At 39.3% G+C, this 72089-nt stretch overlaps 2 protein-coding genes across 5 annotated transcripts in view; one reads left to right on the forward strand and one right to left on the reverse strand.

Annotated features, from left to right (window-relative positions):
- Nucleotides 1–16396: 16396 nt before the first annotated feature.
- cygb2 (cytoglobin 2) lies at nt 16397–34446 on the reverse strand. Of its 2 annotated transcripts, XM_026303805.1 has the most exons (4): nt 34433–34446; nt 28733–28864; nt 19801–20032; nt 16397–16561 (listed from the first exon to the last, which is right to left on the reverse strand). In XM_026303805.1, exons 1-4 carry the CDS (start codon nt 34444–34446, stop codon nt 16397–16399), a joined length of 543 nt encoding a protein of 180 aa, XP_026159590.1. The 2 variants fall into 2 exon arrangements, with proteins under 2 accessions (XP_026159590.1, XP_026159589.1); XM_026303804.1 differs by lacking the exon at nt 34433–34446 and having other exon boundaries at nt 28733–28932.
- Nucleotides 34447–35619: 1173 nt separating this feature from the next.
- Nucleotides 35620–72089, forward strand: part of LOC113128635 (myosin-10-like) — a 51135-nt gene continuing 14665 nt past the window's right edge. Inside the window, exons 1-22 of one of the 3 annotated variants that reach the window (XM_026304100.1) lie at nt 35620–35797; nt 38573–38954; nt 44939–45095; nt 55558–55585; nt 56999–57101; nt 57550–57579; nt 57787–57801; nt 58379–58396; nt 61310–61402; nt 63462–63525; nt 63743–63841; nt 64079–64222; nt 64794–64889; nt 65672–65790; nt 65959–66111; nt 66217–66390; nt 66630–66803; nt 68013–68127; nt 69622–69815; nt 70026–70147; nt 70237–70306; nt 70853–71013. In XM_026304100.1, coding sequence (XP_026159885.1) covers nt 38610–38954; nt 44939–45095; nt 55558–55585; nt 56999–57101; nt 57550–57579; nt 57787–57801; nt 58379–58396; nt 61310–61402; nt 63462–63525; nt 63743–63841; nt 64079–64222; nt 64794–64889; nt 65672–65790; nt 65959–66111; nt 66217–66390; nt 66630–66803; nt 68013–68127; nt 69622–69815; nt 70026–70147; nt 70237–70306; nt 70853–71013 — 2474 coding nt within the window. In that variant the 5' untranslated portion in view covers nt 35620–35797; nt 38573–38609. Of the gene's footprint in view, nt 35798–38572; nt 38955–44938; nt 45096–55557; nt 55586–56998; nt 57102–57549; nt 57580–57786; nt 57802–58378; nt 58397–61309; nt 61403–63461; nt 63526–63742; nt 63842–64078; nt 64223–64793; nt 64890–65671; nt 65791–65958; nt 66112–66216; nt 66391–66629; nt 66804–68012; nt 68128–69621; nt 69816–70025; nt 70148–70236; nt 70307–70852; nt 71014–72089 lie in introns of those variants that run through there. The other 2 variants (XM_026304101.1, XM_026304102.1) reach the window with 2 other exon arrangements.

A 72089-nucleotide genomic window follows, 5' to 3' on the forward strand; every position in this document is an offset into this window, starting at 1 on the left:
GGATTTTCTCTGTATTGAATCTCAAAGTCTAGTGGAGAGATGATTAAGTCTGCAGTACAAGTGAGTGGGGAAGAATGAGGTCTGTGGAATACAGTCTCAGTCGGTCCCCACCTCCCCATTAGAAACCCTGGCTCTCTCTCCATCATTAAATTAACTCACATACTCTGCCACAGTGTGCAGGAAGACCATACTCATTACCCCAGCTGCTCTACTTTACTCAGTACACAAAAGCCCCGCTTTCACCTTGTAATTTGAGTCAGACAGGCTCATCAGGGCAGGAGGCAACAACGAGATATGGAAGTGCTACTGCCATTACTGACAGATATTCGTGTCCTATACCGCCTTGATTACACAGGCAGATTCAGAGTGCATGCTTGGCAGAGACACTGTTCCTGGGGACATATTAGGGACATTAGTTTTACTGACTTCTGCCAGTATTGTACTACGGGTGGAGGGATTTGCTGTCACAATGAGAAACGGAGACATTTACGATAATGGAGTTCTTAAAAGAGCAGATGCATAACACTCGGCCATATTCCTGTCACAGTGGTAGTTTTGGTCCCTTTTCAAAAATAACTCTGTGGCCCAGTGGTCCCAGTGGAACATAAATTGAATGCACACAGTGTCCCTGCAACAGCAAACAGGAAAACAACCTTAATATCAACAAGGATCCAATCATTTATGCAATCAGGGAGGAAATCTCATTTGTCGCCAAAGGAAATGATTCACCTCATAAAAAGATTTTTTTTAAAAAAACAACAGTTAATTGCAGATTTCCTGTACATATGGGCCAAGTTGTTACCGTATATGTTTGTATTGGTCCATGGTTGACATGCTTCAAAATGAAGGGGATTAATTAAAGCTGTATTATCCATGTGCACAGATAAAAATGTTAAAGGATACAAAGACTAACCCTGGTAGCTGGTTTTGTGTGCAGTTCTTTTGTGCTGCTGACAGTGTGGGTGTGGATTTCAACAGGCCGTGTACATCACAGTAAAACACTGTGTTTATTTGTGGTCATGACAAAAATCTGCAGCCATTCTAGAGAACCTCAAATTGCAAATTGCATTTCATTGCTGATGGGACAGTTGAGTAATGATATACAGTACTCAAGTGTGAAATTACTTTGCTCCCTTGAATGTCAAACAACAACTTCAGAGAAGAGATCACTGAATGAGGGATTGAAGCAATCGGGTTTGCTAAGAAAACAGCATTCAAACAAAGTTGCCTGTATTATTTGTTTTAGTTTTAGTGCCCTTGATGACTATGTGTTGTAGGCAAATAATATTTATTGACTTGTCTTTTTTAAGTTTCTGTTTGGGACAAAAGTATCTGACTTATCTTGAGTTCTGCTGTCAAATAATTGGTGAACGTCTTATTGGCCTCTATGTATCAGTTTGTGTGACTGCAGAGGGACATTCTGTGGTTTAGAGAAGATGGACGAGGAGACTCTGGACTGTTTCCACCTTTATAGCAAGAAGCATCCTGGGAACAAGAAAAGTTAAATTAGTGTGACAATTCACTACCCTCAATAATCTAAAAATGACCACATTCAAACACAATTTGTGATGTTAGAATTACAAGGTTTTCATATTTTTTGTCAAACATTATTTATTTACATTGCACTGACAAACATTTGTGAAATTGTGCAAAAGCAGGATGAAATTACACTGTTATGCAAACCACAGTAAACCAAGAGTCATTCAGGAAAGATTTCTTGCTGTTTGCCAATGTTTTGTTTTTTTGTTTGTTTGTTTTTTTGTTTTTTACAAATAATGTAGTAACTAATCTCTAATGACAGGGATTATGTTAATCCTAATCCCTACAGTGGAGACAAATTTGGTAGCAGAATGATACCAGACGTTCACTGAAAAGAAGAACAGCATGGTTGTCTGCTGACAGCAGCAAACAACAAATATAATTTTATCTAATTTTTTCAAAGGTAATTTTTTTAAACTATTCACATCTAAATTGTGAAAACTTTGGAGCTGAGTCTCCCCAAACCATTCATATAAAGCTTGTGATCCCAACGCCGTGGCTTGTATAAACTTAACAGACACTGGCATTATTGCGTAAATATTGTCTACATTTAGACAACTTAACTGGCTGTATATTTCAAATCATATTACTACAGTCAGTATTTGAACAAAGGAGACAAAATGTTTCAGAAGTGTACCCTGGACTCACCAGCTGCTTGGACAGGGACCTGAGGACAGCCTGTATATCTGAAACCCACATCTGAAGGGGGAGAGAGAGAGAGGAAGGGGCAAAAGGAAAGTGGCAAATTAAATATTTCATCATTTAGAGAGATGTTGGCTCATGCTCCTTTTGATCATGGCAGACCCAATTCTGAGCAAATGGCGGTTTCACATCACATTTTGGTTGATAAAACATTAAGCATAAACCTGTAGTAGTTTAGTGAACTTTGGATAGTCTTTGATGATCAAACCACACACCCAGTCCTGATAGAGCAGATTAGCCTCAGTTTTTTAGGGACTTTAAACAAGTATTTATTGTCATTTTAAGTTTTTTACTATTGGTTTTGGTTGGGAAAAGCTAATGCTGATGAAACCATTGTAATACGTTCACCCACAGAGATTTTTATTCATTCATTTAGAAACAATAATATCAGAGTGTCTCAGACTGCTGTTTGTGCCAGTGGGCAGATTTGTCCTTTGTTTGTAATATTTTCTGTGAGCACAGTCTGGTGTAATTTTTGTTTCATAATCACTCTGACATAATAAACACATTCATTTGTATTAATTAAGCTAACTGATACGTTAATTAGTACACATTTTATGACAGATTAGCCTTAACTTTTATCAGGAAGAATTGAAACAATGCAGGTTTTAGCTCAGTGCATTATATTTTGCTTTGGCAGCTTAAATGTCTTTGAACCCTTTGGAAAATTTTATTGTAGCTTTAAAAGCAGCTGGACTACAACAGGAAAGTCAGAAAGAAAATATATGCAGTAGTAAATTTTTACTGCTGTATTTTTTACTGAGTCACGATTTTTATTTTTTGTGAATACAAACAATAGATCATCTGCCCACTCACCTGTCCAACCCAGTGTCCACCATGCACCTTGACTCTAGAAACTGATACTCTCCCACACAGAGTTGAACAGTGTGTGTTAACCGTGTACAGGATAGTGGATGGCGCAGTCACACTACAGTCCCATTATTCTGTAAGTCTAATAAAAGCTGGCAAGACATATCTTCAAATCTAAATTACCTTTCAATGCAGTGTAACCAGTTCATGGAAACTGTGCCAACTTACAGATGCCAGTGTGCAGGTTTCTTCATATGAGGCTGTCAGAATAATATACATCTCACCTGCTGAACGCTGATCATTATAAGCAGTTCTCTGCTGGAGGATGTCTGCATATCTGGAGAAATAATATAAGAGTTACATGGTCTTCAAGCTGTTATTATAAGGGATAAAACATAAGTCCAAACACTAATACACTATATTAGTGTTTGGACTTATGTTTTATTAAAGTCATATTAAAATATTTTAGACATTTCATGTAAAACTTGGCAAAGATTGTAAAAATGTGAGTGTGACACTTCAATTTTTAACATCACTGCTTTTCTTTTTGACACTGCCACAGCTGCAAAAATGGCCAAAGCTATATAAACCAATAAAAAAGTGTCATTTCAGTGGTGAAATAAATATATGATGTCTTGGATTTTATTATGAAAGATTTCAGCTTTTTGCTGCCTCTTTTCAGAATTGACTGGATGTATTGCAGGAACTGCATTAGATTTTTCATATTTACCTAGAAACTGCTGTGTTAAGTCATTCAATTCTACTCATGGCATCAGTACAACTGTGCTAACCATTCAGACTGATTACTGTTTTATTATTTAGAGCTAATTTTACATTTCAAACAAAAATAACCTGGTCCAGTATTTGATTTTTGTCTGAAAGACATTGATGGAGCTGTACTGCTACATTTTTAGATTCTATTACTGCAGCCTCAAAGAGAGTTTCTTGAGTCAGTAACCTGTAGATGAGAGCCACACCAAACATCCCAACCTTGTCAGAAAAACCAACATCAGTGACCTATAGAAGGGACAGCTGACACAAGAAAATAACATATTTACCACTGTTTACCTGAGGCGGAGGCAGGCAACGCACTGAGCCTCACTTCTCATAGTCTCTGCTTTGCTGCACACAGGGCGGCTCCTTTTCCCCCAGGTCTTTTGGGAACCTGAGAAGAGGAAGCAATGGAGGCAAGGGAGAGGTCAGCAGAGGCTGCAACGATGCATTACTATGATTATAATGAATTTAGGGAGACAATGATGTGGAGTGAGCCACTGATGTTGGGATCAATATCACCACTGCAAGCCAAGACAGTAGTGTGCTGCCAAACAGAGAGAATAGTGTTACGGCGTCTTTTCATCATTTGAATACAAATGAAAAGTCAATTATCCCGTTTGGAACCAGTTTATTCTGCATTATCACTTTCTGGGCCAACGAAGATGTCGTTACTGCAGTTAGTAACAGGACGTATTTGGTTGATAAAATTACTCAGTGAGTGCACACAAAGTAAATTGGATTCCCTGATGTGGTCTTTTAATCCTATCAGGAAAGAAACGTTCTAAAAAATTCTTTGCGATGTGAAAACAATTTGCAGAACTTTTAAACTTGCTTGAGAGACTGAACAAAATTAACATTTTATTTTTAATCAACATTACATTATTCGATTATTGTAATTTCAGTGGTTATAAATCAGTCAATAGGTAACAAGAATTTCCAGTGCAGACATGGAGAATATGTTTAATGCAGTTTAGATGTATAGTGCATAAAGTGCATTTAGCTCTGCAATACATTATATAAATGTAATTCATTTAATTTGCTTCTAGTAGCAAATTAAGTGTTGAAAAAAATCCGTTAAACACAGCAGGGTTTTTCATCTGTGGCCTTTAACACTGGAAATCATTTTCCTCCATCTGCATGTCTGATTCAGCTATTCAGCAACTGAATACACTTAATTAACTGTTAGCAGTCTATTTAGCTGAAATGTTGAATCAAAAAGATGGATATTACTGAATAAACCGGTATAATTGAAAAAATGATTATTTTGCATCAGCAACATTTCATGAGAATAACACTATTGCTTAAAAACGCATCTAACTTTTTGTCATACAGTTTGTCCTGTTATAATCTCAAATGATGTGTATTTTGTACCTGTATATCATCATATCATCATGACACGACAGGTTTTAGATTCACTCTTGGCTGTTAAGGCTATCAATATAATGATGCACAGGTTGTGTGGTGTGTGAATCTAAAAACTGTCATATGATAATGAAGTGTTTGTTTTGACATTTATGTGAAACAACCTTCACAAAGGTTAACCCAGCTTTTTGAGTTTGTCAGGTGTTCGCTGCTCTCAACATAATAATATTGGCATTTGAAATCAGTATTTAGCAGTTTCTATTAGATTCAGAGCAGCATCCAGCTCTGAGAGTTCCTTCAGTGACAAGTGAGGCCAACTAACCAAGAAAGACAAAAACATTTCACAGTAATCAGCACTTGTTTCCCAGCACACAGCCACCCTGGAATCATTTCAAGGCCCAAACCGTGTTATTCACACCACATAATTGCTTTGTTTAATGTCATAATGAGCTAATGATCCAAAGACAGACCCAGCCCAAGGTTTGAGCCTCTAGAGGCAAAAGGGGATCTTGGAAAACGATTCACGTAGTGGAGTCTGCTTTTTCATGAACTGGAATTAGACATGGATCTGAGGTGCCTATAATTGTGTGGATGAATCAATATCTGACAACCTGAGGATGATGACATCTAAAGTAATTTGTTCTCAAAATATGAAGATCCCTGCAGCTGGAGATTGCAAAACCATTTCACCTTTTTGTTAAAAAAGAGAGATAAAAAAATAAACCTAAACCTACAGGTCCTAAGTGGTTAAATTGGACCAGACTGAAGGTGAATGGACATTTTCAGTTTTTAATCACTTAATCAGTCCAAATAAATCATGAAGCTCAATGTTTGGTTTTGTCTGTCTTCCATTAAACAGTTAAGCTTAGTCTGAAATATGGTCACAAAAAAAAACAATACTCGGGAACAATGAGAACATTTTCTGTGTAAAAAATATAAACACCTACTTTTTGTGTAGCACAGATCTGCAGCACAACCCTTCATTCATTCTCATTTCATGAAAATTCAAAGAAAATTCACTGCAACACACCCACATGCCATTATTACCAAATTTTGGCCCTTTGTGGTCTATTCCAGCTTTAATGAGCCCCTTCAGGCCCATGCTGTGTGCATATGCTCTAACTAATTGGGACCGACATACAACATGGTCGAAATGATTAATTCTGCAGTGATCCAGACTTCATCTGTGTCTCGGAAAATCTACTTCTGATTAACCATACACACTTTCTATGAATCCAATACAATTAACTGTAGTAATTTTTTGTAAACAAGCTTGTTATTCCTAGATAATAAAAAAGAAAAACTTGGTCAACATCACAGGCAAAGAAAAGGTATACACATACCATTTCTGTGCTTCTACAGTACTGCATGCAGTAGAAATTCAAGTTTGAATTTACAATAAATCATTTCTTCAGGCAGTCAAGTTTGAGTCAGATCTCCAGTCCACCAAACCTGCTGTGGGTAGATAAAGTTTTAAAAACTTACGTCTTGACTCCACTGATGAAATGGTAGCGCAGTAGGAGTGCCAGGGTGGAGAGAAATATGATGGTGGTGCACATGGTCCTCAGTGTCCAGTGAACCAGCAGGATCAACACAAATTGTCAATCTGCTCACCACAGCTGAGGAGACCTTGTGCAGTGACCAGGTGTTTGTGTCTCCCTCGCTCTCTGCCTGACTATCTGGATCAGGGACATAGGGAGATTAATCAGACCCAGATTAGAGAAGCTGCATTACTGAGCCACAGCACTGCTGCACACCTAAGCCACGTTATGATGTGTGAGCATTTATTGTGCATGATTCAGATATTGAGTGCCTATAACTGTCAATGAGCCCTGTGAGGATTTTTGACAGTTTCACCTGAATTACTTTTACAAATGGCATTTTTTTCCATTCACCAATTCCAGGTAAACCCTCCTGATGTTCCAGACTCTGCTGTCCCCTCACCACCCCCAGCTCTTCTTGCTCTTCTCCACTCACCACCTGCCTGCAATGCCCCTGGTCAGCAACCCAGTATTAAATAGCCTACCTGTATTATGTCATGTTTTTCTTTTCATTAATTATATATGTTTTTGACATTTTGTATGTGGACAGTAAGGTGGAGCAGTGGTTTGAATCTGTCGGCTGAATGGGGCCTTTCTGTGTGACATTTGCATGTTGATTGGAGACTTGTTGATTGTGAGTTGTTGTCTGTCTCTATGTGTCAGACTGGCAGTATGAGACTGGGCCCAGCTCCCCTGTGACCCTACTAGAGAAGTGGTATAGATGGGCAGGTTTTGTATGTCTTTGGTGACAAAGGTTTTAGGGAGGCAACATTATAAAAATGGCAGTAGAGAAGGAGAAGCAGGGAACAACATGTAGCTCAAATTCACGATCAGCATTTTTAAAACCCACCACCTCATGTCTGGATCATCAAATTTTTAACTTGTAAAGACAAAACTAGGCTTCGGTTGAGGCCCCGTTTCCTTTTATGAGCCAGTTAAATTGTTCTGTGTTTTGCTCTTGGCTCCACACAACAGCAGATGTGTTACATTCATAGCAAAACTGATGGCAGCAAACCAGACTTTTTGTATTTCAGCCAATAGCACAGTACAGTGTTTTCAGGAGATACCATTTTACTTTTTTACCAATACCAGTAGGAATTAAACAAAAGCCAGTAATCCATAGAGCCTGACATTGTCTTTATGTGCTGTTCTTATGACAAAGTATTTCCATAAACCTGTGAATAATTGAGGATCAGCTGCTGTAATATTTTAGGCCACATTAAATAGCTGTGTCCCATTCAGGTATTATTTCAGTATGACCATTGTTAAGTGGAACAAAACAACCTGGCAACATAATGAAGGTAGCTTTAAGACAGACTATAAATACACACATAAACACACACAAGGGATGAACACATGAACACAAATCAATTCCTAAGCCACCCCATTCTCTGTATCATTAGTCAGAAGTTATATTTCTTGCAGACAGCAGGCAGTGGATACTCTCAAGCCAGTGATGACATTTCTCGCAACGGCATGTCTAAGTCTGCTGTCATCGCTCTGTCATAAAGCCTCTGGTGTACGGATGGCAGATGGGTGGAAGTTCACACAAGTGGATATCAGGAATGTCAAGTTGCAGTGATGTGGGTGTGCATCTAATCTGCAGCTTTGAGACAAGCTCATGACACCTAATTGGAAAATTCTTCAGGTCTCCTCTCAAGCTTTGTGTTGATGGAGACCTGCTCAGACTCACCAGTGCCTAAAAATCAGAGCCCCTAAATGTCACAGAGCTGTTATTTGTGTTTGTTGGTCCAGCCGTGCTCCTGGCCTGTTTGACTTGAATAATTACTGGACTTTTGAGGGTTATATTCCAGTATTTTAAACAGTTTGTTTCTGCTTAAAATACATTTTAGGCTGGTCTATAGTGTTACTGCAGTGCATTATAAAATTAGCTCTTAGTTTAAAGCATATTCAGCAAATTAAAGGTACAATGCATAATATTTACAGTTGTCTGTTAGCAGAAATGGAATATAGTAATCATAAACACGTTGTCATTAGTGTGTAATCACCAGAAGAAGAATACCAATGTCGCATTTTCTAAATCTTAGAATGAGCCTTTCAAATCTACGTTGGCAGCAGGTCCACTTTTACAGAAGCAGCCATGTTATCCTATCAGAAGGTTGCATTCTTCAATCTCACCACTAGATGCTGCTAAACCTTTCACATTTTACACACGTCACCTTTAAGTTAATCTCGGTTTTACACATTTCAGACTTATTTATTTTTAGTGTAAAAATATTTGCCATCCTTCCCCCAAGCTAATTTGTATCTTGTAGCCTTCACATTATTTCAGAGGACAAAGGTTTTCAGATGGAGTGGCTTGATGCAGTTCTTCAGTCAATAGTACAGTTTGTTTAATTTTCAGTGAACAGCTGAACAGTTCATTAGTTTGAATATTAGTTAGAGCTAAGCCACAGTGAAAGTCTGTCTGTGAAAATTGTCCCTGGGTTTCTGAAACTCAAAGAAAGCTAAGATACACCTTGTTGTTGTGCTCATTAAACTGCAATTGCTGGCGTGTTGTTTAATTTGTATATCATATTAATTTAACAGAAATAGCACTGGGACATTTTCAGCCATTTTAATTTTATTCATGACCTTGTAAACAACTGTCTACTCCTGTTTCCAAGATTCATATACTGGCTTCTTCTCTACCTTTTAATCTCGTAGGTTTTTTGCAGAGAATGGAGACTATCTCCACGGCAACTGAGAAAACTCCATCTGCTAAGGACGATGATGAGAAAGATAGTAAGTGGAGCCTGAGTTAAACTGCATTAAGTGATTTTTGGCCACTTGGAGGGAGTGGAAGGAGAAACTGGTATGGCAGGCATGTTACCACACAGTTGCCTATTTATACATGTAGCAGACATCCAACATTATCATTAGTCGAAGTCAAATTTCTAACACCTGATAAGTCAGGTCCAGCTTTCACTCTCTTTTTAGCCATGTTTTTGGGCTCTATCAGCTCCTGAGGGAAACGAATCTGTCTTTCATGCTAACTTTGTCTGTCAGATATTTGGTCTTCAGAGTTTTTACTCTGAAAAAACCTGCCCCGATAAGATCTGTGAGTAAATCTGTAGCTTTGACGTGTGTATCTGCATGCAGTCCTGAATAAAGATAAATATTAACTTAAGGCTTAGGTAGTTATCCTCTGCTTACATATCCAACTATTTCTCTAAAGCTTTTTGGCTTTAGTTGTTGAGCAGAGGATACTGTTTCTTTGAAACTGAACTTATTATTAGACTGTTTTCATACGTTTTCCAGGTGTGCTTGTGTATCAGTTCCATGGGATGTAATGAGTCCCTGTTACCAGTGCGCACCAGAAATGACAATATCTGGCGGTGGGAAAATGTGTAACCATGGTGACAAGTCAGTGGCCTGTCGACCACGCTGTGCACAATGTAGGCACCCATGGGAGACTGGCTCTATCTTCTGATTCGGGGGGGGGGGGGTGTTAGTTGCTCCACCTGCTCCTCAAGCCAGGTAACAGGAGTGTTAATTCCTAATTTCCTGGACAGTTTATTGCTTCCCATAGGCATATGTGTATTTTCTACCCACACCTTAGACAGTAATGTGTGTGAAAATGCTAAAATTGTAAATACCTGAAAATGACTAATGTATGAAGCCCTGCACACTTTCTACATTCAGAAAGCAGATATGCCAAAATCGTCTGTTTGATGACAGGATGTGCAGTTTGAATAAATTAGTGCATGGATTTGAAAATGAGTGTCTTTCTCCCTGCATGAACATCCCACTGCAGCCTTAGAAAGAGTCTTGCCTGGAGCGTCATGCAGGGAACAGGCAACCATTAATTGTTGATTAAGAACATTTACATCTCATTCCATTTAATTATTTGTTCCTGAAACAGTGAGATTGCCAAGCAGAGTAAATCTGCCCTGACTACCTGCAGGCAGAAGATATGTGTGATGTTGGGTTATCTGGGTCAACTTCACTTTTAGCTAAGGAGATTTAAAACAAGAAAAGGGAATTTAGGGAGCAGGATTAGATTGGAAAGGCACAGAAAACATGCTGATATGTGCTCAAAAAGCAAAATCATCTTAACAAAAATAATACACAGAAAAAATCCATTATCCTTACTTTCTGCTGCTTCAGCCTTCAGTCAGACAGTGCAAAATGTCACATCAGATTTTTGCACCTGCTCCATGTATAAAATACTACACTGAATGGTTCAGAGCCAAAATTCAATTCTGCTCTGCTGCTACATTATGAACCATCCAGACCTCCTGTGGAGAAGCAGCAATCATTTTCTGAGTGCCACATATCTCCAATACTCCCCAACTCTCAGTTCTTTAAAAAACTTTTCTCTTTGCAGCTGCCTTCTGTTAATTTCATTTGGTGCTTATTTTTTGCAGTTTCAGCCCATTACACCATACTTATGTGTCTATTTAAATTGCTATGTGTTTGTTATATTATGGCTGAATGCTTTTTTACCTTTACCTGTTCATTAACTCACAAACTGTTCGACCTTTATGTTCTTTTTGCCCTTATGATTTAATACATTTTGTCCCTGTGCATTTTAGCTTGTTCTGGTTTATTGTTATGGACTCACTGCAAATCAAATAATATTTTTTTTTCCCAAAGATGATGATGTTGGACTGAACTGAGTCAAAAAAACTTGGACCATGTTAATAAGAAGAACAAATCAGTCATCAAATGTTCATTTCCAACCGTAAGTCAGTGTGAATTTTTTAAATCTGACAATCTTCAACGTATTTTACTATAACCATGGTCATGAAGGTTCCCTAACTATAACACAGATGCCATCTATGAGAAAACATTATTGTTTATTATTGTCATTACTGAGAGCATGTACGAGCTTGTTTAGCTTTGTTAGGCACTAAAACTGAGTCTCAGTATCACTTCAGTTACAACAGATGCACAGGCAGTTACCCAGCAACCTTGTTAATGCTGATTTGTACCATGTGACTGAGTACTCCATGCCTACGTACATATTACTTTATGATTCAAATCACGGCCTGGAGTTGCTGTGAGTTTTAACACTCAGGTCAGTTTCTGTCACAGTCATTAAAGAGACAGATAACACCAGGTAGCACACCGCCTTTACATAATTCAGGAGGATGGAGTTTGTAAGCTGCCAGTGTCTCAGCAGGTGTGAAAAAATAAGTAACGTGTAGTGAGAGTTAGTACTAATATTAGCTAACAAGTTTAGTCTAGCTAAACATCAGATTTTTCCATTTTCCAAAAAGAATAAATCAGAAGAATGTGCTTGTTCCTCCTAAAGAGGACAAGGTCTATTCTGGTAGCAGCTCACCTGCTATTGTAGGAAACAACCACCCAGCCTGAAGCTTACACACTGTTCCCACCAATGTTTTCAAAAATGTTCATGTCCTCATGCACATTGGCACAAGATTATCAAACATTCAGTTAGACTTTTACTTCTGTTTGTTCTCAGACAGAAAATGGGTGACGTGAGGCACTGGGGTTTCAGGTTTACACATTTTTAATGCTAAGTGACTTGTTTGTTATTTGAAATTTTTGTGATTGAAAAGTTGGCTTTAATCCTGCCTCGGCCCAAACTGTCAATCAAATCTATAAATGTTTTTATGTACAATGTGTATTTTTCAGGGGACATAACCTGAATGTAAAGTTTTGAGGTGAACATGGTGTAGCAGTTGCAACAGCTACATACCTGTACCTTGCTTAACTTCTATCTTCTTTTCTTGACTGCAAACTTTGAGATGAAATGATCTAATGCATTTGTTAAAAACTCCAGTCAGTGTTGGACAGAGACAAATTTACAAGTATAGTTTATTGATGCTCATGATTGATTTTCACCAGGTCTGTAATGGTACATGTCTGTGGTAGGCTGTGCAAACATGCTCAAAACACTACAAAGTCACTGCACTCGTTCCCACCAACAACACAGTATACAGTGACATATACACACTATTCAAATACACAGATTTCTTCTTGTACATGTATTTAAAAAAATATAAAGTCCTAACTTCTCAACTGATAGGGAGAAACAACATGTAGTTCCACATATTCCCTTATTTGCAGAAAAAGAATGTGTTAATGAATTAATAAGCTAAAGTTTGTCTAATTTTCACTTAAAAATATATATTGGATTAAGTGCTGCTGGAGTACACTTGGCATGCAAGGACATGCCTAAATCAAGACTGTGTGTGTGTGTGTCTATAGTGTTACAAGGATCATGCTGCATACAGACAAAAAAGGACACACAATCTGTAGCTTAGCAAGAGAAACAATTCACAAACAGGACAGAAACATCACCATTGTGTGTGTTTGGAAAAGGGTTTCACACCACACAGTGTTTAATAAACAACATTTCCCAGGAACGCTGCTTAACAAAAATATTCCTGAACCTCGAGCTGCTTGAGGTTTGACCTCTGTGGGGTGCTGACGTCAGGAGTCAGGCAAAGAGTAGGTCTGGTGTATATTCTGAAATGGATCCTTTACGACTGACAACAGCTTTACTGCATCCAGATCTATTTGAGCCAAAGTGGAAACAGTTTACCTTAAGGTGTGTTTGACTCCTGTGTATACAATTATTCACTGACTATTCTGATTTATCACAGTGTGACACTCTCCAGTGTGACTTCAAATGAACTTGTTTATAGGAGCTTTTTGTATTTTTTGTAAACTTCTGCAAGAGTTGGATGTACATGACCAATACAGAGACAGAGACCAGCTTCAGTTGTGGTTGCACGTATTGTTTTAATTCTGTTATTATAGGATAACAAGTTGACACATTATTTTGTTATATCATTCTAACCAAAATCTTCTCAAAGTAGCCTAATTAAAAACCATGAAAACATTTTTTTATATATATTTCCACCTTTTTCCCAAATTGCAAGCATCTTAAATTTTTTTAATGTGAAAATTGGAAAAGTGCATAAAATGTGCATCACACCAGATAGATGCAAACACGCTTTGTTCAGCTGAATTAAAGAGGGAGCATGTATGACCAGGGGAACAAAACTAGAGCTGACATTTTGACTTGGCAAACAACGGTGCAGCTAATAAGCATTTTAATTGCTGCATGGCAATGATTGCTGGTACAGAGCCATAAGTGTTACTAGCACCTGTGCCTCACAATTCAAAACGTCTGCTGTGAAAAGGTCTATAAATCAGATTTATTTGTGACATATAGAGAAGCAAGAGCGCTTTGATGCCAGCAAGGCTATTAAACGTTAGATTAGCAGGATGTTTTCAGAAAGCAAGACAACAAGAGACAAAATGTCAAAGAGACATTTGACAGCAAGGGAATGAAAAACAGGCGATCTCTCTCTCTCTCTCTCTCTCTCTCTCTCTCTCTCTCTCTCGGGTCAATAAATGCTTTTCATTTTTGATGTTTATAATTTAAAGTAACTGCACGAGTGAATGAAAGAGATTTTAAATATTGTTGTGAATGGATGCAATGGTGTGGTGGGTTTGAGACCATCTGCACAGTCATAATTGTTTTTACTCTCAGTGACGCGGTCCTAATGGATGCAGTGGGAAGTTACAGTAGATGAATGACCAAATGAGGAAGAGAGCAGACTCATTACTTCCTCATTAATGCCAGATGCCGATGCCAAGGGGGGTCAGATGGGCAATACGGGGCCTCACTGGAGCAGATGCAAACTGAAGATTGGATCAAATGTCCATCCTAAACAGATTTGCTGTGTGGGTTTGGGAATTGACTGGGCAGAGATTTGCAGATGGGGACTGCAAACAACAATGAATGCAGCATAAAGACTCTGATTACTGAAGCTCCAGTGACAAGAACGTGATGTTGAGAGGAGAAAGGTAGTTTAAACGTATGCAGCATGTTTGAAAAGGGGCAGATTATAAAATATGATGTCTGCTGTTTGGTCAGAACAGTAACCAGAATTTATATTATCCTTCCAACATTCCCCTGGTAAACTATGAAAGCTACAGTATGAAGCAGTACAATTCACATTGCATTTCATGTTTTTGTATGTATGTGGATATAATTTCTTCTGTGGGATTGGTCTACGTGAGCTACCTACGAGATCTAAACAGACTGATGGCATCTCTAAAATAGGTATTTTTCAGAGACCTCCAGAGTCAGGTCACAAAGCCCTTAATGGAGCCTTTAATGTACTGCTGTCTCTTCAGTAGGGTTTTGAACAGGCAAACTAACGGACAGTCCTGTAAATATTAGTATAGGGGAGATCGTTTAACATGCCTGTGTGTTGATATGTATATGTGTGGCTGCTGATTGACTCCACCTGCTTATATTTTCCATCTGACTTTGCAAATGTTTGTGTAATGGAAGTGACCAGGAGGAACAAAAACCCTCAAAGCAGTGTTGCTCGTCCAAAACCTTTAGCCAAGAAGAACAGTCCACTCTCACACATCAACAGGTCAACAAGCCAATGCGTTGTCAACAAAGGCAGAAGAGTATGCACATCTGCCCATTGTACACCTACACAAACAACACCTCAGTTTAACAAGACATTAGGAGCACACAATGCATCAACAGAGGGGGAAAGGGACACAGGTCCCTTACACATGAGGATTATACTGTAGTAAGACACAAAGAGAATCTATTAACAGTCAGCAGGTCCATGGTCCCATAGCCAGGGCTTCAACAACTAACTGCCCCCTTTCAAACCAGTCCTCGTCTAAGCATTTCTTAGTTTCACTTTCATAATATCTTGAGGTGTATTCATATGTGGCACTGAAAGTGGTTTTCTCACTGCAGGTTTCCACAGAAATGAGTTCTGGAAAGTAATAATCTGCAGCGTTTTTGTGCCATCCCTAACTGACCATTCACTAAAACCCAACCCTGAACCGCAGCTGTCCAGTCATAAGTAAGATAACTAGGCCCAGCAGACCTGTACAGCTTTGGCTGTACTTGATTGACTTATATGTATGTGTATATGTACAATGTGTAAGACCCTGTTATAATGTTTTCGATTTGTGGGAGACAGCTGTTCTAATTTTTCACTTGCATCTAATTTTAATTAGCTAGTTAGCAAGTCTGGTAAGATGAGTTGCCAGGTTGAAATATAAAGCCCACTTTTGTGTGTCTGATATCAAGTTGTAACTGCAGTGCTAGGCAGGAAAGCTTGACAAATCAGGCTATTTTAAATAAGCAGGGTGGGGTTTAGCGAAAGGTCAGTTATCAATGAATGTAACAGACCCGTAATGAAATCTAGCAGTTTAATAAAGCTTTTGGATTTTCTAGTCTAAGCATTTAGTAGATCTTTATTGGGGAAGATGGCATGCTACAGAGGAAATGATGTATTATATGGTTTTGGAAGCCGTTTGTTTGAATAAATGTTAGAAGAAGTGAATGATTAGAATTAGCAATGATAGCCTCTGCGGCTAAAACAAACACCAAAGCACCACGTACATGAGCTAAAACTTCATTCTGAAAGCAAGATGATGTGCAGCTACATTGTTTGGTGCCCAAGTGATCTCTGGACAGTGCAGTGTAGAGACACTACAGCAATAAAGGCTTAGCACCAAAATGTCACCAAAATAAAGAACGGTTGCACGGATTACCACGTTAATATTATCCATGTCTGTGAAACCGTCCTCACAGAACTGACAGAACTTAATGATCACACATGTTACTACAAACACATATATTTCCTTTTTTCATGTCATTAGGTCCACTGAAAACTCCTTTACCCCTTCTTCTTCCTAATTCTTCACACTGCTGAGCTGGAGACCTGGAGCCAGCCAACCTCTGTGTAGGCACCTGTCACATGCCAGTACACTGCCCCCATCAGCTTGGTCCACACCACCTGCACCTCAGCTGTGAAGAATTCTGGGAAATCTTCAGACAACACTTCCAGCATCACACCACTCAGGATCTATGAAGGAGAAGGTAAGGAATGAACTTGATCAACACAGAAAAATAGAAGTGCATGAAGAGACAGTAATGGAGAGAAACAGTGTTCAGTAGGTAGAGTGGTGGGGAAAAACAATCCAGTTCACTGTTACAGAAAAGTGGGCGAGACGTGAGAAGTGAAAATGATAATAGCATAACATGAAAGCAGTGGGTGGACAGGGAACACAAAGGGAGTGAAAATCACAGAGACATGATTATTCAGGTGTGGGATAAAAAAAAACTAGCTATAAAGGAAAAGCAAAAATAAAAAGATAGTAGACAGTGTTAAACCTCCGCAGTGACACACAGTCAGTTTTATTGCAGCAATAAAACTTGTGAACATATTTAAAGGAGTTCACCACATTTTTTGGCAAACGGTTCTCAACATGATAAACATTTGCCTTCTAAAACCTTCAGCCACATCTTGTGTTTGTGGGTCCTTAAAACATGGATGGTCTCCATGTGGTTTCTCTGGCCCTGCACTGGCCATCCAGTGAGCCTAAAGAGCTAGCCCAAATATTTGCCTTATTCTTCTTTTCCTTTCCGCTGCTCCCCTCAGGGGTCGCCACAGCGAATCATCTGCCTCCATCCTAGACTTATATTTGCCAGGTGGCCAGTAATACACCTCTGAATCAATAATAATGTGATGTAACTGCAGTATTATAAGGATGTATATCAATGTGTTGTGTTCACGAGTTTCATTGATGTGGTTTAAAGCACAGTAAACAATTATGACCAGGAATTAAACAATTTTTGTTATTTATTGATTAGCCAACTCTTTAGATTTATTAGATTTTTTAATTTGAGGAGCTTTAATAAGCAAAACATTTGTGTGATATATCATTTAATCACCACTGATCCTTTGCATTACACTATGTTGTGCATGAGTGTAAGTGAAAATATAAAATAATGATCTAAAGCGTGACCTGAAACAGTTGGGGAAATGCATACTGTGTCTAATCTATTTAATGATTTATTTCAGATGTGATCAATTTCTATTCTCCAGGCAATGAGAAACCAGTGGAGTGATGCTTAAATGGTGGAAATCTATTCTTTTCATAGCTGCATTTATGAACTGCAGAATACATTCAAAAGACTTGAGGAGGGGCAACATATGCTTCCCTCTTCAGTCAGATAATTTCCATATTGGAAATTATGTAACCTTGCGGCCTAAATTAAACACTGGATGTTCTGATTCTGTCTTTGTCTGCCTCCACAAGTAATCAGCATTGTTAGCTGTGGTAACAGTAGCCCCCTGAAATAATTTAGAGTTTTATTAACATTGATATGATAACTGTAAATCTGTTTTTGTAATTGGTGACAGTATGGTACTTTATGGTTTAATGGTTCTTTTTTTAGTGATTTACAAATTGTATTAAAAACATTTGAACTATTTTCTTAATGTTTCTGTACCACCACAGTTTGTTTCATTGTTCTTTATTGTTCTTTTATGTACTAATGTAATATATTCTATAATTGTGACTTGCTCTAACATTTGTGTACTTTGACAGGCACTGTGAAGAGTAACTGCAGCAGCACATCTCTTCCTTTGTTGCAGTGATTTTACATGGACACATCAGTGTTGCAGGGTGTATCACTGTAACCATAGATAAACACTTAGCTGGCCCATTGGGGCTTCTGAGATGGGTCTTGCGTGCCACCATATTATCTTGTGCATCGTCTTAATAATTAGTGGGAATTAAATAGTGAATGAGATACTGTCTCATGGGAGCCACATATTCAGTAGCATGTCCCGTGGCCATCAACTAGTGGGAGCAAAATACTATCTGGTGGCAGAATGATCACATACGTTAACCTACATGTCTGAAGTGAATCATCAGCAGCAGAAACAGAATTTTGTAATGTTCATTATTAGGGTACTAAGGAATCTAGGCTAAATTAGCACAGCTAACTACTTTTTTATTACTAAGAGTTTGGTTCAATCAGCAACAATTTATTTAATCTGTTAAAAAGGAGTGAGAGAAAGAAACAGCAGAAAGCTGAGGAGAGGCTGAAGGAAGAGGACAATTTCTCTGTCAAGTTGGTAGAAAAAAAGATAATCTAAGACTGACAGGAGGCAGAAAGGCTCATTTATCATATTGGGATCAATTAATGTATAATATAATATATAGGATGTGTGGGTTTTCTGATGGTAGTCCAGTTTCCTTTCACAGTCCAAAGACATGCCTAGACTGATGATCTGCCAAGGGTGTACTCTAACCCTCAGACCCAATGTCAGCTAGGATTGGCTCCAGCCCACCTGCAACACTGGATGTGCCAGGATAAGTGGTGAGTGATGGATGGATGGATGAATGAATATACTCTCTGTGATCCAGAAGCTGAGGGTGAGGTATGTTGTGCCCTTTTTTTGCCACGCCTGGGGAAAACATAATTTTCATGCATTTGAAAAATAAGAGAAAAAGATGCATAGGATTTTTTGGAGAGTGAATTTAAATTGGCAGAAGAATCCCCAGTGATATCAGATTGGTAATGAGAAAATTTCCTGGGTACTTTATAAATCAAAAGGCTGCTGAAGCAACAAAATACTTCCAGTGGTACTAATGCATGAAAAAGGGTGCTTGATAATATGCTGTCACTGCCTACTTTGGTTCAAGGACACACCAATAAAGTGGCTAAACTGTAAAGCAATACATCTTCTTGCAGTGAAACAAAACTCCTGTGGCAGTGTAATTTAACCCTTTCTTAACCTGGTGGCTCTGTTCCTGGGACCAGGCTGTGTCTGTTATTAAAGTGTCACCTGCTTCTGCTTTTGCGAAGGTCACAGAGCATGACACATTTGGCTCCAAAGCTACCAAATGACCAAAGCTGATTACTATTACATTGTTGTGCTTCATTTACAGTACACTGCATCACATTTAGTAGAGCTGCAATCCAGACTTTTCAATAGCATCAGTGCTGACTGACCATTTTTCCCTCTGTTTATTAGGAATTTTTACTGGAGTATTTTAAATTGCACTCTGAAGATGGAGTCTGGGAGACTTAACTTTCAAAATTCTCCCAAATGTTATTATTATTTATTATGTTGTTCAGTTTGGCCTTACAGTCATGAGGCTATGACTGATTGAATTTGGGTTTCATGTTTTGAGGTATAAAAAGGTTTAGAGAGAAAATTAATTCTAAAACAGTGAGCAAAGTAAATCAGAATATGGCAGGCTGAAAAAGTGTGCTCCTTCTGGACAGTGCATTGTTTCCTTGAGTTACCTTGAAGTACATGGGTTCCACCTTGTGCTTGATAGCATGGGCCTTTCCCACCAGAGCCAGCACTGATGCAACCTTCTCTGGGTCATGGAGGTTCTCCACCACGGTATTGATGGCGTTCATCACCCTGCAGGCATGCTGCCGAAGTTGACTGCTTCGCTCCATCTCCTCAGGATCCTCCATGTCCTGGAATTGGCTGAAGTACTGTTTGGCTGATGGGAAGTTCACAAAGAACCTAAGGAGGCAGAGAAAATCCCAATGATGCTAGGCGAGTTCTTGTTTGTTTGTTTTGGTGACAGTAGCAGCATGGCTCCTGGTTTTAGTGTTGGTTGGTTGACTACTGTGGTCCAGACACACTGCATATGTAAACAGCTATTGGATGGATGATCATGACCTTTTGCACCGATGCCAAGAGGACTAAGCCTAAGTATTTTTCATGAACCCCCTTCTGATCCAGAATCACCATCATGGCAGAGATTTTAAATATTCAGTGCAATTACTGAATACAACTGGGGGGGAAATGTCTATAGCCTCCTGCAGTAGATGAATGGACCCTAATAAGTTTGCTCATCCCCTGATTTTCCCTCTGTCTGAGCAACCATTAATAGCTTTACAATGAAATTTTGTCCTGATAGTTGTGTTTCCCTCTGGTTTCTGCCTGCAAACCTAATGGTATCTAACAAACGCTAACAGCGCTAAACTAAGCAGTAAGAATTCACAGAGCAGCTAACAGAACTCTTTAACTTGTTATGTGTTTTTTTCCATGTCCTAATGTACATACTGCACATACTGGTTCTGTCTAAATGTGTAAAAGAAATCTTCTTATTAGCCCATTTTAAGCCCACTAATTGGCACGTCTTGTTTGTTAAATCTGTCTAAATACAACATTTTAGTGCAGCACATAACACTTTTCATCTGGTTTTTATAACTCAGTTTTTCTATGGCTTAAACAAAGAAAATGCAAACTAAATACATAGGCTGCAGCTGTTAATAGATTATTTTTCTTCTTGTTTTCTGCTCTGATGATCAGGATAGCAAAGGTGTTGGACAAGCAGTATAGGAAGTCACCGTCCATGTCTGTTATATGTGTACTGTGTCACCCCACATTTTGTCTGTCCTAACAATTTGTTATAAAATGAAAAACGTCATTATGGAAACACGACACGTCTCCTGTCATGTCTGAAATGTCACCACCAAACCCATCCGTGCTGCAGCACATGAAAAGGAGAAAATGAGAAATGGCCAGACAGGAAACGGTTTGAACAGTAGTGATTTGTCTTGCCTTAACTTTGGGCCTCATTTATCAACCCTTCGTGCACACAAATCAATACAGCCTCTACTTTTAAAGCAAAAAGTAAAGTTAGTGATTTATCGCCAGAGCCTTCCATCTAATTCCTGTTTTAAAATTCATGAGCACATATGGTTGCAAGTCTTAACCTTCAACTTATGGTCTGAATCACTTGGAAAAGATGGTGGGAGATAATGGTACCTAATAGTGGCTGCCACACAGCACATATTGGTGATGCTGGACACACAGTCAACTCTTTCACCAGTAACTGTTTGATAATCCAGGTAAAGAATAACACACTTTTCTGAGGCAAACTATCTGGTAGGCAAAAATGCTGAGTTACTTTAATAATCACACACCCAAACTTTTGTGTCACCGCCAAAAAATAAAAGATAAGATAAAAGTTAAGGATGGAGGATGGAGGAATCTGTGAGCTTTATTACTGACCAAAAGGATTTGCAAAAAACGCTATCAAATCCTGTTCCTTTGCAGCGTAGAGATAAGAAAGTAATTAGAGCAGAAATCTGTGACAGACATCTGGTGACATGACAATATACTATAGTCCACATGAAATGAGCAGAGGGGAAATTCTCCTGCTGTGTCTTATTTCTTGGATGTGTACTGCACTGGAGGATTTGCACAAAGAATGTAGAAAGAAAGACTTTAAAATGCTGAAGACAGAGAGCAGAGGGAGATCAGAGTTAAGACCACAAGCACATTATACAAACAGGAAAGAATCTTTGGCTAACAACGTTTATTCAGGAATTGTTGTTAGCATTAAAGACGACAGCTCTGACATCTATTAGGCTTAACTGTGACAAATCCCATCACAGTCCCACAATGAAACCAGTGGAAATCTGTTGTAATAGGAACCATGCATGTGCTGTTTCTTCAAAAAATGTGCAGACTGACAACTAGAATTCACACAAGAAGTTAGAGATGCAACGTTAAAAACACCCTCGACCCAGAGTCAGTCTACACACAATATCCTGGGACCTTTGACATCAGGTCTCAGTAATCTCATGTGGCTTTAGTTTGTTCAGATGAAACAGTTATTTTATCGATTAGATTACTGGGTGGTTGATTCTGTTGAAGTTAGCTTTAGTCAGTTGTCACTGTCAGCAGATGTTCAGTATATGTGAATGTTCTATATTTAGAAGAAGTGCTGCTGTATCCTTCATCTGTTGACATTCGGCTCAGACCTGTGCCATTTTGTGCGATTGAGAGTGAAACTATTACTCTTTCAGGAAACCAACATGTGAAATATTTATGGAATAAAGAGAATATCAGAAAAGATTTGAAATGTTCAGAAGTTAACAAGACAGTACAGCCATGCTTACATCTTTCTGAGGCTGTACTTAGGCTCAGCAGTGCTTAGAGGACCGCCAAAGTTATTAGGGTTGATCCTCTGGGTACCACCATGAATGTGTGGACGATGCCAATAGCTGTTAAATCCTGCAGTCTGAACCAAAGTGGTGGAGTCCTGGGCCAAGAAACAAGCTAACCCTGAAATACTTTGATTATGATGAGAAATGAGTATTGTAACATGTTCTTACAAACCTGCTGTCTAATGAAGAAAATAACGGCTCCTTCACTTCAGAGACTTTGACAAATCTGCTCAGGGAAGTAAAGAAAATGACGCTTATCTCTGATTGTGTTTGAGGTCTGCCCAGTGTGCACAGCAGGACATATTTCAGGTGCAGATGTAGTAAATTCCATAATTGACCCTCCCTGGTAGATAAAGCCAAGAGATAAACAAAGGAAACGTAAACTGTCTGGTGGGATTCTAGTTTGTTTTGTTTTGGGGCCTTGATGGTTTTCGCAGCCAACTGTGAGCGCCCAGCATGTCAGAAACAGAGGAAAGTGTGTTTGCCAGAGAAATGAGATTTTCTTGTGCCTTGCTTAGCCAAATCTTATGTGAGAAAGATTAAGTATTGTCAGTTTTCACTGACCATTATGCTGAGTATAGTATAGCAGTTTTAGCAAGTTACAGACAAACTGAAACACAGATGGATTTGCACGCACACACACACACACACACACACACACTGAGTCTGACCCACTTTAAATCTTGTCAGTGCTCCAGCTCACTTGAATTGCTAGTAGAGTTTTTACCCAGTTGGAGTCTGGCCCTCAGCACCCCTGCTACACATCCACATCCCCCAAATCCTGTGTCATGCTAGGCCCACAAAAGCTCAGCGCGCCTGTAGCACTTCTAGCTTGGCTCTACCAGCTGTCACGATATGTACATGCTCTTTTTCTCTTTTTCTTGGTGACAGGAATAATATGGACAGTGTAGTGGCTCCTGTTCTTCATAGACAAACATAGAAGTTAAGTGCAGCGCTTAAAGAGAACTGGGTGCTGCTCTGATCTTTTCTTTGAAGGGAAAAACTTCCTTTTGTTTGTTTAATCTCCTGTTGCCCAGTCATGGATGAACAGTACATGAAGAAAAGGCACATCACTCAACAGGAAGCCTCTTTTTGAGTGGGTATGTCAGTATCCAAACATATCAATAGAAAACTATCATTCTTTAAATCTCCTTGAAGTTAAGATCTGAATTGTTTGTTGAACTACAGTGACGTATTTGGTCTGTGGTCACCTCACTTCACTTACTGTTTGACCAGAGGAATGATGCAAAAACCATTCATGTGATTACCTTTGATTCTGTGGTGTGATACCACTGTATGTTAACAGTTTAACACTCAAACCCAAAGCTGGTGTTAGTTTTTCTGCAGTAGCTGTTCTCACTTAAAAACAACAAAAGCACCAAAGTCGTTGGTAAAATTCATCTGGAAACTGTGGATATCTGAAGCAAACTTCATGCCAGTCTGTTCAGTACATGTTGAGAAACTGTATCTCACTGAATAAGTGTGCGACTGTTAGTTGCGATAGAGGAAAGGTCTGGGGATCTTTTAAACTGGTAGGACTCATTCTGTGGAAAACACCATTTCTGTACACAATTTCATGAAAAGCCACATATTTTAATACCAGAGGAAGTCTGGTCAGCTGATCATTAGACAGACAGACCACTTCACTTCTCAACGTTTGTCGAAGTTGTAATGCTGCATGTATAGCAAAGCAGGCTGAGAAACATTTTGTTCCTGTGTGATAGGAGACCTGGTGCTTAGTTTTTTGGAGAGCTCTTGCACCTGTCTCTGCATTTAAATGAATTCATCAAAAACCAAAGCAGCTCCATCAGTGGGGCTTGTTAATCACACGTTGATTAGACTGGAAAGTTTTCATAATTCTTCAGAGCACGGTGAACAACCTTGAGCTTCACTGGCAGAACTCCAAGGGTGATTTTTTCACACGACAAACTCTGTGACTCCATAACACAGTTAATTATTGACAGAAAAATTAAAATGAACTAATTTTAGTCGACCCACTATCAGATAAATATGAACTGTTTGATACTAGTCAGAAAACAATAAGACGGACTCAATTTATCATTTGTCATTTAAAAATAAATACTGCATTAGTGACACGTTTCACATTAAAACTAACTTCACTTACTGTCTGCAATGGGAAAGACTTTTATTCTTAAGCTTGGAAGTGTGCCATTTCAAATGGCAGAGCTCATTATATAAAGACATGAAGATGTTATACTTTCTTGGTATATAAAATATTGTACAGACGTTCATGTTTCCCAGAGGGTGACTCTTCTGAGTTTGGCAGTTCTCTTTAAGCACCACCAGCAGGTCCATAAATACACTGTTCAGTGAAACAGCTTGTCAACTAGTGGATTGATTAGTAAAGATACTTATAACGACATTCACAGTTCCCAGGGAACAAATCCTACTGATACTGATGATGCCCTGACTTTTTTGTTTTACTCCCACCAGGTCTGTGGAAAATGTCTCAACCAATCTACTGAATGTTCTGGATTGTCAGGACATTTGGTATAGCAGCACATAAGACCGTATTTATTATATTATGTTGGCACAGTTTTGTTGAGGTCACAATATAAGATTTACTGTGATGGACTGCTAACCTGTCCAGGGTGTACCCCTGCCTTTAAAGCAGGGGTACACCCTGGACAGTGACCTGTGGGGAGCAGCAGTATCTTTTTGCAAGATACTGCTGCTCCACACAGGAGGAATTGAAGTAAATTTGATGACCCCTTTTAGTCTAGTGCAACTTTCAGGTCAAATTTTTAAACTGGTAAAAATAAAAAAAGGGCATTCTGTAGATATATGTACAAAACAACTCTCCCATTAACCTTTTTACTTAACGATAATTAGCAAATATTAGCATGCTAACGTAGAGTAAATAACATATGCTAACATAGAGTAGTAAATATTACCTGCTAAAGATCCAGACATTAACATTGTCACTGTGCATTTGCAGGGAACCACAGTTGGGATCTTTGTCCTGCTCCGTGTTACAGATACAGCAATAAAATACCTCAAGTTAAGCAAACAAGCTTTTCCCAAACACATTTTTATTGTGACCCTTACATTTTTTTTTGCTTTATGACAATGTGCTTGAATCCCCTCATATATACACTGTGTAAACCAAAGTCTTCAGCCTTTGATTGTATTTACAAAGCTGCCATTCGCGCTCATCTGCTCATGCCTGGGGTGCTCTCACTCTTTGGTGCAATTGCATTTGTACACACTGGTGAGATCAACTGAGGCTATTGTCACTGTCTATTCCTTCCATACATCCAAGCAGATGGATCAACATGAAAATGCAGAACTGTGTTCTAATGGAGGACGTTGTGCCCTGATCTCAATAATAAGATCTCAGCCATGCAAGACCCTGTCACAGTGTGAGCCTCGGGTTATGTAACTGAGCCAACTGTTGATAATTTTGCTCTTTGCACATCACACAAAGACAGAATAATTCAAATCTAATGTAAAGTGCTGAAACAATCATTCAGATCCATTAGTAGTAGGAGAAGATTGCTCAGCAGCAGTGTCGATGTAGCATTTACGTTTTTTATTGAGTAAATATGCCAAACATTCAGGATTAGCTGATGTTTTGTTGGTAAGATTTCTAAGATACATTTTACAAACTAGATTAGTGTTTGTGTGTACTCTTGTTTGCCTTATGATGGACAGTTAGATGAGGAGATGGAAAATTAGGATGTGAATTCAAGATTGTACAATCTCTGTGAGAAATGATGTCTTTGAATATGCAGGCCAACAGCAAGGACTGTCACTCGTGTGGTATTTGTGAATGCTCTTCTTCTATCGTGTATGCTATTAACATTTTGTTCTGTTGCTCCTTAGCTACAAGAAGCTCTAAGTTGTATCAACACTCGAGTCAGCAAAATAAATTGCTGGGTTTGTAAAGTGACTGCAAGCATCAACATAACCAATTTTAATGGTCATCATTACAAAGTGGGATTTGCAAAGCAGAATATCATCTTTTCAACGAGAGGCCGAAATGTGGTGAATTAAGGAAAGAAAGACAAATGTCGAAGGAGAAACCAGAGGGAGGCATAGAGAGGAGACATTTAAGTGCCAAAGCTGGTTGCTGCCGTCCATAGATAAGAGCACAAAACACACATACACATGCACAATAGAGGCTCTCTGTGTTTTCCACTCTTTCCCCTCAGGAATTCTCAGCACCCCAAACAGAAAATCAGTTTGTCTCACTTGCATCAGTCTCCTACAGCCCTACACACACACACACACACACATACATATATATATATAACATGTATATGTTTTATGTTTATGAGTGCATTTTGTCAGCTGCAGAAGAAGACAGCTGTAATAGCTACGAGATGTGAATAATATAAAAACAAGGTGACTACAGTAGATCCAAAGATGAAAGTTTATGAGGCAGAAACTGTTTTCTATACATGAATAGCTAAGATAAATGTAAATGCATGAGGAACAAATTCAGCATATTTATCATCTCAGTGACACTGCGCAAAATGCAAGAGTATGTGGACTGTAGAATATTTTTCAGCATCTTAATGAGAAACGAATTTCTTCCTTCCCTAAACCTGTCACAGCTATGTTTTTGGTGAGAAGCTGAGAGAACTGGTGCAGAACATGGTGTGTGTGTGTGTGTGTGTGTGTGTGGACTATGAAAACTGTGGTTTTTATTATCATTGTCACTGGGTTTACCACATACGTGTGCGATTCTGTTGTTGTCTTGGTAGGACACATAAAGTATGTGTGTGTGTGTGTGTGTGTGTGTGTGCGTGCGTGTGCGTGCATGCGTGCGTGCATGCGTGTGTGTGTGTGTGTGTGTGTGTGTGTGTGTGTGTGTGTGTGTGTGTGTGTGTGTGTGTGTGTGTGTGTGTGTGTGTGTGCGTGTGAGTGAACATATGTGTCTGACCAGGGACGTCACCATGTGCCAACACGCCTGTTGTTCATTCTTACATCCCTGCAGTTAAGTTCTCCCTATGTTGTTAGTGGTCCATTGTAAACATATACACACAGCATGATTTGAGGTGATGCACAGCCATTGATCACATCACAGACCTGGCGAGAGTGGACGTGACTGTCCAGTCTAAGTGGAGTAAGCTTGTTAGCTATCACCTTTGAAGGAATATGTGTCGTGTGACATGTGACGTTTGAGGTCAGATGAGAGGTGTTAATGTGGGAATAAGGAGTAAGGACTAGGATGACGTATCAATGCATTTCTTGCATGGGTTGTGGATGGATACCAAGATGGCTCCCCACTTTTTTTAAGGATTCCTCAGAGAACTGGTTTCTTACTTTGGCAGAGCCGGCAGACTTCCTGCTGTCTCTCCATACGTGACCTGCATGATATAATTTACTTCTTAACTTGTTTGAAAAGTCGGAAGTCGTTTCGGCCTGTGAGCATAACTTTCAGCAGGGGCTTGGTAGGGATTCAAAGACAGTGCTCCAGTAGTCTTGACAAACTCACAGCCAAGAAGCAACTGACTGAAACTGCTCAGTAACTATAGCTATAAAAATTTCAGTTTCAGTCCAGCATTTTTTTTCCCTTGTATTTCTTAGATTTTGCCAAATGAGATATATTTAATATATTTTATATATATCATATATTAAACAACTGTTTGCCAAACCAACCATACTAATCACTACACTTTTGCTGCATGATTCAGATGTGCCTTTTTTTTATCTCAGACATTGCATGAAACTTTTTTTGTACACAGTATTTGTTCATTCATTGCTTTTAACTGCATTTTGGTATTTGCATCATTTTATTTCTTGGAAACAAAGCAGCAGCTGTTATGAAAGACCCTGTACAAGTTAATTCTACATTTACAACAGCAGAGCATTGTCAAGGCTTTTATATCTCAGTGAAGATTCAGTTTCTTCACGTAATTTTGTATTTTTAGTCTTTGTGTGTTTTGTTCTCAGTGTCACATTGTAGTGGTTAGAGTAACACCTCTGCTGATTTTATTGAAAATTTTATTGGTTGCTTTCATACATCCTTCACTGCATGTTGGATGCAGATAAAAATAAAGCAGCATTCTAAAACAAGAACAGAGCAGAAATGAGGTGCTGGGATTCACTGAGAATGAAGGATCTGCATCCAAGCACAGAAAAAGATCAGGCAGCAGGGAAACTGAACTGCTGGAAGTGCATCAACACACACAGCCTGAAACTTAAGCATCTCTGTCTGTAGAGATGGGTTCACTGAGCTCGTTTGTTGGGAGTTTTTCACAGGAACAATTAAATCCTTGACAAAACTCACCTTATGAGCACAGCCACCCCCACGTCCTCGCAGTTCTTGTAGACGCGCCCCCACGTGTCCTGGATGATTTCCCTCTCAGCGTCAGAAAGCGGCTCTGCACGCTCCGGACGATCTTCGCACTCCACCTCTCCCCTCTGCACTCCCAGAAGCTGCGGAGGTGGAGGTGGCGATGGTGGTGGTGGAGACTCCCTGCGAGACATCCTCCTGCGACGCAGCAGCCCGGAGGCTCCCAGCAGGGCTCGGGGGAGGTAGGGAGCAAGGGAGGGGGGGAGGGAGACGGAAAGCTGAGACCCCACGGCGGGAGCTGGGAGTGAAGAGTCGGGATGAGAAGAGGAGCAGAGACGAAGATGAGGAGGAGGAGGTGGGGGGAAGAGAGGAAGAAGAAGAATAGAAGCTGGCAGTGCTCACAGCCCAAAAAAAAAAAAAGATATGGCAAAAATGGAGCGCACAGTCCCCCACTGCCACCCACCAAACTCTCTCACTCCAAACTCTCCCTCACTTGTCTTCCATCCAGCTAAAAACTTAGTTCTTAGTCTTTTGTTCCCACTCTTTCCTCTGTTCTTTTTTCCTCACTCTTCCCCCTCTCTGTCCCTCTCTCCCCCAGTGAGGGAGATGCCTGTCAATGAGGCTGATGTTGTTTCTCTGTCACTTCTACTCTCCCTCTCACTGATCCTCTGGCTCTGTGCAGGAGATGAGGCGTCTGGAGGCTGGGGTTTATGTGTTATGTGAGGACCTGATGGAGAGTGGGGTGGGGAGAAAAAGCGAGCAAGAGGGGTGGAGAAATCTAGAGATAAACAGAGAAGGAGAGAGAGAGAAAGGCAGCGTTAAGGGTCTCTGACATCTACCAGCACAAAGACACACACTCACTCATCATCTGTTTATGCACACATTGACACATGGTGAGAGAGATTTTTCTATTTTAGACACACACTGACAGTGAAATAGATCTATAATTGATGCATTATTGTTGTTGTTATTATACATGCCCTCTGCATGTGTGCAAATTAGAAAAGAAATTTGCAGTAAAATCCAGCTTTATGCAGATGACGCTGTTTTTTTGTGTGGCTGATTGTAGCCAATTAGTCTGTGAGCAACAGCTTTAAATCTATCAGTATTTTTCATAGCAATGGATAATATGAAACAAGTTACTTGAAAATGCCACAGCAAATTGTCATCTGACCATTCCCTTCAGCTTTACAGAATGTATGTGCATATTGGTTTAACAGCCTGAACGGAGATTTCCTGGTTTGATTTAAGCTGCTCTTGCTGCTTTCATCAACCTCTTTTCCAGCTCTGACTGGCAGCTGCATTCTGCATAAAAGCTCTTATCAACCCACAGTGCTCTACCTGTTCAGGATTAGACAGCATGAAGATGATCCTGATGTTTCCCTCAGGAAACCAATGCAAGCTGCAGTGGTGGATCTAGACATTTTTGCATGGGGAGACAAAAGGTTTTGGTAGACCTCTGTGGGTCTTTAACACATTAAAAATACAAATCTACTTCTATAAGTAAATGGAACAAAGGATTCACTGTTATAGTTTTACAATATATTTGTTATTACATTATATTAATAAACACTTCCCAGATATTCTTAATCTTAGACAAAAGGAGCAAAACCAGTGTGCGGGATGATCCGGAGTTGGGGGTTAGCTGACCCCCACCCCTGCCCCTGTATAGTTGATCCTGGCAAGCTGTGAGCACAATATTGACATATCATCAATAATTTTCTTTTTTTATGGTCATATGTGCAAGCGGTTGTCTATTTAAAGATCAAGCGGATACGGAGCAACATTAACATTCATGTAGAGTCATGTTTCTGTAAACCCACGCAAGCACAGGGAGAACATGCAAACTCCACACAGAAAGACCCCTGATGGGTTTCAAACCAGGGACCTTCTTGCTGTGAAGCAACATTGCTAACCACTCAACCACCATGCTGCCCCTAATGATCAACCTTTACATTTTATTAGGATAGATAGATAGCTAGATAGATCAATCAATTTGCATTTAAATATAATATTTAAAAAAGCTTTTTGGTAAACTGTGACTGTGGAGCTTGGAATATGTACAGAAACAGAAGCTTCTGTCACCTGACTTGTAAAATGAAGGTTCTTGCAGCAGTTTTTCTCTGTTCTGACAGCAGATTTATTTTGAATTGAATTAAATATTGACTGCTGCCTTCACGCTGAGGCCTTTAGATTTCATTTACCACTCTGCCCTCAGGTTTATCAGTGGTGATAATTACACTCACCACTGCTTTCTACACGATAAAGTTGGCTTATCTGTCTGACAGTAGTAAGCACTGGTACTGATCCACAGTCATTGTAAAATTGCCATTTTATATCTCATCTTTGAAACCCTCGTCTCTATTTAACTTACTCCAGTGGTTGTTTTGACACTCCGGGTGCTATGAACCGCAACTGATCGTGACTGTCTTTGCTGTTCATGCAGCAAACTAATGAAATAATGCACCGTGTAACCTAACAATCTGAAGTCATATATCTCTACTGTAATTTCAACATAATCTGCACCTTCCTGTGATTATTTTTACTGAGTCACTTTAGTGTCAGTTCTGTTTTATAAATTACTTTGTGGTTTTGTATTATTTTGTTGCATCTGTTCTATTGACAGGGTGGTGTTGTGTATATATTCTCAGGCAGCCTATATTGTATAAAGAAAAGTTGAATAAATCGAAATAAAAAATATGATTAAGGTTCTCAAAAAGCTATTTGAGACTTTATGGCCCTGGCAGATGGTGAAAACCTTCATTCTTTCTTGTGGTAAGATGAAAATAATACAGGTCTGGCAGCTCAGTTTGATTCCTGTAGCCACAACGCAGAACAGATAGATCCCATATATCCTGTCAATGATGTCCTTAGTGACTTCTTTAGTCATGTGTGGTGTATAAAATTACCGTATATAAAGCTTTGAAAATGTCTGAAGTACAGCTTGGGAGCCTAGCACAAGATGTTAGGACACAGAAGATATAATATGATTTTCTTTCTTTATTGTGGGTGCAGTATATAAACAGTGATGATCATTATTGTTGACTATTGTAATCTGCCAATCTAACAGTAAGTGATTAATCACCTTGTCTATAAAATGTCAGCACATGATGAAAAATGTGCATTTTAATTTCCTACAGGCCAAGATGATGTATTCATATGTCTGTTTTAGCTGACTAACAGTCCAAAACCTACAGATATTATCATGTGACAAAGGGAAGCATTAAATATTTATTTTTCAGAAGCTGAAACCAGAGAATGTTTTGCATTTTTACATTTTAAGTATAGCAATAGTAAGACACAGTGAAAAGGTTCTGCTTCTCCACAAACTCTCTCTGGACATTGCAGCAGACAGTTTGCCAGGTAAAGAGGAAGCTGAGGGGAACCTGGGGTAGGAGGATGTAGGATCAGAATCTCATTACTGTCAGTGCATGGGCTGCTACAAAATTAATAGTTTTTTAATCCTTCAAATTTAATCTCCACTAACATACAGTACCATAATGTACCTGTCTTGAAAAGCAAACAGTGGCTGCAAACGCTCTCATTCTGGGCAAGTCAATTTGAATCAGTCATATTAAAATCTTGTACCCCAGATGTTATAAATACTAAGGTAATGAGGCACGTTATTGCTCACCAGACACTAAAAATAAAGTCTCTGCATTTGAAACTATTTGGATTTGTCATATTTTCTTTATTTGGTTAATTGTTATCACCTTACAAATAATGATGTAAATACTGTCTCAACACCTTCCCCATAAAAAAGCAACTTGAGCAGTTTTACTTGTTTCTATTAGAAGCTTTGCTGTTTTAAAATGACAATCTCTGGAGCCAAGAGAGCACATCAGCCTGTGTTTGTGCAGATAATTGAAGAAACACCCAGGGAGGTCAAACATTTATCTCCATCCAATCTGGCACGGTGGTATTGAAAATCCAACATTTGACATTCCTTATCTCTGCCTGCACAAAGATGGAGATGTTTGATAAAATGCTCTCTAGACAATAGCAGAAGGGAGATAGTGGAGGACGATGATGGTGACAGGTCTATTATAACACAGAGATGATGGGAGAAGCCAACAATTGAGAGCTGGAGCTGTCATAGCATTTTGTAAAATGCCAGATTTCTGCAGCACACCAAAGGGTGTCACTCTGCCACTCATCAAGACAAGATGAAATAACTCACTAGACATCTTGCATCTGTCATTCAAGCACCAGTGCTCAGTATGTGATATGAAATTTGGAGGAAAAAAAAACTACTATTTTGTGACTGGGGAAACTGTGCTGCAATGCATGACTGGTTCATACGGTACATGAAGTGATACTGAAAGTGAACTCGAAGGGAAGGGTTGATGTAATAAGGGCATGTAAGGTGAAATGTTTGAGTCTCATACTAAACCTGCAATTTGCCTTTTCCAGCCAATAACCGGTAATTAATTAGTCTCTGTGTAATAATGTAATATTTGATTTGATTTTTAAGGAGATTCACACAAACCTGTGTGTGTTTAACAGGTGAATATGTATGGGCTCCTTAGGGACATTTTATCAAATAAAGGTAACTGCCCGTGGGTCGTCACCATGACAACTGCTTCTCTGAGCCTCACCTGAGGATGATTGTACAGCAGCTCTCTGGCTCTATCCTGTGGCCATTTACAGTTAGTGCTGCCTTGAGAGAAGAGCCACATCAGTCCATCAAATGACTAATTGTCAGGAAAAAACTGTATACTGTTGAGAACTTCAGTCCCTGCCTGGCAAATGTGAACGAGTTGTGGTCCAGTCAGATTATTTCTAGTGGAGCTACAGTGGTATTTATCAGAGGAACTGTTTTTCTAACTGGAATATCAATTGTAGCTATAATTTATTAACCAGTCAAATACTGAAGAGGTGTTTGTAGAGCTGCTGTTCTATAGCATTTCTCTGTGTGAACTCATTGGATCTATTCTAAGCCTGTGTGGAGGCAACTATCACAGCAGCCCTCTAAAATGAAAACTTTGAAGTGGATGTCATGTTTCAGGCAATGAAAAAAAAACTGTATAGTTTAACTGAGGAAATAAAGGCCCTGCATTGGATGTATAGATTGTGTGTCTATGTCAGTGGTTTTGCAACTGATGTTGAGAATTGGTAATAAATGTTTATAAATAGAACATCGTTTCTTAAAAAAAACCAAAATATATATATATTCAAAAAAAAAAAAAAAAAAAAAAAAAAAAACACGGGGATCTGCTGGAGCCTATCCCAGCTCTCTCTTGGGTGAAAGGCAGGGGTACACCCTGGACAGGTCTATATATATATATATATATATAAATCTATAAAATACTGTTTTCCTAATCTCAGTTTATGCATTTATTTAGCAGGTGATCTGAAACAGCCACAAATTCTGAGATTTCAAGCTGATATGTATTTACCCTTTTAAGGTAGGCTAAACATGCCAAGCCTTTATTAATAGTTATCTAAGGATTTCAACAATAATGATTTTAATAATAACTAAGATCACAACACATTCAATTATTCATGGCAGACTACAATTTAACTAAATCTAGACTGAAGTTGAGTTGTGTAGCTTAAGTTTTACTGTATAAGAACGAATATGTAGTTGTAATGCTAATAATCCTTGATTAAGTTGGATTTCAGAAATAAGAATGAGAGATGTTGTTTGTGGGTTCTGTGTACATGATGTTGATTTTAGTGCCACAGTATCACTTTTTCCTTTGCATTCTTGTTTTTTTGAGGTTTTACTGACATTTACTGACTCAAATTTATTGCTCTTCATTATCAGTCTATTTTACATATGCTGCGTAATGGCAATGTCTGTTTGGGGCAACAGAGGGCGGTATTTAAACCGTAAAATCCCTTGCCAATCAGAATAGCAAAGCACAACTACGAAACAAAAACATATTTAACTATATTAGTAGGATATATATGTCCAAAAGGTGCCTGAGCTTTTGCAGCTCCCAACTTTCCACTTGAGATTAAACAGGCTACATGTCTGAAATGTCTTTGATGTCACTTTTTATGTGAATGCATATGTAAAATACTTCAACTGTTTCTTGGGGTTTGTCTTTCTATTCTATTAATTTTACATCTCCTGTCAGTTTTGTCTTCATGTGTCTTATTTGCATTTGCCTTTGTCTGCTTTTTGTGTATCCCTGTTTAAGCTTTTTAATTTACTGACAAGCGCCACAATAATATAAAGGTTTTTAGATACAGTATGAGTATGATATAAAATGCTATTATTATTTAAAATAAGTTAAGACATAATATCTTGTTATTGCTGCATAATGAATTTTTTTTTAATAAAATAAAATAGAATTGCACCATAAACAACATTACAACAACATTACATTTAAAGATACATACAGAGATTAATAAATAAGACCAGTGTTAGACAAAAAACTATGCAAGAAATCAAAATAAGAAATTTAATATAGGATAATTAAATAGTAGTGTAGCATTTAATTGTATAAAATATCCAGTATTAAATAAAACGAATACATTAGGAATGCAGCTTTATTGTGTCTACAGCACATTTCTTACACTGAGGTAATTCAAAGCACGTTACATATGCAAAGAAGAGCATTATTAGTATTAAATAAAAACAGCATTGAAAACTGGAATATAATCATTTCACTCACATTATCACATTTCACTTGTTTTAACAGGCTCCATGATTCGGTACAGTAAGATGAGGGGTGAATGACCTACAACCGTGATGAAGCCTCAGCAGCATCCACCGGGAGGCAGGTGTTGACATTATCTTGGCCGGAAGTCGATAACCATCAAAGTTTGGGATGGATATTAATCCGAACCAATCAGGACGAGGCGTCTGACTTTGACAGCCAATCACCTCAGCTTTGTGTTGTGGGCGTTACCCAGACGGGAGTGCGGCGGTGCGGCGCATCCTCCCAGACCGGCTCGAGTTCGGTTGAGCGGGTGCTGGATGGTGGTACCGCTGATGAGAGCGCGGGCGAGAGACGGGACAAATTTAGCGCGAACTGGAGGACCATCGCGTTAATCAGCTGGACTCTATCAAACACCTGGACCGGGTTTCTTCGTCTTCTGTGTGCGGTAGGTTCAGCACAAAAGCCCGGGCCGGTCGTTTTAGTGATGAACCGTTACCGTTACCGTTAGCTAGCGGATTATTGTGCGACGGAGGGGCTTCGGTTTGCTAATGTGAGCCGTGTGCCGGTCATGATGGGTGATTTAGCCCCACGGGGCGTTTGTTCTGCAGGTTTGAGAAGTTTATGTGTCGGGAGCGGTGCGGTCATTGTCTGCTCTTTCATCCCCACACAGGCGGCTCTGACCACCCACACCCATGATGGGATTTAGCCTGAGGAGGCGGCTCATCAGCCCTGAAACTCACATTAGCACAGAAAATATGTGATTTTTCAAACGTTTTTCCACCGTCTAACTACGCAGAGCTGGAGTGTAGACCCCGGGCGGTGTTAATGTGGTCATAATGTGCTGTGTCGGCATCTTTTCGAGCGACAACAACCAACTTTGAGCTAACTAACGTTAGCAGCTAACCTAGCCGATGCAGCTGTTTGGCCTCACTGGACTATTTTCACAACTAATTGCATTTTTTGACCCTTCCCTGCTGAAATGTCCTCCCGGGGGTGCGGTGGGCCGCTTCCCTGGTGCAGGGCCGATTGAGGGATGGAAGAAAAGAGTTTTCCATCTCAGACTGAGGGGATGCAGCGACACAGCAGCCGGACAGATCCACCATCCCGTGACCTGACCCAGATTCGGGTCTAACCAGAGCCTGATTTAAGCATGGGGCTTGTAGGTTAAATATCTCAGATGGATAAGAAACAGGCTGGGGTGGTACTGCGGGGTTATGGCTCACACTGGGCATCAGGTTTAAAAAAAGTTACTCTGATCTGTGTTCAGCTCAGTTTGTGCAAATGTATGCGAATAATATTAGTGATGCATTGGCTACATTGAGTTTTCTATTATAGTATAAGCATAAAGACACTCAATAGGCTCCAGCAGATCCCCGTGACCCTGGCTCAGGAAAAAGCGGGTATAGACAATGGATGGATGGATAAAGACACTCACATATAAATCTGCCACGATTTATTATTATCAATCTGCTAATTGATCACATGCTTAATGTTAATTGCTTAATGATGTTCTATAACGTCTGAAAATATTAAATAATCATTATTATTAATTTTTGAAGAGGCTCATATGATAAACTTACCGCATGTGGGTGGTTTTCCACAGCGATGGAGGTGTAAAGTGTTGACACTCACACCCCAGCCTGTCACTGTCAAAAGATTCCCTAAAACACAGGAAAGACAACAAATAACCACTGCTGAAGCCAACATAATAATACAGATGATTAACTTATTTGGTTTAAAGGTTCCTCATTTGGTCTGAAATGGTTCGTGTAAAGGTGCATTATCATGAACGTATTCTGTCACTGTTCATAAGAGATGAGGATTCAGATGCCTCTGATGCCAGTGTTGATTGAGATACAAGCTGAGACATACAGATGTATTCTGAATCCTTGGCTTTAATATCCTCTCAATAAAACAGTCACGTTCAACCGAAGGGAAGCATTAGGAAATATGGCATTAACAGATATGGAGGAAATATAGGTTTTTGTTATTATAAGTGTTCCAGTTTAATGGATTTAGCTGCCGACAGAGAAGCTGTGCCATCATAAAAGCACTTTGTCATCAGCTTCCATATATAGCTGCATTGTCCTTAGTTTAGTGGAATCAATACCTTACCTGAAATGCTCAAATTTTTAGGGATTATGCTGCTGCCCAATAGTTAGATTTAGTCCATGCAGGCTGGATTCAGGCCCAGGCCATATGATGATACATATCATGATATGATATAAATACCAACCACCAGAGAGGTTGCTGTACCTGTTATACAGTGGTATTTTTTTCCTTTAATATTTCCCTTGTAAGATATTTATTTAACTGTATTAGTCATTAGCACACCACACCACAATAACAATTTCACAATCAATTTTGCAAAAAATGTGTTGTACAAATAATGGGGAAAACATTTAAATAAATATTGTGATATATAATGACATATGCCTCAATAGAGAATTTATCTTAATGACTACTTTATCCGGCGAGTTATAATGCAATAAACAATATAGTACAGTGGCTGTAACTCTTTACTATTTGCATATAATTTAGTTTATTGGTGTCTTTGTACTCTGGTTTCCTCCCACAGTCCAAAAACATGTATGTCAGGTTGATTGGTGACTCTAAATTGCCCATAGGAGTGAGTGTGAGTGTGTGAGGTTGTTTGTCTCTATGTGGCCCTGTGATGGACTGGTGACCTGTCCAGGGTGGACCCCTGACTTTCACCCAAAGAGAGCTGGGATAGGCTCCAGCAGATCCCTGTGACCCTGGTTAGGAATAAGCAGGTATAGATGATGGATGGATTGATGGTGTCTTTGTATTTGTATGTTTTCCCAGTCTTAAACTTCTGAACACAGAATGAATTTGTTCCTGTGAAGACATTCTTCACTGAAGACATTCTGTAATTTCACAACAGTTAAAGTCCAGGTGTTAATAGTAAAATTAGTGATGGTTCCATTCAGGTGCTTCACTTTCAGGCTCCTGATTTTGTGTTACTGGGACATTGTTAAGATATTGTTAGAAACACGTGTGCTCTTCGTATGATAAGTCAAAATGTTTGGTGTGCAAAGGGACTGTAATACAGGATCTTTTACAGAGCAGCTGTGATTCACGGTGGTGATCTCATCTGTGCTTTATGCAGTGACATCAGTCATCTGTATGAATTTTAAATGTAGTGCTTTTTCTTTTTACATTGGTCAGATGAACATTACACTTTCTGTCTGCACTACAGGTGGCCTAGTGTGTCCTGCTTCTGGTTGCTAGCAGCAATGTCACAGAGGAGTGGACAAGATGACCCGGAGCGGTACCTCTTTGTGGACCGCGCTGTGGTCTACAATCCAGCCGCACAGGCTGATTGGACTGCCAAGAGGCTAGTATGGATCCCATCAGAGCGCCATGGCTTTGAGGTTGCTAGCATTCGTGAAGAGCGTGGTGATGAGGTGGTGGTGGAGCTGGCAGAGAATGGGAAGAAGGCGGTGGTCAACAAGGATGACATCCAGAAGATGAACCCACCAAAGTTCAGCAAAGTAGAGGACATGGCTGAACTCACCTGCCTGAACGAGGCATCTGTGCTTCACAACCTCAAAGACCGCTACTACTCTGGCCTCATCTATGTGAGTATAAGAAGTGCAAGACTAATTATCTTCTTTGAAGGCCTGACAAACGACCATTTGATCGTCAGATATATATCACTTTGTCAGCCTAACAGTGACAACAGTGGTGTTGTGTTGTCAGTGTCATATAGAAAGATCAAATGTTATTATTACATTAAGTTTTATAATAACACTGCCTTAGTAACAATTGACAGCTCTGCAGTAAAAGACAATAATTTACTCTTGAAAAAGAAAAAGGTAATTTTAGAAAAGGCTGTACGATTTCTCTTTTTATATTTTCATAACCTGGTCATCCCAGTGATGTGGGTGGGCAGGAAGGCTATCTTGATTTTAAAAAAGAAACTACTCAATCCTCAGCAGTGTGATGCCCAACTGCAGGAAGATGAGAGTATTTTAAAAAAATATTTTTTTATGAATACTATTCTTTGTTTAAGATGACTGTTGTCCATATATTTAGCATGCTTATTGAACAAATCTGGTTCCTTCTAACCCAATCCTCTTATTTCACACTAGAGTCTCTGAATTAAAGAAGCAAAGAAACAAATTTCCTTCAATGAAAAAGCCATCATGTCCTACATTAGCTCGTGATTTCCCCTGTGATTGTGACCCACTTTGACATACGTACTTGTAATAGCCCAGACATGGAGCTTATCATCCAGGGAGGAGGAATGGTCCGAGGGGTTCAGACTTAAGGGCCTGATCAGAAAGACAGAATTGAGCTTTGCTAAACTAGATTTTACTGGTAAGAAAGTTTGTTTGATGCCCCATAATGTACCTTCTATCAATAACTAATATATAAATGGGGCATCTAATTGTTCATCATCTATTGAGTCTGCTGTAGGTGGTATCTCTGCTTCTTGGTGGTGTTGCACAGAACATAGATGGAGACTTGTGACTAGTGATGAATTACAGGGATAAATATTATAGAGAGCTTCACAATGCGATTGGTGTTTTTATTTTTTATTTTTTTTACTATTCTTCTTGATTTTAGCAAAATGTGATATTTATCCAAACCATAATTGGTTAAATAATGATCAATAAGTAACCTTTATCTAACAGATATAAACGCACAATACACACAATAGACCCAGAAATCTAAATTCTTGAGGAGTAACTAAGAGAGAGCATGCCAACATGATGTCTAAAATATATATAGTCTAGTTTTTTTTTTTTTGTCTCACAAAGTTAAAAACGTATGGATGACATGGTAAGTTAATGTCTTATTAATGAAAGGCTTACCCTGCAGACGTCAGCACTGGGCAGGATGTTGAGACCAGGCAGGAGCAGGAGCGTGAGCTTTGCCATGTGATCACTGTCTACTGATGGCTCCCCGCCAAGAGACTGATTTGTCTGTTTCTATCTCCTGAGACCAGAAGTTGTTTGCCACCATACAGCAGTGGCCATGACCATTCAAAAATTTCCAAAGGAAAATTTGTAACATAAATCATAGGTCATTTCTTTTCTTTATAAATTTAGTTACCAGTTCCAGATTCACACTCTGCAAGTGCTCTAACAAATTTCAGGGTACAATGTGTCCTTGTCTTTTTCCTACAAGAGCTATAGCTATAGCATTGTTATCAAGATCACTTTTTATTTATTCAGTTCAAAATAGAGACTAGATAAAAAGAACATCTTTGTGTTTTTCAATATTTTCGAAGGGATTATAATGGAGAAAGAAGTGACTCCAGCCACATCTCTCACCGCAGAGTCCTGTGCTGAGTCACACTGTAACCAAACCGCCTTTAACAGAGTTCTTTGTGTTCGCTGATAAGCAACAGCTGACTGCTCAAATAACTGAAATGTTTTCCACTTTTGCTATCAGAAAAGTTGCCTTTAATTAACAGCCAGTCCATGCAGGGCCACAGGCACACTTTTCCATCAAAGTGACCATATTTTTGATTTATTTTCAAAGATCAAGATCAAGTATGAAGCTAGTGAGCAATAGTTTTAAGCTTTGAGTTGCATGTATGCAGAACTCTGTCAGTCAGCTGCTTTAACATTCCTGACTCTGCATGTTTTTCTGTCCTGCTGTTGAGGATTGTGTGACATTTTAAATCAGAGCAACATAACAAAGACATTTCCTATTTTATGACTTCCACCCTTCACAACAAGCACTGGATGGAAGTGATAATCAGATTTTTTGCATTACAATGTAAATGGGGAAAACAAAACACAAATGGATCTGAGCTCATTACATGTTTCTGTCAGTAACATTTTAATAGGTGCACAGCCTACGCCATATGTGCATTTGCTGGTCAGAATATGGTTCAGCTCAGTGGTTCATAAGAAAAGAGGACTGGTAATGATGTCACTGTGATGTTTTATTGAATGCAAGCTAGTGTGTGCTCATCCTTTTGTTGGTACAGAGGAGGAAGAGTGGAAGCTCCAGACTGAGAGCTTTCTGTAAATGCCTGTATGGGAAGCTTGTCATTATGCCTGCCTCTCACTGGAGCATGGGTCTGAAACCTGAAGGCCAAATCTCTTCTGCTGAATGTCTTTTATCAAGAAATGAAACATTAGCCTGTTTTTTTTACTCTGAGGAGTAGTTCTCTTCATGTAATTGCTTCACAGGGCCTCATTGTTTTAAAAAAAAAAAAACCAAAAAACAATAATGTAATTATAACTCCATTTCATATGGTGTTGCCTTGACTGGGACTCTTTTTGCCAGTTGGCTGCCTTTTCTCTGCTCATGTAGAAGTAGAGAGTGATGCACACATCCCAGTTTCTGTGCAACATCACCCTCCCCTGTCCTCACCTACACACTAGTAGAGCTCTTGACAAAGGCACCACAACCACTGCTATAATTCCTGACACTCTATTTGCATTCAGTTATTAATGTCATTTTTGTGCATGTGCATGTGTTTTTTAATCTCTTTTTATCCCCATTGTTACATTAACTAGTGTAGCATCCACTCTTCTCAGCTGTCAGAGCCGTCTGAATTTAGGTTAGCTCCCTCTCGTAAGCAGGAAAACACACAGGGATGACATGTTTGGCATTTTAATCAAGCGCTGTTGAGTGAGATTAAGAGCACCTCAAGATCTAGAGCACACACAGAGCTCTGAGAATAGTCAGTCTGGGCATGTTTGAATTATAATGTGTTACAAAATGGATATCTTCATGTGCTGGTGAAGTCAGCAAAGATGCTGACTGACATGTTTTTGTGGGTTTTAAAGACATGGTACAACCCAGTTATCCCAGTTATATCTGAATGGAGGCTGTTTTGTGCACTAGCAGAGACCCCATAAATCCTTCCCATTTTCCCACTGAGAGAGGCCCTGTTGCTAAGCACTGTTTGTTTCACAGACATTTCTTAGGATATTTCCGGAGAGCTGGGAAGTCTTTCAGCTTTGTCAGAGTTCTTCTTTTTCTCCCTAGGTGGTGGGCTTAGGCCTGTGTTTATTAGCTCAGACCTATTTGTCTGATCAAAATAACCTGCATGAAGCCCTCAAAGGTTCACTTGTATTACAGCTATTTATGTTATTTGTTTGTATAAGCAATAATTGTCATGGTACTACAATTGTGACTTTGATACCACTACCTGCCTAAATATCTGTATACTGATACTATACTGAATTATAAACAGAACATGGACTTAAACACTGTGGAGATTGTGAAAAGAGGCCATAAAACAAGAGGAGTGAATTGTGTTAGTCGCGTTGGTCAGTTAACAGCTAAAACTTGACGTCTTGCTATGCCTGGTTGTTGAGCTGTCCAACCCTTTGCCCTCATAGCCCCACTAATGCCCCAGATATACCCCCTGTGGTCCACCATCAAGGACAGCCAGCTGAGTCATCTCTACCCCTACTGACTGTGGCCCATGCTGCGTAAAGAGGGTTGATCTGTCTGCCTGGTGCTGTGCCCACCTTAGGGGGCCTGTGAAGGGCTTATTATACCGACAGCCCTGCAGTACATCTCTCAGACTCAAATTGATGTTTACAGTCAGTGTGGCAGTCGTGAAGAGTAACTACGTACATTTACTGTACTTAAGTAGAGTTTTTAGGTATCTGTACTTTACTTGAGTATGTTCTTCCCCACATTAAAGAGGAAAATATGGTACTTTTACTGCACTACATTAATTTTGTAACTTGAATTACTTTTTGGATTAGATTATTACAAAATACTATATAATCATAAAACTTTACTGATCTTCAGTGGAATGTCACAGGCTGCCCAATAGTATGTAAAGTAGCTCAAATTATAAGCACATGTCAATATTGGCTCCATCTTTATCAGCAAGTCATGAGAACAATAATGCAATAAATATGATTAAGTAATGTAAAGTACTTTAATTTGAGATGTACCATTGATTACTTTTGCTTTGACTTTTTCAAGTTTATTTAACTGCTAATACTTTTTTACTTTTGTTTAAATAAAAATCAGAATATAGACATTTAGTTGTAACAGAATATTATTACACTGCAGTATTTATGGTTTACCCAAGTAAAGGATCCTAGTACTACTTCCACCACAGCCCATCAGTAATAAAGAACAACTGACAAACACTGCTGGTGATTCCAGACTAAACCACTATGTGACTGGGTTGCAGCACAGAGCTGTGTCTAAAGAGTGTGTGAGCATGGAAGAGGTGGGGAGGGAGCATTGATGGCCATCTGGTGATCTGGCCCCTACCCTCATCATACGTGTGGGCTACAGCTCCACATGACCACCACCGCTGACGTCTCTGAAGTGTGTTACCCTTACCTATGCATTTCTGTTAAGCTTTTCTCTTAAGCTCATAAGTTTTAATAAGTTTGCACCGTTAGCAGTGTTCGAATTGAATTTGCACCTGTGCTGTGACTTTGATTTGGAGAAATATGGAATACACTAATATCAATTGTGCTATAGTATTCATAATTACTTTTCTCTTGTTTTTGTTTTGCCATAACACATACTTTGATCTTTGACTTAATTAATATGCTGAAACTTAATAATACAACTTCAGTTTTGTTACAGCTGCATTTAGACATATTATTGCATTACTGTCCAGTCCTGGTTGATTGTTGCAGTAATATCACAATGTGATTATAAGCTCCACAGTATGAAACCATTGTTCTAGTTCAGCAGCAAAGTTAATGGGCCCTGTGCCGCCTGCAGCCCACACTGTACAGCAGACAAAGTAAAAGATTGCAGACCAGCCAAGCACAGAGATAAGAAGGTTGAAAAAACAGGGAGGGAACGTTGGGACTGCTCTTTGCTCTAAAAAGAAGATATAAAGTGTGTAGTATGAGGCAGGACAGGTCAGTAAAGGGAAAAAGTAAGTGCAAGAAAGGTGTTAACACCTTTTCACCTTATTTATGAGTACAATCATGACTGGATAGATGGCTGTACCCAATAATATATTTTATCACTGAAGACTTTTAATCTCAATCAGTGATCCATGATTCAGAAAGCCCTAATCTGACAGTGTCTGTTGTATACTGTGTCTGCACAGTTAATGGAGTGCTGCTGCAGCAGACATGCCAGGGATTAACCCTGTCCTCGCCTGTCTGACTGCATGTCTGTCTGCATTGTATAGCTGGGGAACTGATACTTGGTTGTGGATTAACATCACCACCCACTGAATCTGCTTTTTGTTGTCAGTTAAAAGATTTCTGGGTAAATTTGCCACCAGGGTAATGTGGAGAAAAATGCAGATAGAGACTTTCTACGTACAATATGAGGGGGATAAGGGAGTGGAATAAGAATCCTAAAAGTGTAAGATACTTAGCAGTGTGGAATGATCTGTGAATGTGGATGTATTAAGCAAACAGGAAAATAAGTCAAAAAGGTAAACCAAGATATTTAGGACCATAATAATTTGTGTTTTAATCTCTACAGGTAGCAAAACCTGCATCCACTCTTATAACAGTGCACTAAAAGGGTCTCAGTCAGTTTGTGTTTATCATTTGTATGCAGTCACTGCATACAAATGATAGACAATTATAAAATATTGTCTGTGACAGGCTGTGTTGCATTGACAGTCAACCATGTTTTCTTTTTACAGACATACTCTGGTCTCTTCTGTGTGGTCATAAATCCTTACAAAAACCTGCCCATCTACTCAGAGAACATCATTGAGATGTACAGAGGCAAAAAAAGGCATGAAATGCCCCCTCACATCTATGCCATCTCAGAGTCTGCATACAGATGCATGCTACAAGGTAAGTCTGAGTAGGTTCTTATGCACCTCGGTCTCCCTCACATACAGGAGTTAAACGTTACCTGACATCTCAGGTGTATTGATTTCCAAGGTTTTGTGTAAGATTTTGGCTTGTTTTTGAGTGTTGTGAAATTGTCATTGTTGCACCCTGTTTACTGTGTCTCCTTTAGAGGATTTAGACATTTACTCACTATATTCCTCTGGCAAATTAGACATGACATGGTCTTTGCTCTTGCTGACTTTAGTTAGCTAGGAAGTCTCCTCCTTGAGAATTAGACTAAACACTATTAAGAGCATAAACCATAGAAAAAACAAATGGTTATTTTATATAGGAAATACATTTTTGCCAGTTTGTTCTTTGGTACTCTGCGTTTCTTGTCTGTTAACCTATATACCTATATCCTTGTATCGCATCCTTTCAGATGGCATTAGCCAGTTTCACATTTCTGACCTCCACATCATGATTTAGATTTGGTCAGTAATCAGTGGGACTATATATCTGTTAAACTATACATGTTGCTACGACATTAATTTACCCAAAAGCTCATGGTGAAGTGTCCTGGATGATAATACCATGGAAGTATAGATATAGTATTGATATTTTTATGCAATGGATGTTATTAATTTAGTTTACTTTCAAAGCATGTCTCAAAAAGCAAGACCACTGCCTTTGCTCTGATGATCTTTATTTTGTGGATTTCTCTCAATTTACTCTTTTAATAGAAAGGCACAGATATATGTGACATCCAGTTTGCCTTAGTTGTTGCAGTTTGGTTTACATTGTTTTAGGAACGTGAAATTTTGTAAGTGAAGGCGGTCCATGCTGGATGATGTCTTCAAAGATCTTCGCCTGGTGGCTGGCAGGCTTCCAGGCTCTATGAGCAGTGACTGACTGGGATCAGACCAGCGAGAACAGAGAGGGTGACCCCATTGTGCTCCACAATAGGTCTTTTGTGTGATTGTGAGGGCCGACCAGTGGGGGTGGTGACAAACTGATCAGTCCCATCAGTCCTTTTAGGCTTTGCTTTCCTTATGTTGGCAAACAGAAGGAAGTTTCATTAGTGTCAAGAAACTTGATAATACGTTGGCTCATTTTAACAACAGTCTTTAAGTAACTATTGCAAAGATGGTTTAATCCTTTTTTAACCACAAATGTTCAAACTTTCTATGCAGTGTTTGCCATTTTTATTTGTTCTAACATTTAGTCTTAAGATACTTGTCCTCACCTCCTCCTCTTTTCCTCACACCCTCTTTTCTCTGCACACTGTGCTTGTACGCTGTGGACAGGGGTGTATGGGGGCAGGGCTGGTCAGTATCTTTTCTTGCAATAACCTCTATCCTTTCAAAATGCTGCATATATACTTGCATAGACTACTTGTCTCTGAGCACACGGGCCTGGCCTGTTGTTTTTTTTTTTTTTTTATTTCACTGCTGCTCCAACTCATTTGCAGATATGGTCGTGTTAGAATTAACTGAGCTGTGGTTTAAAAAGAGGTTTGTAGGTTGGAGATTAGTGGAGGCCTGCAGCTGTGCAGCTGTGGTCCTGAGAAAAACCGGGTTATAAAAAGCAAATATTCAGCTGTGTAGGTTAGCACTGGTGTTTTTCTTTTCTCCAAGCTGAAGAGAAATGGAAAGATAAATAGTGTGGCACAAACCAACACATTTCCTCAGTGTCTTTGGCGATATGACTAGAATAAAAGAGAATTCTTTGTAAGGATGTCTGTAATTTTATGCAGCACTATTGATATACATTTTGATTTATGAAACTTTTTTATATAGTGAACTGACTTTCTAGAAAAACTAATATTGTCTGACATCACATGTCACCGTATTGCCCAACCCTGGTCCCTCTTATCTCTGAATGAGTAATTAGGTTTTAGTGATTAATAGGGGAGACCCTTCACACTTCATGTTTAGACTTGGCAGTGTCATTTGCCACCTGAACAAGAATGAACACTTGAAACAAATAATGTGTTACTGCTAATTTACGACCTTTGGAACTGAGCAGATTGGTGGATCATACTTACAGCTGAAGGGGATCTAGACCTTGCAGGAGTCTGATAATTATTGAAACCCTGCTGTGAAGCCAGTCAGCGTTCAGATGGAAGGTTAAATGAGGTGTTACCTAACAAAGACAGGGTGTGTAAGCAGATCTCTAGAACCTACTGCACATCTGTCATTGATTATTGGCCCAGATGCTTTACATAATTGCCCTCATTGCTTTGCTTACGTGAACTCACTGACGTACAAGAAACTAATATTGTCATATCTGGAAATGTGTAGTAAGGAAATGCTGATGCTTGCTTGAATGAAAACATGTGTTAAAGGACTGGTCATGTCAGCAGTTGCAATAGATTCCAAGAGTGGACATGGATCAACAGCAATGAGAGTGTCCCAAGGTGTGGTTGTGAAACGGGGCCTTTGTTTGAGTGGAAGAAGAGAAAGACCCCCTTCTTGAGTTGTTTAATCAGGGCATTAGGTCAAGTCCAGCTAGATCCATTTTGGCTTAGAGAGGTTTAGCCCAAAGCACAGCTCTTTGATTTCTCTCAGAGGTCTATTTTATCAACAATGAACAAAGCCCTCTGCCTCACATGTCAGCAGCATTACTGAGTTGTTTGAAGAATGTAAATTATGATACATGAGGTTCACAAACACTCACCTATGCTCAGTTTGCAGTTTATTTGGTAACATTTTGTCCACACCATTTATATCAGTGAGGTTAAATACCTCTCTGTGCTGCTTTTGAACTGTATATCTCAGCCATAATGACATACAGTTTAATTAACACCTCTCTAAAACACTTTTAACAAAAAAAATCACCATTATAACCTTCATAATAGACAATTTGTTGCAGCACCATTGTATTAGACTGCTTTCGTTTCAGCTAAAAAACTCTTGAGTGTGTACTGTCAGGACTGTGATAGAACGAGATTGGTAGTCACACACTCTCAGCAAACACTGACCCACCTGGCACTAATCAGGTCTGCAGCAAACAGCGATGGCCTTGATCTTAGGCTCGTTCAACCTTAGCCATCCCCCAGAAGCCAAACCAGAGCACATTAAGCACACAGGAATTTTTTGCTGATCTTTTGAAAAAGTGGTCCACTACCATGTTTCAAAAAAATATGGATGAGATATAAAATTACATTCACTGACACTATTGTTCTCTTTCTCCCAAATGCTTTTTTTTCTTCAAAAAAAGTACAGGAACAGATGTTTGTGAACAATGAAACTGCTCAGTCATAAATTGAAGGAGCACCCCTGTTTCCTCTGTAACAAATCCCTGTAAAACTGTTTTATTCTAAATAGTTCCAGTCACAGCAATGACTATTTCACTGCTGCTGTTTTAACTCTTTGTTTAAAAAGTTCTTCATATTTAATCCTTAAACATGTTTTAAAGACGTGTCTAAAGTACCAGAGTACGACTGATAAATACAAATATATATATACAGTGGGTACGGAAAGTATTCAGACCCCTTTAAATTTTTCACTCTTCGTGTCATTGCAGCCATTTTCCAAAATCAAAAAAGTTCATTTTATTTCTCATTAATGTATACTCAGCACCCCATCTTGACAGAAAAAAACAGAAATGTAGAAATTTTTGCAAATTTATTAAAAAAGAAAAACTGAAATATCACATGGTCATAAGTATTCAGACCCTGTGCTCAGTATTGAGTAGAAGCACCCTTTTGAGCTAGTACAGCCATGAGTCATCTTGGGAATGATGCAACAAGTTTTTCACACCTGGATTTGGGGATCCTCTGCCATTCTTCCTTGCAGATCCTCTCCAGTTCTGTCAGGTTGGATGGTGAACGTTGGTGGACAGCCATTTTCAGGTCTCTCCAGAGATGCTCAATTGGGTTTAGGTCAGGGCTCTGGCTGGACCAGTCAAGAACGGTCACAGAGTTGTTCCGAAGCCACTCCTTCGTTATTTTAGCTATGTGCTTAGGGTCATTGTCCTGTTGAAAGGTGAACCTTCAGCCCAGTCTGAGGTCCTGAGCACTCTGGAAGAGGTTTTCTTCCAGGATATCTCTGTATTTGTCCACATTCATCTTTCCTTCAATTGCAACCAGTCGTCCTGTCCCTGCAGCTGAAAAACACCCCCATAACATGATGCTCCCACCACCATGTTTCACTGTAGGGATTGTATTGGGCAGGTGATGAGCAGTGCCTGGTTTTCTCCACACACACCGCTTAGAATTAACGCCAAAAAGTTCAATCTTGGTCTCATCAGACCAGAGAATCTTATTTCTCATAGTCTGGGAGTCCTTCATGTGGTTTTTGGCAAACTCTATGCAGGCTTTCATGTGTCTTGCACTGAGGAGAGGCTTCCATCGGGCCACTCTGCCATAAAGCCCCGACTGGTGGAGGGCTGCAGTGATAGTTGACTTTGTGGAACTTTCTCCCATCTCCCTCCTGCATCTCTGGAGCTCAGCCACAGTGATCTTTGGGTTCTTCTTTACCTCTCTCACCAAGGCTCTTCTCCCACGATTGCTCAGTTTGGCTGGACGGCCAGGTCTAGGAAGAGTTCTGGTCGTCCCAAACTTTTTCCATTTGAGGATTATGGAGGCCACTGTGCTCTTAGGAACCTTGAGTGCTGCAGAAATTCTTTTGTAACCTTGGCCAGATCTGTGCCTTGCCACAATTCTGTCTCTGAGCTCCTTGGGCAGTTCCTTCGACCTCATGATTCTCATTTGCTCTGACATGCACTGTGAGCTGTAAGGTCTTATATAGACAGGTGTGTGCCTTTCCTAATCAAGTCCAATCAGTTTAATTAAACACAGCTGGACTCCAATGAAGGAGCAGAACCATCTCAAGGAGGATCAGAAGAAATGGACAGCATGTGAGTTAAATATGAGTGTCACTGCAAAGGGTCTGAATACTTATGACCATGTGATATTTCAGTTTTTCTTTTTTAATAAATTAGCAAAAATTTCTACATTTCTGTTTTTTTCTGTCAAGATGGGGTGCTGAGTGTACATTAATGAGAAATAAAATGAACTTTTTTGATTTTGGCAAATGGCTGCAATGACACAAAGAGTGAAAAATTTAAAGGGGTCTGAATACTTTCCGTACCCACTGTATATAATCTGTTTGACTGTGAACGGATCGAAATAGGTGTTTTCATAGTGAGCAAATATGTGGATAGTGATAATTTGTTATGTGCAGTTAGCATGCAAAAGTGAATGCAAATCAACATAATTCATAGTTGTTGTTACTGTTTCAGGTGATTCTACTATCACTTCTTATTGTTCCTCCCATCATGCTGGGATATGTCATCGAAGTGCTGTTAGACACCATGAAATGATGTCTGGCTGACTTATTTTATACATTATGAGCCTTACTTCTTGTGGTTCGTTATTTACAGATTTTACTTAGTGGTAAATTTCCATACATTATATACTGGACAGCACATGGCGCATTGGAACAGTATTTTGTAAAGCAACATGATCTACAATATGTTTATTTCTGATATTTCTTTCTTATCCCTCTTGTCTACATGAAATATAGCCTTCACAGTGTGTCTTATTTTTCCATCTCTTTCCCTCCAGTCTTTGGCTGCCTCTCTAGCTGCCTCACTGATTTATTTTGCGCCTAATGTAGATATTAGGCTGCATATATGTTCCATCAGTTTAGTTTGCATTAATACCTTGAATAGAAAGCAAAATCCTGTTGTCATTGTATCTCAGATACAGTTAATCTCCCATCAGATTGCAGACTTTCCTTCTCAGAAATGCTCCACATATGAAACCAAACACTCTGGATCTCCCAACATTTGTTTCCATCTGTGTAAGCCCTTGGCTGAAGATTCAGCCTATGCCATTATAGCCCTAAAATGGGTGATTTAAAATCATTACTGCTTGGTCTTTTAAAAACTTACTGATAGCTTTGCATCAAAGGACAGGCCAATAGTAAGTGTTTCACCAGTAGTAAATGTTTGTCTTATATTTGGAAGGTATAGCAACTATTGGTTCAGCCACTGAAAACATTACTGAAGCCTTCTTACAAAAGACCGTACAGCAAATTTGGCACCCCATCTGAAATATAACAGCTCTGAGGTTTAAAACTAATAATCAGTTACAAACCCCATCTGTGTTAGGAGATAAGTTTTTGGTGCCTGAAATGATACTACAGAAACCCAGGATTTTCTCAAAATCAGCTATAATTCAGATTTCTGTTCTTCTTGTTACAGTTTAGTTTCATGCCAACACTCCTGTTCCATCCAAGTGGGCTTAGAAGCAAATCCCCTAATTGCCACATGGGATATTTTTACCCGCTGCTTTATTTTAATTGGAAAATAAAATGTATGTGGTAATCCATGCATGGTCATTATCTTGGAAGTTTTTTTGTAACTGATAGTGGTCACTATAGCCTTAAACCAGTGTTGTGCCGTAGCTGGTTGTCGGGCTAGATTTGCAGTCATTTGTAGATTAATATTTAAAAATATATGGCTTTGAAGTTATATCTGTACAATGCTACATTGGAAAAGAGTGGGTGTTGTAGAGAAGTGCATTTAAAATAGTTCTTCTTGCCTTTAAAGCACTAAAGGGTTTTTGTTGGTTTCAGATTGTGGTCTAAAGACTAGAGAAGCTCAGTAGTGACCAGCGATTAGTGGTGGCCACCCAGGCCTTTAGAAATAAATGATGTGCCTGAAGTCAGTGGCTGTTAGTTTTAAAGGCCCAACACACCAGTTTTGTTGCCCTGATTGACATCTGGCTCAGCTTCGATTGGTTTGGTTGCACATGTTGGTTTAGAGTTTTCCATAAGAAGACTTGTGCAGGTAACCTGTATAATGGATGTGTGTTAACCAGAGTGTGTTGTGGGTCATTTGCTTCAGGAAAAAAGACTTATTAAGCCTTGTATAGTGCTGCAGGGGAAATTACACTGAGATTTTCATTTAACAGTTGAGTAGACATTTGCTCAATGAAATGACTTTTACAGTTGCTAGTTGGTAAGTTGGGTAATGACTTAATAAACTGTCTAGCAAACATAATCAGTGACATTATAGTTCCCCCTTTTCTTCACAGTATAGGGACTAAGATCTAATTCCTCCTGTTAATGAGATAGTGGGTTTGTCTTTATTACCCTGGCCATTAAGCTCATGCATTGCACTATTACATCAGGTTTTCGTCCTGCTCTGACACTTCAGCAACAGCTAAATTAATGTGAAGGACTTGTTTTTGAGGTGAGTGTTGGCACTTCCTTGCCACTCCTAAAAACAGGCATTAGCCATCCGTGGCAGACACTGGCCCAGGCCCAGCATGCCACAGGCTCACAATGAGCTCACTGTCATGAGCTGAGATCAGCTCCCCCTCTTCCACCCTCTGTCCTTACAGGGAGAAACGCCACATGCAGAGCTGCTGTTTATGTCGAAGCCGCAAGACATCCTCAAATTTTTGACTGCTTTGTAAGACCAATGCAGACCTTTTATATTGGAGTGCTAATTTTGTTATCTTTGTAACCTGTATAAGCTCCATAAAATCCTTTAAGTCTTAAACACCTGTCTTCATCCAATATTTAAGCCCTCTTTGTTTTATGGTCTGATAGCTTTTTGCTCTTCAAATCATCTATGTCAAATATTCAAAATGGTATTCAAAGCTCGCTTTTATTTTTATTTATCCTGGGGGAGTTGTCACTGTCCTCCAACATAATCGAGTCATGTGAAGCTGGCAAGAGCGTTGCCAATGTGAAACCCACAAAACAGTACTTATGACTATAAAGTAATGTTCCTGAAATAAAAGTCCCAATTTGCGTAGTTATCATCCATACAGTCCCACAGTCATCTGCCAGTAAGAATCGTTTTGCAGTCTGTTAGTTTGTTAGGGTTGTAGTGGTGTTGTCACGTTGCTAAATGTGTGTGTTTGTATGAGTTTGTTTGTATCTCTTATGCAATAGGAATATGAATATAGAGATATAGAAGAGATGTAATCTAATAGGGGTTTGTTTTTGTCAAGAGGTCCTCATGAATCAAGCCAGCTTTAGTACATGTGTTCAAACCTAGTACCCCTTGTTACAGTATTAAAGTGCAGGAAGTGCCTGGTGAAAGCCAGGAAACCAGGTTATCCCTAATGAGCTATCCAGCTGTGTCCTCACTCAAATAAGCTTCCATTATTTACCCCAAAGGAACACAGTCAGCACTTTGGTCCAGGAAACTTTCACCTCTGGCAGAACTGTCCAGCCTGGGATACATCATGTATGAGCTGACAGTATGAGCTGACATAGTCACAGCATGGCAGTGATTGCCACCCCGCCTTCCATGTTATGTTAATTTGTAGATTTCCAGAGGCCTGAGACACTGAATGTTTTCTAATACTGTAGTTTACAACAAAAATAAAATTTCAAGAAAAAAAAATATTGTTTTGTGTAGCAGATTGTTCTGTAGTCCTTCTTTGACTTATTTCACATTACATATTTTTATTTAAGTTCCTACATTAATTTGTAGGAACTTGTTTTCACTGACATCAAAGAGCTTTTTTGGATTTTTTGTGTCAAAAAAGCCAAATTATATTGACCATGATTGATTGATAAAATCAATAAAAGGGGGTGAATACTTTTTATAGGCACTGAATATGTTCAGGTAAGTTAATACAGTCACAAATTGGACCATATGCTTTCTGATTGGTGTGCTCTGCTGCTCCCTATCCAAAGGCCATCGTTCTCCTATTACCACTTACCCTGTGCTTATAAGCTTATTAGCTTATTTGTGTTTATAAGTTTATTAGCTTGTTGCTGAAATGATGGAGGAACCCATTCACGCTGAATTTAGTCTTTTCTCATCTGCCAGTTTTGCGAGTTGAGTTTGATTGCTGCCGGAGGTTTTAGCGGCCCATCGTTCTTACACCCATTGATCCAGGTCATAAGAAATTATAATTGATCAGTGTGTTGCATTTTGCACCTGACGAACATGCATTTTCAGACTGTTGGCAACTCACTGAGTTAATAATAGAAAAATATTTTAAAAAGCAATCACTTTATGTGACTTTTAAAGTTAGAACTGGCTTGGTCAGTCACATCTGTAATTCGATTCAGGGAAGATGTGTCTTTCCCTGGGTTATTGATGTCTTACCTCTCCTAAGTCAATCTGATAATGCACCTTCTTGCAAATCACCAGTCACTGGTAACATCCTTCAATTATCTAACATGCAGACTTTGCAGTACAGTTACAGTATTAATGGCATCTGAGGCTAGGCCCACTGATGAATAAGCACTTGCTCATCAAATAGAAACAGAGGAAACTGACTTAGCTAGAATTAACTGATGAAGACAAATATTCAATCCATCAAACTGTCAATCAGTCACAGGCATTTTTTAGCATGTTTTTAATTAATCAATACTATCTGCTTAACCATGCATTTTATATCAAGTCATATTATCTGGTTTTATGCTGTAGTTGCATCTTAATAATTCTGAGGGTTCATTTATTTTAAAAACTCTTAAGACCTTTGGGATTTCATATGAACAAAGTCTTACTTTGAGTCAAATATTAAACCTGTTTGAATTTTTTCCTAAAGTAACATATTTTTAATAAATAGTGCTGATCTCAATATTCACTTAGCATCACTGCTGTGGAGACAGGAGTATAACATTTGCAACATGAAGACAGTCCAGATCTCCAGACTTGTATCTAATCTTTGGACCTCTCGCTGCTCAGTCATCCATGTGACTGGACAGGAGGCCCCAGTCCTGGTGGGGGGGGCTTTGACAAGAAGCCAAAGTACTGTTCTCCCATGACATCATCATCATTATGGTCCCCTGAAGGACCTCTATGTGACTCTTATCTGTCTCACTCCATGCTCACAAGGCACTCCAAACAGGAATTCTGTCTGAAAATTTATGGAGACACACATTTTTATTTCCACATGACCGCAATGCAAGCTGCCATCAGCACGGCGCACAGTAACAGTTTCACACAGGAAAAGAGTTGGATGAGTGTTTGCTGCAGGATGTCGAGCAATAAAGGACATTTGAAGTCAGTTTCAGATCATAGAAGTGAAAAATCTGTTGCCTTTATTTAGATTTACTAGGACTTAAAGTACAGAGTGATTGATGACAATGTATTAAGTGTAGAAGACTTCAATTTTTCAAACTATTTTATAATTATATTGTTTCTCTTTAATGAATTATGTTGCCTCATTGAGGCTTGTCTGGTTAAAATAGATGATGATAATAAAAAAAATAATAAAAACATTGAAAAAACTCTTGCCTTATGTCTCCTGTGCAGTGATTTGACTTGACTGCTGCATTTCTTTATTTCTAACACTTCATCTCAGGAAATACCTGGGGAGAAGCGGTGTGAAGCCTGAGCCTACTGAAAATTATACCCTGATAAACAAGTAGTTTTTAATTCACATAAGAAAATGAGTCTCAGACTGTGAAAACCACAATAATTTCAAATCTACAGTCAGCTTAGTCGTTATGTTTAACACAGTTGTGGTGATGGAGTTGTCTTTTTGTCTCCACAGATCGAGAGGACCAGTCCATTCTTTGCACGTGAGTATACAGGCTTATTCCACTGCTGCATAGATTTAGTATGTTTTACTGATATGGAAGTTATTTTGATAAAACAATTTGGGAAGTACCCTTGCTTCAGTGTATTTGATTGTTTTTGATATTATATTGAGTTAAATTAATAAATTATATTGGGTTTAACTGAGCCTTCTGGCTAGACTTAATAGCGTAAGGTTCATTCTTCATTCATTACTCTCATGCACTTCTCCTTTCCACTTAATCTTATTGAATATATGTAAACATTGTACATTATATCCCCTCTAGCACGTTTTATCTGAATGAAATGAAAAATAATAATTTATTTACTGTTAAATACAAAAGTTCAGAAGCGTGGTAAAAGCAGCCTCCCCTTGACTTGTCATTTTAAATTGTGTCTCAGTGACATTGCCCAGACAGCCACTACTGTGGGGTCTGTGAAATGCCTGACATTTCTGCTGCATAGCCCTCTGGTGTATTTTCAGTGACAAGTGTCTGCAGATGACAGAGATACAGCCAAAGAAAATGCCAGAGAGGGTATCAAGACACAAGCCATGCAGCAGCCTTGTTCCTCGTGTTATTTTGTCACCTCCATCAATATACAGGGTGTCAAAGTAATGTACATGGACCATGTTACACAAAACTTAAATAAAACTTATAAACAAAAGTCTAAAAATCTGAACTGAATGTAAATCAAATTAATTCAAACTCAACCCAGAAAGATTATATCAGGCCTTTCTTTAGAAATTGGGGACCTAAAGAATTTAACACCCAGCAGTCCAAGTCTAGCAACTGAGGCACTGATGTAATTCCCCCATGATGTGTGCACAGTGGCCAACATGTCTGACAGCACTTACACACTCTGCTGGTCCTAATGCTCAGCCATATCACACTTTCTTTCTCAAACTGAAAGCAAAGCAATATTTTGCGCATACTTGGTGTGTGCCGATTTGCACTTACCGTAAAACCTCAGGTATGCTCTAAATCTGAACTGCTCCTCCACAGCTTGTGCATGGATTGGAGAACTTGAGATTTCTTTTTTTTCCTTCCATGGTGACAGAGTAGTGAAAACAAAGTGAGCATCCACACGACCACAACCACAGGCCTAAACTAAACTGACGCTTAAAGAATATATTGTGTAGAAAGACACACATCATCAGATATGCAGTAGGATTCAGCTGAGTCCTGGGATTATATTTGTGTATATATATTATTTGCAGTGGAAAAGAAGGCAGGCCCTAGTCTTTTGTTTTCCCCCTCAAGCACCTGCAGTCCTGTAAAACTTGAGGACGGTACATCTTTAATTTTATATTTTTTCAGACCAGTTTTTAAGATCACCCAGTGGCTGAGATGTATATGCAGATAGTTCACTCTGACAGTTTAGTGTTTGTGGGTGCATTGTCTTTTTTTGTCTTGCAGAGGTGAGTCAGGAGCTGGAAAGACAGAAAACACAAAAAAGGTCATTCAGTACCTGGCACACGTTGCCTCCTCTCACAAAGGAAGAAAAGACCACAACATTCCTGTGAGTATCCTCTCTCATTTTCATAACTTTCATGCAGTCTAGCAGTGCATTTTTAACAAGTACCACAAATACCCCATAAAAATGTGTTGAAATACTAATGTTGGTGGATTTCAAAGAAAAATGAGTTACTATCACTATGCCTTATCATATCTTTGAATGTCTCAATGGCTCTTTAAAGCCAAGTTATTGTTATGGCACTACATAGATTAAAATATGCATTTGCATCATCTCAATAACTCTGGAATAACAGTTAGTAAAGTAAATGAGCGATTATTGTGGGCTTTGCTGAGATTAGAATAAAGTCAGTAGTTTCTGAAATGTACTGATGATTACATATAGTATAGAAAAATATAGATACCAACACCTGTAGTAGATGACATGGCTTTGTGCACTAGATCTTTGTGCACACAATCTAACAATGTGCATTTGTTTATCTGTAACAAAACAGCCAGAATCACCGAAACCAGTGAAACTTCAGGCAAGTTTTTCTGCTTTCTTATACATCTTGTTCATGTGCATGCTACACTTACATTTTCCTCTCAAATCAACATTTCTCTACAATCTGGGCTCATAATATGTGTCATATAGTGTTAAGGACATCAGTAATTATATCTGACAGTTCAGTTAAAAATACCTGAAAAAAGAAATGGCTTCTGTAGCCTTTACCTTTGTCTCTCTCTATCAGGCACAAAATGCAGTTGTAAGTAAATTTTTAAACTGGCATGATTATTCGGGTTTCTTTATTGTCTTACATATTATGTTCAGATGTGCCATTCTGTGAATTTGCTTGCCATTGTTGTGATTCACACTCACTGGAACGTAATCACGTGCATGTTTTATTCGTTGTTGTAGGCGCATTAGGCTTTGGCTGTCATCGTGTGCTAATGCTAATTGTAGTTTTAAGACGTATCTGTGTTTTAAGACTGATAAGATCAAGCTAGTAACCACACCTGCTTACAGGAATTTATATAAATAAAGGTTATGGTGTACCTGCAGTATTCTCAGCACTGGCCACTAGTGCTAACCAGTGACTACTACACGTTAACCTAGAACATCACCATTAATCTGCCTCTTGAGGGCCAGAAATACAAACCACTGCTGTAATTATATGAACTGTTGCTAACACCATTTATAGACTGTCTTAGGTTGTGCTTAGATTCTAACACTCGTGCATCATTTCAAAATGTTCAGCTTGAACTATACATTCATTGTATCCATGACGTTAATGCAATTTATTATTTTCCATAATAACAATTGAATCTCCCCATGTCCTACAGAGTGGACCCCTGTTTTATGTGAGTAGTTTGTAGTTTCTCATCTATCTTACCTCACTTGATATCAATGGGGTGCTTTTCCCACTCTGTCACTATCTAATCTTTAACTGCACAATGTCTTACCTCTAACGCTTTAATATTGCCCGATGTTGGGCAGTAGCTTCTTCCATCAACCTCAATCCACCTGCTGTAGTTTGGTTTTTGTAGCTTTACATGATCTGTACCTTTATAGTCATCATTAATTTAATAAGTGCTGCTTCTTTCACACTTTTAACATGTTTATTACTTAAAATAATCATTGCTTTAATTCTTCATTTATTAACCTGATATTCTCCCATGCAGGAATGTTGGAATCCATGCTAATATTTGTCTATAAAATAAGTTTTCATCTGTAATATTTTCACTGTTTCCTTTAATGAAAACCCCAGTTAGCACTTAGATTTATAGTTTAGTGATGAAAATCAGTGTCCCACTGACACAAATCAGTTATCTGCTTTAAAGGGATTAACAATTTAAGGATAATGTCCGATGTTATGATTGAGAATGAGCAAATTCCCATTAATGATTATAATTTAGTCAAGACAATTATGAAAAATTACTTTAAAAAGTGGTTTTACCAACTGCCCAGTTGGCCAGTTTTAGTAAAACTACAAAGGGTTGAATTTAGAGGTTCCTTTTTGTTCTTAAGTGACATGTAAAGATATAAGGTTAATTTGGATTGAGATATTTATTTTCTTTTTAAACTGAACGTGGCATAGAACTTTATACAACTAATTCAAATAAATAGTTATGTATGATAAACTAGTCTTTTTTCTGAACAGTCAAAAGCTTGAAGTGTTGCAGGACAAACTCCAAATAAATACAACAAAATCCTAATTTGAAAATTTTGAATCTTTAACTAAAACATTAAAACTTTCAGGTTTTACAGCAGAACAGAAACTAAATTCTTTAGTCACTTCCAAATAAATAAACTATGTGTGTTGTTGTGCAGCCAGTGTCACACTTGTTTTAAGGGACCACTAACACTTGCTTGAGTCTGGGACTTGATATGCTCTAAAAGGATGGCAGTGTTTTAGGTGGTGTTACCTGTTTTTAGTAGAACATTTGTATATTCTTGTCAAATATACGTGTATGTTTTGCAGTGCAGGCTACTCTGCTTCTTGTAAGACGCAGTTACAGAAGTAGAAGATATTTAGCAAAGTATGATTAAAGTGGTTCACTGGTTTCCAAGCCATCACATCTTAATTGTTTGATCTTGCCCTAGTGACCGATGCGGAGTCTCTTTCAGCCTTACTCCTCCTTCAAGTTGGACTTAGCCAGCATAGCTTTGTCATCCCACATGAGTTTTCCACATTGGCTTGTTCCTGACCAGATTTAAATACTTTGTGCCATTTCCCAAAAAGTGTTCTCCATTTTCCTGCTGGTTGAAGTGGTGACTTGTATTATTAATCTGGCCTCATGACCTCAGGAGCAGATGTTGAGCAGTGCAAACAGATTTAGACTGGTCTCAGGAGATTTAGTCAAACAGTTTTAATGTCTTAAAGTCTTAATGTACTGCTCCAAAACAGACTTCACTGTGGAAACAGACCTGTAGCTGGTACCTGGAAGAGTTTTCTTTAAGGGCATTGATTGGGATGATTATTTTGAGGGACCAGGGATGTTTGTGGTGTTGACACCTGTCAGATTGCTTAGGTTTTGTTGTAATTACACAACAGTTGGCCATCTCAGTGAAGAAGACAGCTCTGTTTTTGCATGTCTGACATGCTCTTTTTGCAACAGCATCGTGGGTCAGCTTCTAATGTTGCTAAATTGGATACCCCCCTCCCCGGTGTTTGTAATCTTCCCTCTTTTTTTTTTTTTAAATATGCATACCACAGACCACACAGATGAGTAGAGATTGCCAATGAATAAATTTAACTATCAAGCTGCACCGCAGGCTTGTGTTTATATAGAAACAAAGGCTTTTGGTTTAAATCCTCTGCCCTTTACAGCTTTGATCGCTGGAAAAGGAGCAGGTTTATCCAGTTCAGTGCTGCTTCATTCCAGCTGCTCAGAAACTCAATTAAAACATCCCGTCCTGTTCTCTGGCCAAAGATCACATTACTTGTCTATCGTCTTGAATGCAACACCTCTTCAGTTTCTTTTTGTGGACACTTCAGCCCTTCGGTATTTGCAGCTATTTTGGACATAATGGTAAAATATTTCACAGAGCCACAAGACAAAAAATAACGTTGCAGAAGAGGTTGTTTTTCTCTTAGTCACTGTGGATTCTCTGGTCATAAAAAGGTCACAGTGTGGCTTGGACGGAAAAGTAGCGGCCACCTGTCCAAACATCTGTATAGGTCTCTTATTTATTTCTTCAGCCCTTTAAAGTGAAAAAGGGCCACAGTGTTTCTGTTTTGTAGTGGATATATGATGGAGTTTTCATGACATGATAGAGTGACTGTCTGGCTTTTGTCACAACAAACAGTTTCCCCAGACATTTTATTTTTATCAGTATCGAGCACTGTGACACATAATTAGTCCTCAGTCAACCAGATCAGCATAATGTTTCTTTGCAGAGTTAAAAGTTACTTTGAGAGAATCCATAACCCGTGAGAGTGTGTCAAATCTTTGCTTGAATGTGAGATGGTAAAAGATGTTTCTAACAGTCATAAGTAATTAGTTAATTGTTCTTCTTGCATTGTACAATAAAGTTTTTTGTTGGGAGTAGGTCTGTCACACTTGATGTCATTGTTTCTTTGTTTGCTTTGTTCACTTTACTTACAACACAGGAATAATCTGTCTACTGTCTTTGTCTGCATGTTTGTTTTTCAGTTGTCTGTGAAAGTCACATTTAATTTCTCAACATTGTTATTTCTTGACATTCATGTGGTAACAAAGGCCTGCTGTAATGTTGCTCTGTTTTTTTTGTTTTTGTTTGGGTTTTTTTAGGGTGAATTGGAACGACAGCTTTTACAAGCCAACCCCATCCTGGAATCTTTTGGGAACGCTAAGACAGTGAAAAATGACAACTCGTCACGTTTTGTAAGCCAAAAAAAAAATTATTCATGAAGGGGGAGTCTCTTCTCAAAATGTGTACCACGGTGCTCGAGATAGCCTCTTCCTGTCACCATAGATGATCCAAATTTGACAGATTTAGGTGATGGGGTTTTATCATCTGAAAAGTTTATTCATATATTCTGAGAATAAGTAGAGGAACACCAGATTGAAAGTAATTTACATTCTACTTTTTCCTGCCATCAATCACACAGCCCAAATAGCCGGACACATAGGCGCCTGTTATTCATTAATGATGCCTTTGTTTTACTGGAGCCTTTCAGACTGGAAGCCGCTCCACTTAGTAGACTTCTTAAAAGTGACGTAGTAAAGTTGCAGCTAAACTGCCCTCTTTAGAATAAATCTGTTAAGTTGTTACTAACTGGCCTTTTGCCCGGATCAGTAGCAGAATCTGTCATGTGTCTTATGAGCTGTGTGGCCTGTATCCACAAAATATCTACAGGAAAGTTTGTTGAAATATATGTTGAAAACATAATCAACATAATTTCAGCTAGATGATGTCATTGTTCAGATTTATGAAGGAGAGGCTTCTGTGTTTGTTTGATGTTGAATGTTGTCAGTGGTTATGCCCCACAGGTAGGATGTGAGTTAGAAGAGAAGGAGAAATTGTGGAGGGAGATGGATGAGGTGATTCAGGGTATCCCTAGTGGTGAGAGAGTGGTGATTGGGGCAGACTTCAACGGACATGTTGGTGAGGGAAACAGAGGTGATGAGGAAGTGATAGGTAAGTTTGGTATGCAGGACAGGAATGCAGAAGGACAGATGGTGGTAGACTTCACAAAAAGGATGGAAATGGCTGTAGTGAACACATTTTTCCAGAAAAGGGAGGAGCATAGGGCGACATATAAGAGTGGAGGCAGGAGCACACAAGTTGATTACATGTTGTGCAGATGTTCCAACCTGAAAGAGATCAGTGACTGCAAAGTAGTGGCTGGGGAGAGTGTAGCCAGACAGCATAGGATGGTGGTGTGTAGGATGACTCTGGTGGTGAGGAAGATGAAGAGGACAAGGGCAGAGCAGAGGACCAAGTGGTGGAAGTTGAAAAAGGAAGAGTGTTGTGTGGCTTTCAGGGAGGAGCTGATACAGGCTCTGGGAGGTCAGGAGGTTCTTCCAGATGACTGGACAGCTACAGCTAAAGTGATCAGGGAGACAAATCATCTGTAGTGAGAGCAGGGAGCAGGTGGAGGAAAATCTAGAGAGGTGGAGGTTTGCTCTGGAAAGGAGAGGAATGAAGGTTAGCTGCAGTAAAACAGAGTACATGTGTGTAAATGAGAGGGACTCAAGTAGAACGGTGAGATTACAGGGAGTAGAGGTGAAGAAGGTGGAGGATTTTAAGTACCTAGGGTCAACAGTCCAGAGCAACGGAGAGTGTGGAAAAGAAGTGAAGAGACGTGTGCAAGCAGGTTGGAACAGGTGGAGGAAAGTGTCAGGTGTGATGTGTGACAAAAGAGTGTCAGCAAGAATGAAAGGAAAGGTGGACAAGACAGTGGTGAGACCAGCAATGTTGTCTGGTTTAGAGACAGTGGCACTGAGAAAAAGACAGGAGGCAGAGCTGGAGGTAGCAGAGCTGAAGATGTTGAGGTTCTCTCTGGGAGTGACAAGGATGGATAGGATCAGGAATGAGGACATCAGAGGGACAGCTCATGTTAGATGTTTTGGAGAAAAAGCCAGGGAAGCCAGATTGAGATGGTTTGGACATGTTCAGAGGAGGGACAGTGAATACATTGGTAAAAGGATGCTGAGGTTAGAGCTGCCAGGAAGGAGGCCTAGAGGAAGACCAAAGAGGAGGTTCTTGGATGTAGTGAAGGAGGACATGAGGATAGTTGGTGTGGGTGAGGAGGATACAGAGGATAGGGTTAAATGGAGGCGGATGATTCGCTGTGGCGACCCCTGAAGGGAGCAGCCCAAAGGAAGAGAAGAAGAAGAAGGCTTCTGTGTTTGTTACAAGAGGGTCATGATTTGTTAACTGATTTTTTTTTTTTTTTTTTGTCTTGTGCATTTCCTGAACTTTCCTTTAACTTTTCAGGGGAAATTTATCCGGATCAACTTTGATGTCACCGGATACATTGTTGGAGCCAATATTGAAACCTGTATCCTGTTTTAGAACATTTCAGTCATTGTAAGTGAGATATTTACCAATTGGCTAGCCAGAGGGATTCATTATAAAAAAACACACACAAATGAATCCGGTAAGGTATTTTCTGTCATAACATGCTGTAAAAATATGCTGCCGATGTTGAAGCATTAATTTTAAACTAACCCAAACATATATAGGTAGATATTTTTTCCTTAACCGCTGCTTGTCAGACTTACTGGAGAAGTCCAGAGCTATTCGTCAAGCCAAAGATGAACGTACCTTCCACATTTTCTATCAGCTGCTGGCTGGAGCTGGGGAGCACCTCAAATGTAAGTGGACTGAGCATGGTTACAATACCTTTACTATTACCATACTTCTTCTATGTACAATGCACACATATCATTTAGAGCATTTTATGGGACTTATTAATTATAAATAAGAACAATAGAAAAATGTAAGTTTTAGTCATCAAAATCACTCACTCCTTAACTGTGTGACTGTGTCATTAAGACAACAACAAAAACCTGACCATGTTTCTAAATGCTTTTCCACTGTTCTGTACACAGCGGACCTGCTTTTGGAAGGGTTCAACAACTATCGTTTCTTGTCCAATGGAAACATCCCAATCCCAGGACAGCAGGACAAAGACAACTTCCATGAGACCATGGAGGCCATGCACATCATGAGCTTCGCCCATGACGAGATTCTTTGTATGTTTTCTGCAACGCCAGATTAAAACCTGCATAAATACGAGTTGTAGAGAGGTAGAATATCCTTCACTGACCGAGTCAGTCACCTGATCTCTGTCCGACTGCGCAGCGTTCCACCTACTAAAAGCCAGAATAAAGGCAGACAGACCCCAGATCAGGTATGAGCTAAAGCTGGCTGCAGTTAAGACCTGGGAGAGCTTCACCAGTGAACGTTACAAAGCCTCTGCTGATGTTTGTGGATCAAAGATTTCAGGCAGTCACTAACTTCACAGGATTTTCCACAAGTGTAATGATTTATTTGACTTCATGTGAATCTGTCAAATGTATTAAACTGGTTTTATCTCTCACACAGTTATTTCTGTACTGATATAAATCTGTTCACGTGAAAGCTGTGTCTAGGCACTTAGATGTAGGTTTCATTATTTCATTCCAGTGCACTAACATTTTAACATTTTAAAAAGTCTGCTCATAATATCTTCATGAGTGTGTAACTACCAAATATTGATCACTGAGTTGATGAAGTGACATCTTACTGTAGTTTTCTTGTTTTCTCTGTATTTTGTATTTGCAGCCATGTTGAGGGTGGTGTCCTCAGTGCTTCAGTTTGGTAACATTGTCTTCAAGAAAGAGAGGAACACTGACCAAGCCTCTATGCCTGATAATACTGGTAGGCTTTCTCACACACACTTTTACATCTGTTTCGTTCCCCTGTCGCTTGAATCTCACAGGTCAACATTTCCCTGTCCTCTTTTTCATCTTGCCATATATTTTTTACTCTTCTCCTCATCTGAGGAGGGAAACGAGGGACTGGTGATTTATGTCTTTTTCTCCCTGAGCCTTGTCAACCTGCCATTAATGAGAATTTACTCCAGAAGGAAACAGGGCACAGCCTTCCAACATGTGGCACTGCATATTTGGCACTTAAAAGAGAAAAGTCTAGTGCCAGTGATGCAGCTCGACCAGATATTCCCAGATGTGATGAGAACTGAAACAGATGTTTTTTTTAATAGTGAGTCTGGTTGATCTACATCAGATACGTTTCTTCTACTTTTCCACATGCTCCAGCCAGATAAAATATGACATTTTTTTCCATATGACAACTTAACATCTTTGAATGATTTGTGATCGATCTCAATATGAATCTGTACTAGGAAAACAGTGGTGATCTGCCATTTTTGACAGATACTTGCGTTCTGTATCTGTGGCTTACAGAAAGTTTACAAGGATATCCATTAAATTACATAACAGAGTGCTGTCAAAACAACACTCAGCTCCATCAGCTCACTCATAACAAAAAAAATAAAAAATACTCCCACACTCAGCAGTCACTTTGGCTTTGTGTATTATTTCTAGTCTTGACAGAACAGTTTGACAAAGATATAAGTGAGATATGGTGTTTGTTCTCCTACTGTGGCCTCTTTTCATGTAAATTAACTTGTTGTGTGCCAGCTGCTCAGAAGCTGTGTCACCTGCTGGGTATGAATGTAATGGAGTTCACCAGAGCCATCCTGTCGCCAAGGATCAAAGTGGGAAGAGACTACGTCCAGAAGGCACAGACAAAAGAGCAGGTCAGTTTGATTTATTTCTACTGACCAACAGTATATATCCTCCTTTGTTGATAGCTGTTCCTCAGTAACATTAGTAACGGCATATACAGTAATACAAGGAATGAAGTTGTTCAGTGCAAGTTAATCTCATTATAAAGTAATATTTCTCCCGTCTCTGCCTCCCTCCAGGCTGATTTTGCTGTCGAGGCCCTGGCTAAAGCAACATATGAGCGACTGTTCCGCTGGCTGGTCCATCGCATTAACAAAGCTCTGGACAGAACCAAACGGCAGGGTGCTTCCTTCATTGGCATCCTGGACATTGCTGGATTTGAGATTTTTCAGGTTTGGAAGTAAATTTAAAGAAAAAATCATCTGTCTCACGTCTGGAGGAAATTGTTGTTGTTCCAGTGACAGTAATGTTCTTCCTCATATTTTGCCCTGTTACAGTTGAACTCATTTGAGCAGCTGTGCATCAACTACACCAATGAGAAGCTGCAGCAGCTCTTCAACCACACCATGTTTGTCCTGGAGCAGGAGGAGTACCAGAGGGAGGGTATCGAGTGGAGCTTCATCGACTTCGGCCTCGACCTGCAGCCCTGCATCGACCTCATTGAGAGGCCGGTCAGTCTGATTATCCAGTAACTGAATCGAAGAGATGATTTCAACTATATGATAGCATACCTCCCTAAACTTCTCTTGTTCATTAAGTATTTAGCTGTGCTGAGATTTGGTAGCAGATTAATATTGATTTAACTGAATTAAACATTCACTCTACCAAAAGTTAAATTTGCATCTCAGAAAAGGGATTGTTTGACTAACATTGAAGTCTTTACTTCTGTCCTGTGTTCTTATCCTTTCAGGCAAACCCTCCAGGAGTGTTAGCTCTGCTGGATGAAGAGTGTTGGTTCCCCAAGGCCACAGACAAAACGTTTGTTGATAAGCTCATCCAGGAGCAGGGCACACACACCAAGTTCCAAAAACCCCGGCAGCTCAAAGACAAGGCCGATTTCTGCATCATCCACTACGCCGGCAGGGTACGCTGGTTTGATCTCTTTAAAAATCAGGTTTCTGTAACAGCTCTACTGAAAGACAGAGCTTCAATTATATGGAGCTCGTTTTTAGAGCAAAGGTCACACTCTTCACCAAGACAGACAGAAAAAATTGATCCTTTCAGTAGTTTTTCACCTGACACTATCATTCCAATTTTATTGTTGCTGCATGCGTTTCAACTTTCAGTAGCTTTAGTTTAATATAAACATCCAAAGTAAAGTCAGACTTTAAATCAGACGCTGGCTCTGTTCCCTAAAGGCTGGAAGTTATATGTTGTAAATATTAATCCTTTACTTCTTATTGCACTTTGGACCAGCTTCTTTATTTCTGTCTTCATCCAGATTGTCCCAAATCTCTTTTCCTGTTTTTCTGCAAAAATCAATCTTGGTTTTATTTGTATAATACTGTACGGGGGTGGGCTTGGATGTTGTCAGCACTGTTATGCAGTAGAGAGCTCTGCTGCACAACACATCTGCTTACCATTATATGGACTGTGTCATTTTACAGCAACATTTTTCAAAAACTCACAGGTTTGAACTCCGAGTGTCACTGTGAAGCCTGAGGTTATCAATAAGCACAAAAGAAATATTGTCTCGTTTAGGAATTAGGCAGAGCGGCTGCTATGATGTGTCAGATGTACAGCTGTTTTATTTTCATAAAAACCTTTCATTTCAGTGATCCAAGCTAATACAGAAACATCTGCAGTTGTCAGATAATCCCAGTCAATTCTGGACTTTTAAAGCTGTTACAAATGTTAAGAGTTGACACTTAAAAAAATCTGATGTCAGCTGTCAGACATCAGATTTTTGCATTTTGCTTGACATTTAATGTCTCTGTATAGGACTATGCTGAAATTAAAGCATAGCACAAATAAAAATCATGGAATCAGTTCGTTTAACAAACTTTAATATAAATGTTTGACTCGCATAGTAATCACCTTTTGCAGATACAGTTTTGTTCATCAGTTTACATTCCCCTGGCACAATTTTTGAAATATTTGCCATTTTTTGCAAAATATAACTAACTTGTGTTGAGTTCATCTCAAACCTGCTTTTATAGGGTTTAAGTCTGGAGACTGTGCTGTTGTGGCTTTTGCTCTGCCTATAAAATACATTATAAACTATATTATGTTAACTATAAATGTTGTGTTGTATTTGCCTGTATCACAGAGTTGTGCCACTTCATTATTACAGGTGGACTACAAGGCAGACGAGTGGCTAATGAAGAACATGGACCCTCTGAATGACAATGTGGCCACACTCCTGCATCAGTCGACTGACAAATTTGTGGCTGAACTTTGGAAAGATGGTAAGCTGCGACCTACTGACCTCCGTACGTTCAAAACATTTCTGAATACTAGGAGGAATCATTTCTAGTAACACACCCTGTAAGCTTCAGTATGTGTGTACCTTTGCTGATTTAGTTAACTCTGAGACGCCTCTCGCTCAAGCCTACTAACAGCTGTCTGCCTTGTTGCCCAGGCCTGCGTTTTCCAAGAATTAACCCCATCGCTCTCCCCTCCCTGTCTCTTTCTCTGTGTTGTAGAGATTCAGACCATTCAAAGGGCTTCATTCTATGACAGTGTCACTAGTCTGGATGAGCCGGCAGGTGAATGACTGGGTTGAGCTGTAGCAGACCTGGGCCAAAATAAAACTAGCTGAAAATGAACAGCATCGGGTTATGGAACCACGTTGCTCAACTTGGGAAGCTAAATATAAGCAATCCAAGTAGTTTAACTTCTTGTATTGGTATATTTTTGCCCAGATCTGGCTGTGTCTTTCATGCTTCAGCCAGTGTTGTGTCTGTCATAGCTCCAGTGGCTCACATTTGCTTCCAGGCTGCATGGCTCTCTCGTCTTAGCCAAAAGCAGTAGTTCCCGTATTAGTACAATAGCCCTGAAGCAAGTGTTTAGAGTCTTATATGCTTGTAGCTTATTTCTGTTTTTGTCTCCCTCTGTGATGTACTACATCCAGGAGCAAATTAAAGATATCAAACTTAACTAAAGACTATTTAATGACATTAATTTCCGGCCTTCCTCCTTCCTAAATGGGATTACAGTAGCAGGCGATTGAAACCAGATGTTGTTCATGGTATTTGCTTTGGCTCTGGGCTGAGGTGCCGGTGGAGAGGGTCCAGACAGTGGCCACGCTCCACTTCAGTTTTAAATGAAAATCCATCAATCTGTGACTCATCAAATACTTGTACATTTTATTTACCTGCTGAGACATTAATAAATTATATAGTGTCAGGTTAATGGTGTTAAGTCAGAACTCATGTGTGGAATTAGTCTATTTACTGCCAGATTATAAAAAGGTGATTTGATGGGTAATTCAGGTGATAGTTTATATTTTTCCTATTGTGAAATTACTCTATAAAAAGGCCAAAACCAACAATGCACTGATCCTGCTAACAAATATTGCCTGAGTAGCCAAAGTCTATTACTATCTGCCACCGTCTTTTCTGTCTGACTTTATACAACCTACACAATGGTAATGTAGAAGAACATTTTAAGTCTTGTAATTAAACTTTGTCAGTGTTTAAGAAATGATGCTTTCCTCTGAGGTGACACAAATTAAACAGAGACCTGAATATAGGAATATAGCAGCTCTGCGCTCCATCTTCATCTGGTATCTCTAGACTTTGAATGCCACTTTGTTAGGCTGCTGTTGTTTGACAGTTAGCGTATAACGTCTTCCATCCATCTGCACTCGGTCATGCAGCTACATTATTTCACTGTGTTGTTGCCGCTGTTTCCCAGTGAAGTCTTCCCACTCTGACCAGTTTTCCCTGTCTCCCCACCAGTGGACCGTATTGTGGGCCTGGATCAAGTGGCAGGAATGAACGAGACAGCCTTTGGTGCCACCTACAAAACTAAAAAGGGGATGTTTCGGACGGTGGGACAGCTCTACAAGGAGTCGCTGACAAAGCTCATGGCCACGCTGAGAAACACCAACCCCAATTTCGTCCGCTGCATCATCCCCAACCACGAAAAAAGAGTAAATACATCATTTGTTAGAAGCTTTGTGTGAAATGTTACCTGTGATTTTTAAAATTATGTTAGGCACAAATGTAAGTTTGTTAAGACACCTAGTAATGCTGCTCTGTAAACAAATGTAGGGTCAAACCCTCTGTAAAATTGTTGTAGAGCAGAAATGTTCACAAATTCTTGTTTCTGGTTTCAATGATGTACTTGTTTTCTCCTTCAGGCTGGTAAACTGGAGCCTCACCTGGTTCTGGACCAGCTGAGGTGTAATGGAGTCCTAGAGGGGATCCGCATCTGCCGACAGGGCTTCCCCAATCGCATCGTCTTCCAGGAGTTCAGACAGAGGTGACAAACAACAACAAACCTTTTTGAACTCCCATTTTACACAGAGAAACGATTGGCTTCATTTTCAGTTTGTGTTGTTTTGTTCACAGATATGAGATTCTGACACCCAACGCGATCCCCAAAGGGTTCATGGATGGGAAACAAGCCTGTGAGAGAATGGTAGTGCTTTTTTTATGTTTTTTAATGTAGGGCTCGGTATCCCTACTGATCTCAAGGATCGATTCGATTCTGATTCACATTGTCTCGATACAATTCAATTCGGTATTGGCCCATTTGATGATCTTCCATTTTTAAAACTAAATCTTCTTGGTAATGAAAAAGATGATGTTGAGTGATGTATGTTCAAATAGTTCCGGTTCTCCCTCACACACATTAGTCCGCAGAGCGTGCTGGAAATGGCATATATTGAAAAATCGATCCACGTCTTTCATGAAGTGATATCAGATCTTTCAAATGAAGATCGATTTGAATCAGAAAGTTGGATTTTTTTAAACCCAGCCCTAATCTGATTTTACTCAGTCAGAGCTTAGTAACTTAGTTCCCTCAGTGTTGTTTACTGATTCTAAAGCCGCTTGCTTGTTTAATTATTAAGATAATTAATATTTTACAGACCTGACAAGAAACAATTTTTGGGTGAATTAAAACTAAATATTAACTTTGCGCCCAGAGGTTATTTCTCACCAATGGTCTGTGTTCTTTTTACAGATCCAAGCCCTGGAGCTGGACCCCAACCTGTTCCGTATTGGTCAAAGTAAGATCTTCTTTAGGACAGGTGTTCTGGCTCACCTGGAGGAGGAGAGGGACCTGAAGATCACTGACATCATCATCTACTTCCAGTCTGTGTGCCGTGGATACTTAGCACGCAAGTGAGTGTCAGATCTCTGTATGTGCTCTTACACACAATGCTATAGTTAAATCCAGGTTTTGTAAAGTGAGCAGAAGTTCCATCTCAGTCCAGAGTTAATATGTTGTTTTTGAAGTAGCTACACCAATTACTGTACTTCCCTTACCTTCTTGTAGGCCTCTGTGCAATACTGCTAGTATGTCACACATCAGTCACACTTAGACCATACTCCTGGCTTCATATATTCCTGTGCTCTACTATAAAATACTGTGTCATTGTGATTTCAAAACTTATCTCCTTCTCTTTATTTTTTATGAGACACTTTTTAGACAATAAAATACCAAAGATGCTTTTAAGGATAATGATGCAGTTGCTCAAACCAGAGATTTGCAAAAATGCTTCATTATTTTCAGTGTTACAAATCAGTTTCTTCAAGTTTTAAAACTTGCTTTGCAAACATTCATCTCTGTTCCTTCAGTGTTTCAACTCATTTTATGCAGTGTCAGATCACATATCTGACCCATAGATGGTCGTCTTTTCCCTCATCATGCTGCTTTTTCAGATTCAAATTTTATCATCAAAGTTTTGAATCATAGCTTTCAGTTTTGGAACCAAACTTTTTACATTCAAAACGTATTTTCAAACACTCAAATGCTAGTTTTGAGTGTTGCTGACCTTATTCTCAGCTCATATACACAGCAGCATGATGATGGACAAGATGATCAGGAGTCTGATCACAAAAGACACATTCTTGTTTTATACATTAACATTTAACATTGTATCATGACCATATGAAAACAGTGTCAGTGTGAAAGATGTTGATGCTTGAATCAGCAGCTCCCCTCAGCTGTAAGGAGCTTTACAGTGAGCTTCATCTCTTTGTCCAATCTGTAGCTTTACTATTCTGGTTCACTGCTCTCATGCTGCTTTTTCTGTAAAAAACAAAAAAAGATTTATAAATGAAGTGTACACTATTTCCTCAGCACCAAATGTCAGACACACAGTTAGCAATTAGCTTGTAGCAGCTAAAGACATTTCACTCAGGTGATGGTAGTTTCAAAAATAAAACACTTCCTCCATATGTGCTGGATTTTTCAA

Source organism: Mastacembelus armatus, chromosome 1 (genome assembly GCF_900324485.2).
Source record: "Mastacembelus armatus chromosome 1, fMasArm1.2, whole genome shotgun sequence".
Lineage (NCBI taxonomy): Eukaryota > Metazoa > Chordata > Actinopteri > Synbranchiformes > Mastacembelidae > Mastacembelus > Mastacembelus armatus.

What these genes read in the sequence shown, in the direction of transcription:
- cygb2 (XM_026303804.1), bottom strand. Translation starts at nt 28,932, where the DNA reads ATGTCTCGCAGGGAGTCTCCACCACCACCATCGCCACCTCCACCTCCG. An exon ending in GGGGTGGCTGTGCTCATAAG is followed by an intron (nt 20,033 to 28,732) that starts GTGAGTTTTGTC and finishes CTGCCTCCTTAG; the next exon opens with GTTCTTTGTGAACTTCCCAT. An exon ending in TGGAACCCATGTACTTCAAG is followed by an intron (nt 16,562 to 19,800) that starts GTAACTCAAGGA and finishes TCTCCTTCATAG; the next exon opens with ATCCTGAGTGGTGTGATGCT.